The 69,851-nt window shown below is 51.8% G+C and overlaps 3 protein-coding genes across 5 annotated transcripts; 1 reads left to right on the forward strand and 2 right to left on the reverse strand.

Annotated features, from left to right (window-relative positions):
- The first annotated feature begins 33,317 nt into the window (after positions 1 to 33,317).
- Positions 33,318 to 45,182, forward strand: LOC103654911 (translation factor GUF1 homolog, chloroplastic). Of its 2 annotated transcripts, none has more exons than XM_008681719.3 (22): positions 33,318 to 33,624; positions 33,779 to 33,955; positions 34,200 to 34,286; positions 34,510 to 34,566; positions 34,720 to 34,785; positions 35,162 to 35,224; positions 35,364 to 35,408; positions 35,551 to 35,651; positions 35,744 to 35,840; positions 36,433 to 36,504; positions 36,897 to 37,051; positions 37,131 to 37,188; positions 38,756 to 38,836; positions 38,928 to 39,014; positions 39,705 to 39,776; positions 39,899 to 40,033; positions 40,536 to 40,609; positions 40,866 to 40,953; positions 41,465 to 41,542; positions 42,414 to 42,489; positions 42,692 to 42,732; positions 42,908 to 45,182. In XM_008681719.3, exons 1-22 carry the CDS (start codon positions 33,412 to 33,414, stop codon positions 43,001 to 43,003), a joined length of 2,019 nt encoding a protein of 672 aa, XP_008679941.1. In that variant the 5' UTR covers positions 33,318 to 33,411; the 3' UTR covers positions 43,004 to 45,182. The 2 variants fall into 2 exon arrangements, with proteins under 2 accessions (XP_008679941.1, XP_035823452.1); XM_035967559.1 differs by having other exon boundaries at positions 40,872 to 40,953; positions 42,908 to 43,456.
- LOC100502537 (Rhodanese-like domain-containing protein 19 mitochondrial) lies at positions 43,563 to 44,602 on the reverse strand. The gene is made up of 6 exons (NM_001245929.1): positions 44,456 to 44,602; positions 44,255 to 44,338; positions 44,079 to 44,155; positions 43,929 to 43,999; positions 43,785 to 43,838; positions 43,563 to 43,674 (listed from the first exon to the last, which is right to left on the reverse strand). Exons 1-6 carry the CDS (start codon positions 44,476 to 44,478, stop codon positions 43,606 to 43,608), a joined length of 378 nt encoding a protein of 125 aa, NP_001232858.1. The 5' UTR covers positions 44,479 to 44,602; the 3' UTR covers positions 43,563 to 43,605.
- Positions 44,959 to 47,084, reverse strand: LOC100194153 (60S ribosomal protein L37a-like). Of its 2 annotated transcripts, NM_001294168.1 has the most exons (5): positions 47,009 to 47,084; positions 45,924 to 45,963; positions 45,758 to 45,846; positions 45,338 to 45,420; positions 45,058 to 45,265 (listed from the first exon to the last, which is right to left on the reverse strand). In NM_001294168.1, the coding sequence occupies exons 1-5, from the start codon at positions 47,009 to 47,011 to the stop codon at positions 45,202 to 45,204; spliced, it is 279 nt and encodes a 92-aa protein (NP_001281097.1). In that variant the 5' UTR covers positions 47,012 to 47,084; the 3' UTR covers positions 45,058 to 45,201. The 2 variants fall into 2 exon arrangements, with proteins under 2 accessions (XP_035822574.1, NP_001281097.1); XM_035966681.1 differs by lacking the exons at positions 45,924 to 45,963; positions 47,009 to 47,084 and having other exon boundaries at positions 44,959 to 45,265; positions 45,758 to 45,919.
- Positions 47,085 to 69,851: the final 22,767 nt, after the last annotated feature.

A 69,851-nucleotide genomic window follows, 5' to 3' on the forward strand; every position in this document is an offset into this window, starting at 1 on the left:
GCTAGGAGCCGTTGGGAACAAATCTGGAAGGCCATCTTTGCCTTCTGTCTCGTGGCGCACCGGACAGTCCGGTGCACACCGGACACTGTCCGGTGCCCGATTTGTTTCCTTAAACAGCACATCCGACCGTTGATATCTGATGCAGATCTGCGCACAGTTGGCGCACCGGACATGTCTGGTGCACACCGGACAGTCCGGTGCCCCTTTTCGACCGTTGCCTCGGCCACGTGTCGCGCGCAGATCGCGCGGCCGACCGTTGGCCCGGCCGACCGTTGGCTCACCGGACAGTCCGGTGCACACCGGACAGTCCGGTGAATTTTAGCCGGAGTCGCCGGAGAAAAACCCGAGAGCGGCTGGTTTGCTCCGCGCTGGTCTGGCGCACCGGACACTGTCCGGTGCACACCGGACAGTCCGGTGCCCCAGCCCGAAGCAGCCCTCCACTCCTCTTCTTCTTCCTGTTTCTAACACTTAGACAAGAATATTAGTACACAAAACCAATGTACTAAGGCTTAGAAACATACCTTAACTTGTGATTTGCACTTTGTTCATCCATGGGCATATTTTCACATTTAAGCACTTGTGTTTGCACTCAATCACCAAAATACTTAGAAATGGCCCAAAGGCACATTTCCCTTTCAATTACTGCCGGCCCACTTCTGGCCGCGTTGACCGCCGCGTCAGGCTGGCGCTGCTGGGTCGCGCGCTGGGTCGCCTCGAGTCGCGGTATTGGTTCCGCAATCGAGGAGGCGCGGTGGTGGCGTAAGTGGCGGTGCAGTTGCTTGCATGCAGCATCCGGCGTGCCGGTTGCGCGGCGCGTGGGCCTGGGCCTCCATGCTGGCGTGTCGGGAGTCGGAGAAGCGCGTCCACTTGGCGCGGTTGCATGCCGCCTGCATAGCTGCCCGCCTCTTTCGCCCGTTGGTCTGGGCAAAAGTGGAGGGTCACTTGTAACCGCTGGGCGGTTGCGTGCACCACGCGCGGCGGTTTGGCTTCTTCTGCTCGGAGCCGGTCTGCATGACATGCGGGACCCAGCCCCCGCGCCATAGGGGAGGGCTTTGGAGCGTGTTGGAGAAGACTTAGCCTGTGACGGTTGGGGGTGCAAGCAGGGAGAGTTGCCTTTAAAAGGAGAGTGACCCCTTTCGAAAGGCGACCATGTCTTCTCGATCCCTTATGCACCGCGTTTTTCCACCTTCCAAGCCCCCGGATGGGGGATACCCGCCGTCTTTTGGCCTCGTCGTTGGAGGGACGCAACTCCGTGGGAGTTGGTACCTTTCGGCCATCGTTCGGCTTCAAGGATTTTCATCACTCAGCCCGGTTGCTCCTCTCCGCTGGTGGTCACCCAAGACGGTGACCTCTAGCTCCTGGATGGGGAGAGGCAAACCGGGCTGTGATCCCGATCCCGCCCTCAGTGTTGAGGGTGTTCGTCATCCTCACCGGGGCGGGAGCGAGGCGAGCCGGGGCTCCACCTCCTGCGTGGGTCGGCGGACCACCTCTTCTTCCAGCTTCTGGTGGTGGCAATCGCCCTCTAGCCCTACGGCGGAGACATCCTCCAGCCATGCCGGGGAAGGCGAACTGTTGCCGCCCAGCTAGGATGCAACATTCCGCCCTCTCCCTCGCATTCGCGGCGAGGACGGCAGCGAGGATCTGCCGGTATGCTTGGGGGCGACCCGCGTTTTGCTGGTGATTCGCCCAGAGCTTGTCGCTCCACGGGCTTCCCCGGCGTGGAGGTTGTCCATACCCGCGGAGACGGAACCGGAGTTCCGTTTGTGACGGCACTTCGAATGCCGGTGTTTTTTGTTCATTTCGGCTTTCGGGGCCTGAACATGTATGTAATTACGGCATGGAGCCGTGTTTTTTCCTCATTTTTGAGCGCTAAGACTCGTCTGTTTATTATCTGAACCGCTTCACCAAGCATGAGTCGCCCCGTGTCAAGGTGACGAGTGAGGTATCCGTATCTCGGAGGCGTAGGAGTCCCTTGGCTCGGTCGGCCTTGCTGTCCGAGGCTCCTCTAGCTTAGTTAAAGGGACCCCTCGGCCGCTCTTCGATGAGCCGAGGCCAGGGGTAGCGATATCTGTATGAACAGAGGTGGAGTCGGCTCGAGAATGAAACCTGGTTGGCCGGAGCCTAGCCGGGTTGTCCGTTGGCGGGACTGTCGTCGGAGTTGATCAGCCGAGGCCTCAGGTCGGGCTGGCGCCCTCGGGAGATGGTCGGCCGAGGCCCCAGGGGTGACCGGCTGAGCCGCCTGCTCGGGCCGGATTCCCGGAGAAGTCCCTGGCAGCGATTGCCCGGGCGTGGTGATGACGTCGTCCTTCGGAGCGGAGATCCTCGGACCGCGTCGCCGTCCGAGGCTAGGTCGGGCCTCGCCGAAGGTGTCATCGATGCCGAGGGTGTTGCTGCCCCCTTCCAGCGTCAAGACCCGAGCCTGCAGGGTCAGAGTGTCTTATAGCGTGTGCCTTGTGCAGCCGCCGAGGCCAGAATACACGCCTTCGCTGTGTTGTAAAGCTGCGTCTCCTTTCCTCTTGTTTCGAGTATCTGGACTTTTTTATCGGTAACAGGGATGTTTGTGTGAGTGGGAGTTGCTTCTCGCGGAAGGTGATGAGTGAGGTATCCGTATCCCGGAGGCGTGGGAGTCCCTCGGCTCGGTCGGCCTTGCCGCTTACGCGTACTTTCACCCGTCCATGAGGCCCTGCCACCGACTCAGTCGAGAAGGCTCGAAGGATTGCTTCGACAGAAGAACTTCCGAACATGAAGACTTGTTCGGTCCGCGGAATCACTTTATCCGAACGCGAGTTACTTATCGCAGAAGGTGATGAGTGAGGTATCCGTATCCCGGAGGCGTAGGAGTCCCTCGGCTCGGTCAGCCTTGGCTGCTTACGTGTACTCCGTCGTTTTCAGGATCCACTTTTCGAAGTAGTCAAAAAGCACGAAAGATATTCTGGCAGAAGAGACCTTTTTTCGAGGAAAATTTCGACGCAGAGGGGGTTCCCCCCCTTTTAGCCCCCAAGGGAGGGTCGGGCTTTGCCGAGGCGAGGCCGACCCTTCCTTGATGACTAAACTTTGCGTGGGTGCGAGGTATATGAACGACTTGAAAACATCTTAAGGGTAAAAGCGACATAGCTGTTGGATGTTCCAAGCGTTGCCGTAGACCTCGCCTTGACTGTTGGCCAGCTTGTACGTTCCGGGCTTCAGAACTTTGGCGATGACGAATGGCCCCTCCCAAGGGGGCGTGAGCTTGTGCCTCCCTCGGGCGTCTTGCCGCAGCCGAAGCACCAGGTCGCCCACCTGGAGGTCTCGGGGTCGGACCCCTCGGGCGTGGTAGCGCCGCAGGGACTGCTGATACCGCGCCGAGTGTAGTAAGGCCTTGTCCCGAGCCTCTTCCAGCTGGTCCAGCGAGTCTTCTCGGCTGGCTTGGTTGCTTTGATCGTCGTAGGCCCTCGTCCTCGGGGAGCCGTATTCCAGGTCAGTGGGCAAGACGGCCTCGACCCCGTAGACCAGGAAGAACGGCGTGAAACCCGTGGCCCGGCTTGGCGTCGTCCTCAGGCTCCAGACCACCGAGGGGAGTTCCTTCATCCATCGCTTGTCGAACTTGTTGAGGTCGTTGTAAATCCGAGGCTTGAGCCCTTGTAGAATCATGCCGTTGGCACGCTCTACTTGCCCATTCGACATGGGATGAGCTACGACGGCCCAGTCCACCCGGATGTGGTGATCCTCGCAGAAGTCCAAGAATTTTCTGTCGGCGAACTGGGTGCAGTTGTCGGTGATGATGGAGTTCGGGACCCCGAAGCGATGGATGATGTTGGTGAAGAACGTCACCGCCTGCTCGGACCTGATGCTGTTCAGAGGTCGGACCTCGACCCACTTGGAGAATTTGTCGATGGCGACCAGCAGGTGCGTGTAGCCCCCGGGCGCCTTCTGCAAAGGGCCGACGAGGTCCAGACCCCACACAGCGAAGGGCCAGGTGATGGGTATCATCTGCAGAGCCTGAGCGGGCAGGTGGGTCTGCTTCGCATAGAATTGACACCCTTCGCAGGTGCGGACAATTCTAGTGGCGTCAGCCACCGCCGTTGGCCAGTAGAAGCCTTGCCGGAAAGCATTCCCGACGAGGGCTCGGGGCGCTGCGTGATGGCCGCAAGCCCCCGAGTGTATCTCTTGCAGGAGTTTCTGACCTTTGGCGATGGAGATGCATCGCTGGAGGATGCCCGAGGGACTGCGGTGGTAGAGCTCCTTCTCATCGCCCAGCAGGACGAACGACTTGGCGCGTCGCGCTATCCGCCGAGCCTCGGCTCGGTCGAGGGGCAGCTCTCCTTGGCGGAGATATTGCAGGTACGGGGTCTGCCAATTTCGATCAGGCGTGGCCCCGCTTCGCTCCTCCTCGATGCGCAATGCCTCGCCCTCGGAGACCGAGGGTACCTCGGGTTGAGCTGAGGGTGCCTCGGGCCGTGCCGAGGGTACCTCGGGCTCGGGAGGGTCGTCGATCTTGACGGAGGGCTGATGCAGATCCCGAGAGAAGACGTCCGAGGGAACCGTTGTTCGCCCCGAGGCTATTTTTGCCAGCTCGTCCGCAGTCTCGTTGTAGCGCCGAGCGATGTGGTTAAACTCGAGCCCGTAGAACTTGTCTTCCAGGCGCCGAACCTCATCGCAGTAGGCCTCCATCTTCGAGTCGCGGCAGTGGGAGTTCTTCATGACTTGCTCAATGACGAGCTGCGAGTCGCCGCGAGCGTCGAGGCGTCGGACCCCTAGCTCGATGGCGATTCGCAATCCGCTGATCAGAGCTTCGTACTCAGCCACATTGTTGGACGCCGGGAAATGGAGGCGTAGAACATAGCGTAGGTGTTTTCCGAGGGGTGAGACGAAGAGTAGGCCCGCGCCGGCTCCCGTCTTCACCAACGACCCATCGAAAAACATGGTCCAGAGCTCCGGTTGGATCGGAGCCGTCGGTAGCTGGGTGTCGACCCATTCGGCTACGAAGTCCGCCAAGACCTGGGACTTGATGGCCTTCCGAGGCGCGAACGAGATGGTCTCGCCCATGATTTCCACCGCCCACTTTGCAATCCTGCCCGAGGCCTCTCGGCACTGGATGATCTCCCCCAGGGGGAAGGATGACACCACAGTTACCGGGTGAGACTCGAAGTAGTGTCGCAACTTCCGCCTCGTCAGGATCACTGCATACAGCAGCTTCTGAACTTGTGGGTAGCGGATCTTGGTTTCGGACAGTACCTCGCTAACGAAGTAAACCGGCCTCTGAACGGGCAATGCATGCCCCTCTTCTTGCCTCTCGACCACAATCGCGGCGCTAACCACCTGAGTGGTCGCGGCGACGTAGACCAAGAGGGCTTCTCCATCGGCTGGGGGCACCAAGATAGGCGCCTTGGTGAGGAGCGCCTTCAGGTCCCCGAGAGCTTCCTCGGCCTCAGGGGTCCAAGTGAAGCACTCGGCCTTCCTTAAGAGGCGGTACAGAGGCAGGCCTCTTTCGCCGAGGCATGAGATGAAACGGCTCAGGGCCGCGAGACATCCCATGACCCTCTGTACACCTTTTAAGTCCTTGATGGGCCCCATGCTGGTGATGGCTGCGATCTTCTCCGGGTTGGCTTCGATGCCCCGCTCGGAGACGATGAACCCCAAGAGCATGCCTCGGGGCACCCCGAAGACACACTTCTCGGGATTGAGCTTGACGCCTTTTGCCTTGAGACACCGGAATGTCACTTCAAGGTCGGAGAGGAGATCGGAAGCTTTCCTTGTCTTGACTATGATGTCATCGACGTAGGCCTCGACCGTGCGACCGATGTGTTCGCCGAACACATGGTTCATGCACCGCTGGTACGTCGCACCCGCGTTCCTCAAACCGAACGACATGGTGACATAACAGTACATGCCGAAGGGCGTGATGAAAGAAGTCGCGAGCTGGTCGGACTCTTTCATCCTGATTTGATGATACCCTGAGTAGGCATCGAGGAAAGACAGGGTTTCGCACCCAGCAGTGGAATCCACGATTTGATCGATGCGAGGCAGAGGGTAGGGAACCTTCGGACATGCTTTGTTGAGACCAGTGTAGTCTACACACATCCGCCATTTCCCCCCTTTCTTTCTCACAAGCACCGGGTTGGCGAGCCATTCGGGATGGAATACCTCTTTGATGAACCCGGCTGCCATTAGCTTGTGGATCTCCTCGCCTATCGCTCTGCGCTTCTCCTCGTCGAATCGGCGCAGAGGCTGCTTGACCGGTCGGGCTCCGGCCCGAATATCCAACGAGTGCTCGGCGACATCCCTCGGTATGTCGGGCATGTCCGAGGGACTCCACGCGAAGACGTCGGCGTTCGCGCAGAGAAAGTCGACGAGCACTGCTTCCTATTTGGGCTCGAGCCCGGAACCGATCCGGATCTGCTTGGAGGCGTCGCCACTGGGGTCGAGGGGGACGGTCTTAGCCGTCTCCACTGGCTCGAAGTTACCGGCATGGCGCTTCACGTCTGGCACCTCTTTGGAGAGGCTCTCCAGGTCGGCGATGAGGGCCTCGGCGTACTCCACGTCGCATTCGAACGCGTGTTTGTACGTGGGGCCGACGGTGATGACCCCGTTGGGGCCCGGCATCTTGAGCTTCAGGTAGGTGTAGTTGGGGACGGCCATGAACTTCGTGTAGCATGGCCTCCCCAGCACCGCGTGGTAGGTTCCTCGGAACCCGACCACCTCGAACGTCAGAGTCTCCCTTCGGAAGTTGGAGGGTGTTCCGAAACAGACAGGGAGGTCGAGTCGTCCGAGGGGCTGGACGTGCTTCCCGGGAATGATCCCGTGGAAGGGCGCAGCGCCTGCTCGGACGGAGGACAGATCGACGCGCAGGAGCCCGAGGGTCTCGGCGTAGATGATGTTGAGGCTGTTGCCCCCGTCCATAAGGACCTTGGTGAGCCTGACGTTACCGATGACAGGGTCGACGACGAGCGGGTATTTCCCCGGGCTCGGCACGTGGTCGGGGTGATCAGCTTGGTCGAAGGTGATGGGCTTGTCGGACCAGTCTAGGTAGGCTGGCGCCACCACCTTCACCGAGCAGACCTCCCGGCGCTCTTGCTTGCGATGCCGAGCCGAGGCATTCGCCGCGTGCCCGCCGTAGATTATGAAGCAGTCGCGGACCTCGGGGAACTCTCCTGCTTGGTGATCTTCCTTCTTGTCATCGTCGCGGGCCCTGCCACCCTCCGCGGGTGGCCCGGCCCTGTGGAAGTGGCGCCGAAGCATGACGCACTCCTCAAGGGTGTGCTTGACAGGCCCCTGATGATAGGGGCACGGCTCCCTGAGCATCTTGTCAAAGAGGTTGGCACCTCCGGGGGGCTTCCGAGGGTTCTTGTACTCGGCGGCGGCGACAAGGTCCGCGTCGGCGGCGTCGCGTTTCGCTTGCGACTTCTTCTTGCCTTTCTTCTTGGCGCCGCACGGAGTAGACGCCTCGGGAGCATCTTCCGACGGGCGGCCCTGGGGCTGCTTGTCCTTTCGGAAGATAGCCTCGACCGCCTCCTGGCCAGAGGCGAACTTGGTGGCGATGTCCATCAGCTCGCTCGCCCTGGTGGGGGTCTTGCGACCCAACTTGCTCACCAGGTCGCGGCAGGTGGTGCCGGCAAGGAACGCGCCGATGACATCTGAGTCGGTGATGTTGGGCAGCTCGGTGCGCTGCTTCGAGAATCGCCGGATGTAGTCCCGAAGAGACTCTCCCGGCTGCTGTCGGCAGCTTCGGAGGTCCCAGGAATTCCCAGGGCGCACATACGTGCCCTGGAAATTTCCGGCGAAGGCTTGGACCAGGTCATCCCAGTTGGAGATCTGCCCCGGAGGCAGGTGCTCCAACCAGGCGCGAGCGGTGTCGGAGAGGAACAGGGGGAGGTTGCGGATGATGAGGTTGTCGTCGTCTGTTCCACCTAGTTGGCAGGCCAGGCGGTAGTCCGCGAGCCACAATTCCGGCCTCGTTTCCCCCGAGTACTTTGTGATAGTAGTCGGGGGTCGGAAACGGGTCGGGAACGGTGCCCGCCGGATGGCCCGGCTAAAGGCCTGCGGACCGGGTGGTTCGGGCAAGGACTCCGATCCTCCCCGCTGTCGTAGCGTCCCCCACGCCTGGGGTGATAGCCTCGGCGCACCCTCTCGTTGAGGCGGGCTCGACGGTCGCGGTGATGGCGCTCGTTGCCGAGGTGGCCCGGGGCCGCAGGCGCGGTGTTGCGCGTGCGCCTGGTGTAGACCGAGGCTTCCCGCATGAATCGGGAGGTCGCGGCATGAGGTTCCGAGGGGTATCCTTGCCTTCGGGAGGCAGTGCTCTCGGCCCGTCGGACCGCGGCGCCTTCCAGGAGATTTTTGAGTTCTCCCTGGATTCGCCGACCCTCGGTGGTGGATGGCTCCGGCATCGCGCGGAGGAGCATCGCTGCTGTGGCCAGGTTCTGACCGACCCCACTGGATGTAGGTGGTGGCCTGACCCTGACGACATCGGCGACGCGGTGCTGGAGACCCTGGGGTAGGTGACGTATTTCTCCGGCCGGGGGTTGGCCCGCCCATGCCTGCCCGACGTCCCGGCGGATCGGCTCAAGCGCTCCTGCTCCCTCGTCGATCCTGGCCTGCGTCCCGCGGACTTGCTCGAGCTGTGGGTCGTAACCCCCCGCCGGAACGGGGACCACAGCTAGCTCCCGCGGGATGTCAGCGCGAGGCACCGGCCCAGGGGGAGCACCGTCCTCCGGCATGCCGAGACGGTTGCCTCCGGAGGGACCCCCTAGATCGACGTGGAAACATTCGCGGCTTGGGCCGCAGTCCTCGTCGTCGAGGCTGCGGCTACCGTCGGAACAGTCGGAGAGGCAGTAGTCACATGCGGTCATGAAGTTCCGCATGGCACTGGGGTTGCCAAATCCGGAGAAATCCCAACAGATGTTGGGGTCGTCATCTTCCTCGGACCCAGAAGGCCCGTAGGTCGAGACGTCCGTCAGCCGGTCCTAAGGCGACCGCAAGCGAAACCCTAGAGGGTTTGTACTCGCCTCTACAAGGGCGCCCGCCAAAGCGAGATTGCTAGGCGGGTTGAGGCTGAGTATAAATGACGTAGGATGGGAATCGGTTGGTACCTTTTTGTCGTCGAGCGGCGATGAAGTCACGTCGAGGACTGGCTGCATCGTCGCCTCCGGTACGAGGGCGACGTCCTGCAAGCTTTTCGCAAGCGCGCTGGCGTCGTCCACTTGCTCGGGATTGGCGTGTCGCGGGGAGACGGCGCTCGCCTTCATCTCAAACGCGAGGTCGACGCCCAGCGCGCTCCCCGTTGGGGTGCTAGGGACGTCGACTCGCTCGACAGCCGATGAGGCGCGACCTCCTGCTTGGCCTTGGTTGCCCCGCCTCCTCCTCCGTTGGCGGGGGAGAGGACGGGGCGAGCTCGAATGTTGTTCTTCCGCCACGCGGGGAAGACGTTGTCGATTCCGCCGCCGGCGGGCGGGCTGTCGGCCGCCATTGTCGTTGTCGCGCGGCGGTGGAAGGAGTATCATGTCGTGGCTGCTGTCGAGGGACATGAACTCAAGACTCCCGAAACGGAGCACCGTCCCGGGTTGGAGAGGTTGTCGGAGACTGCCCATCTGGAGCTTGACGGGAAGCTTTTCGTCAGCACGCAGCAGGCCCCTACCTGGCGCGCCAACTGTCGGCGTTTCGAGACCGGGGGGTCCCTCAGGCCGACGAGTGAGTGCCGCGTGCCCCAGCCCAGATGGGTCGAGCGCGTGGGCGAGCGCGAAGGGGGAAAAGGAGCGAGGCGGCCGGAGACCGGCACGAGAGAGGTGGGAATCCCGCGGCCTTCGTGTTCGTCCCGCGCCCAGGTCGGGTGCGCTTGCAGTAGGGGGTTACAAGCGTCCACGCGGGTGAGGGAAACGAGCGGCCCTAAGAGAGCGCTTGTCCCGTCCTCGTCCCGCGCGGCCAACCCTCTCTAAGAGGGCCCTGGTCCTTCCTTTTATAGACGCAAGGAGAGGATCCAGGTGTACAATAGGGGTGTAGCAGAGTGCTACGTGTCTAGCGAGGGAGAGCTAATGCTCTGAGTACATGCCAATGTGGCAGCCGGAGAGATCTTGGAACCCAACTAGTGTGACGTCGTGGCCGTCGGAGGAGCGGCGGAGCCTGACGGAGGGACCGCTGTTGGAGCGGTTGTGTCCTTGCTGACGTCCTCCTGCTTCCGTAAGACAGCTGAGAGCCGCCGCCGTCACAGGGCATGCGGGGCGCCATCATTGTCTATCTGGTGGAGACAGCCAGATGGGACACCGGTCTTGTTCTCTGCGGCCCGAGTCAGCTCGGGGTAGGGTGATGATGGCGCTTCCTGTTGACGTGGCTGGCCTGTGCCCTAGGTTGGGCGACGTGGAGGCTCCTCCGAAGCCGAGGTCGAGTCTGTCTTCCATGGCCGAGGCCGAGTCCGAGCCCCTGGGTCGGGCGAGGCGGAGGTCGTCGGCAGAGGCCAGGGCGGTGTTCGAGCCCTGGGGTCGGGCGAAGCGGAGTTCGTCGTCTTCCGGGTCTTAGCCCGAGTCCGAGCCCTGGGTCGGGCGGAGCGGAGTTCGCCGTCTTCCGGGTCTTAGCCCGAGTCCGAGCCCTGGGGTCGGGCGAAGCGGAGTTCGTCGTCTTCCGGGTCTTAGCCCGAGTCCAAGCCCTGGGTCGGGCGGAGCGGAGTTCGCCGTCTTCCGGGTCTTAGCCCGAGTCCGAGCCCTGGGTCGGGCGGAGGGGAGTTCGCCGTCTTCCGGGTCTTAGCCCGAGTCCGAGCCCTGGGTCGGGCGGAGCGGAGTTCGCCGTCTTCCGGGTCTTAGCCCGAGTCCGAGCCCTGGGTCGGGCGGAGCGGAGTTCGCCGTCTTCCGGGGCTGAGCCCGAGTCCGAGCCCTGGGTCGGGCGGAGCTTCCTATGGTGCCTTTGGCAGGGACTGGCTTCCTGTCAGCATCACTCTGTCAAGTGGCGCTGCAGTCGGAGTGGCGCAGGCGGCGCTGTCCTTCTGTCAGACCGGTCAGTGGAGCGGCGAAGTGACGGCGGTCACTTCGGCTCTACCGGAGGGCGAGTGTCAGGAAAAAGGTGTCAGGCCACCTTTGCGTTAAATGCTCCTGCGATTTGGTCGGTCGGTGCGGCGATTTAGTCAGGGTTGCTTCTTAGCGAAGGCAGGGCCTCGGGCGAGCCGAAGATGTGTCCGCCGTTGGAGGGGGCCTCGGGCGAGACGGAAATCCTCTGGGGTCGGCTGCCCTTGTCCGAGGCTAGGCTCGGGCGAGGCGTGATCGAGTCGCTCGAATGGACTGATCCCTGACTTAATCGCACCCATCAGGCCTTTGCAGCTTTATGCTGATGGGGGTTACCACCTGAGAATTAGGAGTCTTGAGGGTACCCCTAATTATGGTCCCCGACAAAGACCCCCGAGCGCTTTTGGTCGGAAGCCGTGAACACAGCTTGCCATGCCATCAACAGGGTCTACCTTCACCGCCTCCTCAAGAAGACTTCATATGAGCTGCTAACTGGTAACAAACCCAACGTGTCTTATTTTCGTGTATTTGGGAGCAAGTGTTATATTCTTGTGAACAAAGGTAGAACTTCTAAATTTGCTCCCAAAGCTGTAGAAGGTTTTTTATTAGGTTATGATTCAAATACAAAGGCATATAGGGTCTTCAACAAATCATCGGGTTTGGTTGAAGTCTCTAGCGACGTTGTATTTGATGAGACTAATGGCTCTCCAAGAGAGCAAGTTGTTGATCTTGATGATGTAGATGAAGAAGACGTTCCAACGGCCGCGATACGCACCATGGCGATTGGAGATGTACGGCCTCAGGAACAATTGGAGCAAGATCAACCGTCTTCCTCAACTATGGTGCATTCCCCAACCCAAGATGACGAACAGGTACCTCAAGTGGAGGCGCATGATCAAGGGGAGCACAGGATGATCAAGTTGAAGAGGAAGAAGCACCTCAGGCACCTCCAACCCAAGTTCGAGCGATGATCCAAAGGGATCATCCCGTTGACCAAATATTGGGTGATATTAGCAAGGGAGTAACTACTCGTTCAAGATTAGTTAATTTCTGTGAGCATTACTCCTTTGTCTCTTCTATTGAGCCTTTCAGGGTAGAAGAGGCCTTGCTAGATCCGGACTGGGTGTTGGCCATGCAGGAGGAACTCAACAACTTCAAGCGCAATGAAGTTTGGACACTGGTGCCTCGTCCCAAGCAAAATGTTGTGGGAACCAAGTGGGTGTTCCGCAACAAACAGGACGAGCACGGGGTGGTGACGAGGAACAAGGCTCGACTTGTGGCAAAAGGTTATGCCCAAGTCGCAGGTTTGGACTTTGAGGAGACTTTTGCTCCTGTGGTTAGGCTAGAATCAATTCGTATCTTGCTAGCATATGCCGCTCACCATTCTTTCAGGTTGTACCAAATGGATGTGAAGAGCGCTTTCCTCAACTGGCCGATCAAGGAGGAGGTGTACGTGGAGCAACCCCCTGGCTTCGAGGATGAACGGTACCCCGACCACGTGTGTAAGCTCTCTAAGGCGCTCTATGGACTTAAGCAAGCCCCAAGAGCATGGTATGAATGCCTAAGAGACTTTTTAATTGCTAATGCTTTCAAGGTTGGGAAAGCCGATCCAACTCTTTTCACTAAGACGTGCGATGGTGATATGTTTGTGTGCCAAATTTATGTCGATGACATAATATTTGGTTCTACTAACCAAAAGTCTTGTGAAGAGTTTAGCAGGGTGATGACGCAGAAATTCGAGATGTCGATGATGGGCGAGTTGAACTACTTCCTTGGGTTCCAAGTGAAGCAACTCAAGGACGGCACCTTCATCTCCCAAACGAAGTACACGAAAGACTTGCTAAAGCGGTTTGGGATGAAGGACACCAAGCCCGCAAAGACGCCGATGGGAACCGACGGACACACCGACCTCAACAAAGGAGGTAAGTCCGTTGATCAAAAAGCATACCGGTCCATGATAGGTTCTTTGCTTTATTTATGTGCTAGTAGACCGGATATTATGCTTAGCGTATGCATGTGTGCTAGATTTCAATCCGATCCTAAGGAGTGTCACTTAGTGGTTGTGAAGCGGATTCTTCGATATTTAGTCGCTACGCCTTGCTTCGGGATCTGGTATCCAAAGGGGTCTAACTTTGACTTGATTGGATATTCAGATTTCGACTATGCTGGATGTAAGGTCGATAGGAAGAGTACATCGGGGATGTGCCAATTCTTAGGAAGGTCCCTGGTGTCATGGAATTCTAAGAAACAAACTTTCGTTGCCCTATCCACCGCTGAGGCCGAGTATGTTGCCGCAGGACAGTGTTGCGCGCAACTACTTTGGATGAGGCAAACCCTCAAGGACTTTGGCTACAATCTGAGCAAAGTCCCACTCCTATGTGATAATGAGAGTGCTATCCGAATTGCGGAAAATCCTGTTGAGCACAGCCGCACAAAGCACATTGACAACATCACTTTTTGAGAGACCACCAGCAAAAGGGAGATATCGAAGTGTTTCAGGTTAGCACCGAGAACCAGCTAGCCGATATCTTTACCAAGCCTCTAGATGAGAAGACCTTTTGCAGGCTGCGTAGTGAGCTAAATGTCTTAGATTCGCGGAACTTGGATTGAATTGTAGCATACATGTGTTTATGCCCTTGATCATGTTCATTCTGCATTTTGTTGCTTATTGTGGTGCTCAAGTTGTACAAACACTCCCTGGACCTCACAAGTCCTTTTTGCAAGTGATGCACATATTTAGGGGGAGCTGTGCTACAACTTGACCCTTTGAGACTAACCATATGCTTGAGTTTGCTTGTTTTAGTCTCAAAGGAGGTTTGAAAAGGAAAAGGTGGACTTGGACCATGAAAGACTTCCACTGCACTCCGATGAGAGGGTAACTTATTCCAAGTTCATCTCATGTACTCTTATTGCCTTTGTGTTCTTATTTGAAGATTTTGGTGAGGCAATGGGGTTAAGGGGCCAAGATTGATCCCGTTTTGGTGCTTGATGCCAAAGGGGGAGAAAATAAAGGCCAAAGCGATAAATGGATCAGCTACCACTTGAGAGATTTTTGAGAGATTTTGAAAACAGTAGAATAGAGCTTTTGGTTTGTCAAAACTCTTTTATTGTCTCTTATGTCAAAAGTTGGCCTCTTGTGGGGAGAAGTGTTGATTATGGGAAAAAAGGGGGAGTTTTTGAAATCCTTGATCAAATTTCTTTGGAATACCTCTCCTTATGTCTCTACAAGTGGATTTGACTTAGAGATAGGAATTTGAGTTTGTTTTGCAAAAACAAACCAAGTGGTGGCATAGAGTGATCCATATATGTCAAAATTGAATCAAAACAATTTTGGGTTTTTATTTGAATTGATTTTGTACTTGTTCTACTTGCTTTATGTTATGTTGGCATAAATCACCAAAAAGGGGGAGATTGAAAGGGAAATGTGCCCTTGGGCCATTTCTAAGTATTTTGGTGATTTAGTGCCCAACACAAGTGCCTAAGTGTAAAATGGTGGACAAAGTACAAATCAAGGATAAAGGTATGTTTCTCAAACTTAGTACATTGTTTTATGGACTAATGTATTGTGTCTAAGTGCTGGAAACAGGAAAAATCCAATTGAAAATGCCTTGGCTCGAGCAGCCAAAGTATGCTCAGTCTGGGAGGACCGGACTGTCCGGTGGTGCACCGGACAGTGTCCGGTGCGCCAGGCTGGCTCGAGCGAAGTGGCTGCTCTCGGGACTTCGACGGCGGTGTACGGCTATAATTCACCGGACTGTCCGGTGGTGCACCGGACTGTCCGGTGGGCCGTTCACAGGCGAACTCGTCGCTCTCGGGAATTCATCGGCGACGTACGGCTATAATTCATCGGACTGTCCGGTGTGCACCGGACTGTCCGGTGAGCCAACGGTCGGCAGGGCCAATGGTCGGCCGCGCGATCTGCGCGGGACACGTGGCCGAGCCAACGGCTAGAAGGGGGCACCGGTCTGTCCGGTGTGCACCGGACATGTCCGGTGCGCCAACGGCTCTCAGCCTACCAACGATCGACTACGCCATTTTTGGAAAGAAATCGGGCACCGGACAGTGTCCGGTGTGCACCGGACTGTCCGGTGCGCCAGTCGACAGAAGGCAAGATCAGCCTTCCTAGATTGCTCTCAACGGCTCCTAGCTGCCTTGGGGCTATAAAAGGGACCCCTAGGCGCATGGAGGAGCAGACCAAGCATTCCTACAACATTCCTAAGCACCAAGACATCGATTCCGCGCCGTTGATTCTTTGCGATAGCAATTAGAGCTCTAGTTGAGTGGTGAACTCATTGAGTTGTGTTGTGAGCTCTCATTGCGACTTGTGTGCGTGGTGTTGCTGTGATTTCTTGTCTTGAGTGTGTTGCTAATCCCTCCCTTGCTCCGTACTTCTTTGTGAACTTCAAGTGTAAGGGCGAGAGGCTCCAAGTTGTGGAGATTCCTCGCAAACGGGATTAAGAAAAGCAAGCAAAACACCGTGGTATTCAAGTGGGTCTTTGGACCGCTTGAGAGGGGTTGATTGCAACCCTCGTCCATTGGGACGCCACAACGTGGAGTAGGCAAGCGTTGGTCTTGGCCGAACCACGGGATAACCACTGTGCCATCTCTGTGATTTATCTCTTGTTGGTTATTGTGTTTTGTTAAAGACTCCTCTCTAGCCACTTGGCGGTTATTGCGCTAACACTTAACCAAGTTTTTGTGGCCTAAGTTTTAAGTGTTACAGGATCACCTATTCACCCCCCCTCTAGGTGCTCTCAGCCGGGCGGGGGGCAGGAGACGACGGATCGGTATACATTTGGACCGACCGGTCCGGCTGGGCCCAAGATTGAAAAGGTCCGGTCCAATTTTGTGTCGACCGGATCCGTTTGAATTTTGGGTTGTGGCAGGCCGACTTGTGGTCTGGTATGTAATTGGTTAAACGTGTCGATTTTATTTTAGGCGATCCAAAATTCAATTTTTGGCCTAAAATTCACATCAGGGTCCGAAATTCAAAACAAATTTAATAAAACAAATAAAAGATAAGACAAATAAATTTGACCAAAAGCAAACTTAATATTTGTATTGAGTTATCAAAGCTATGCAATACCTATCTTATTAAAAAATCATTTTGTTAGAAAAAATAGTATAATCAGCTATATACAAAGTTCGTAAGTTCAATTCACTATCTAATGTTCATAACAAAGTAAAATTACATCACATACTCTAATTCAGAGCTACAAAAAAACATCAAACTAGCATCATTCCTAACTTTGTGTCATTTATCAATTACATGAAAGTGTGAAATAAAATATGGTTTTAATAAATATATGGACCTTTTGGTGCCTCTATATGGGCTATTTCGTGCCTGCCTTTAACAGGTTGTACTCATGCCCGCTCATGGGCCGTGACCTCGCTCCAAACCTGGCCTGATATATCGAACCGTGCTGACTCGACACTAAAATATTTCGGGTCGTGACGTGCATGGGCCGTGCTTTTTTCATGCTTGGGGCCAGCCCATCAAACCGACTCAAATGTACACCTATAGGTAGAAGACAACCTTGCACGTTGATGCCTAGCATTGCGCCGTATCAGTTGCAAAAAACACGTGCGTGTTGCTGCCTCTCTTACATCATGCGTTTAGTTGTCGGCATGGCTCGTCAGTCGCCACACCGTTGCTGCCATAGAGCACCGTAGACGTGGATCGTGGTCAGGGCAACTTTTTTTGCAATTTAGCCTTTTTAGGTATTATTTTCTCAAATATGTCATTTCTAGTTTCATTTTAAAAAGGTCGACGCCAATAGCATTGGCGCCTAAGTAACAAAGGTCGGCGTCAATGCTATTGATGCCTAGGTCGCCAGCGCGACAGATGACGTGGCGGTGGCGTAGCGCCTACGTGGTAGGGATTATGCGTCAAGATCTGTGGCGCGGAAATAGGGTCAAACATTTTCCTAAATTTTTTTGTGGTTGAATTGCCCAACATAAAATATTGGACTAACTAGTTTGCTCTAAATTATAAGTTCTACAGGTGCCAAAGGTTCAACACAAGCCAATAAAAAGTTCAAGAAATGGTTCAAATAAAAAGAGCAAAAGACAATCAAAGGCTGCCCTGGTTTGGCACACCGGACTGTCCGGTGCACCACCGGACAGTGTCCGGTGCACCAGGGTGGATCAACTCCAACTTGCTAGCTTCGAGTTTTTTGGGAGCCACTCCGCTATAATTCACCGGACTGTCCGGTGTGCCAGCGGAGCAACGGCTAACTGCGCCAACGGTCGTCTGCAAAAGTCTACAGTGAACAGTGAATAGTCAATTGCGCGCGCAGAAGTCAGAGCAGGCGCCAGATGGCGCACCGGACAGTGAACAGAACCTGTCCGGTGCACCACCGGACTGTCCGGTGGCTCACATGTCAGAAGCTCCAACGGTCAAACCCTAATGGTTGGGTGACGTGGCTGGCGCACCGGACTGTGTCCGGTAGCGCACCGGACTGTCCGGTGCGCCCGTCGACAACAGAGTTCCCCAACGGCCATTTTGGTGGTTGGGGCTATAAATACCCCTCAACCACCACTCTTCAAGGCATCCAAGCATTCACTACTCCTCATTCAATACAAGAGCAATACACAACACTCCAAAACACAAATCAAAGCCTCCGATCGAATCAAAGTCCACAATTCAACTCTAGTTTTTAGGACTTGTGAGAAGATCGACTTGTGTTCTTTTGTTGTTCTTGTTGCTTGGTTGGCTTTCTTCTTTCTCTCATTCTTACTCTCAAAGCCTTGTAAGCGAAGCAAGAGACACCAATTGTGTGGTGGTCCTTGTGGGGTCTAAGTGACCCGGGAAATCAAGGAAGGAAGCTCACTCGGTCTAAGTGACCGTTTGAGAGAGGGAAATGGTTGAAAGAGACCCGGTCTTAGTGACCACCTCAACAGGAAGTATGTTTGCAAGAACCGAACCTCGGTAAAACAAATCACCGTGTCATCCGCTCTTATTCGCTTGTGATTTGTTTTCGCCCTCTGTTTCGGACTCGATTATATTTCTAACGCTAACCCCGACTTGTAGTTGTGCTTAAACTTAATAAATTTCAGATTTGCCTATTCACCCCCCTCTAGGCGACTTTCAGCGCCTACCCCTGTAATATTGTGGGCACGACTCCCTTCCTCGTCATTTTTTCTTTGTCTCTGTCCCCGCGCCGCCAACCGTGACGTGCGCGTCGTGGCTCGCGTGCCACCGTCGCTCCCCTCGCCCCACGTCGGTGACCTCGGCGTTCCCATCCGCGCGTCACCGCTCCCCGGTGCTCCCACGCCCCGTTGTTGCCACATTCCTCCACACCACCGCCGCTCTCGGGCTGCTCAGTAAGCCATTTAATGATTTAGTTAGGTATTTTTGTTGAATGCCAAATTTCTAGTTATAATTTTAGTTAGTTAATTAGTTTAGGGTTAGGCATTTCTCACTAGTTGTTTATTGAATGTGATGATCATGAATGTGAATTTGACAAATGAGAATTTGATTGATTGTGATAAACATGAATGTGATTGAGTTGGTGAATGTTGTTATGCATATGAATTGAATTTACAGGTTTTAGTAATCTCCCCGTGCACGGGAGGTGGTGCCCAAATTCTTCAGAGTGTAAAACTGGTATATCAGTCGTGCTCACGATCATGAGCGACTCGGACTCTCACATAATTAATTTATGGAATTAAACTTAATTTGTCATTTGCATTGCATTGTGGGTGTTATTGTTAATTGCGATCTCTTATTTTTTTGGGTTGGTATCTACTTATACTTAGTAACTGCTAATAAGTTTTTGACCAACTTTAAAAGAAATGCTCGTCTTCAACCATCTTCTTTGGTAAGCCTTACACTTCACATAAGCCTCCAACGCAAGTGAGCTCATGCACATTATTCTCCACAACTTGTTGAACGATGAACGTATGAGAGCTCACTCTTGTTGTACTCACATCCCCTAGGTCAAGAACATGTACCGCATGATGAGGAGCATGAAGGAAGTCATGATGAGTTTGTGAGAGGTTTAAGCCGTCGTCTCCCAGTCAACTATGGTTGTTGGGTTGTTGTCTTTATATGATATAATTATTTAGCTATTTTGTACCAAACTTTTATTATATAGTAAAGATGTGACATTCGTTTTTGTACCATAAGTCGTCATATGTGTGAGACTTGATCCTAACACACATTTGAGACAACCCGATTTGCCCCTTAAATCTGGGTGCGACAGACGGCCAACGGTGACTTCTCTGGGAAGGACTTGTAAGGCAAGGGTAAACCATCGTTTTACCCCGGGCGAGTCCACGCACACTCGTGGTAGCCGGGGTTGCCTGGCTGGCGCGTATTTATCGTGGGGCAACGATGGTCCCAAGTGCCATCATACCGACTATGTCGGTCCCTGACTTCCGTAGTCTGGGGCTCGGTGCAGTTCGTCGTGTAGTGCCTTGTGGGAGGTTTACGCACTTAGGCCTAGTCTGATAAGCCATAAGTGTGTCGCAGCCTGAGGGTGCGCAGGCTATTAACGCGCTGCGGTCCGGGGGCTCGTAGGCTATGAGTGCTATGCGGTCCAAGGGGTCTGTAGGTCATGAGTGGGAAGCGGAACAGCGCCCACGCCACGACTCGATGCCAGGCAGGTTAATGCGGCAAGTCATTTATGGCAGTTCAGTCCAGGAACGAGCGCGAGACCCACTCGAGTGGTTCTCTTCTGACACGAACACACCCGTCCTCCCTCGTCAGACTCCGCACGCCCGACCCTTGGCTCGGTGCCTTGGGATTCGAGCAAGGCGGGTCCTTTCAAGGTTGGCGCACCTGCCTCTTCTGTCTGACTAATGGGTCCCTGTGACCATGAGCTCTTCCCATAGCGCGCTCACTGACCGGCGGGTCTCAGGGACCAGGATCATTTTACCAAGAATTTCAGACCCTTTATTTAAAAAAGGTAAAACCAGACATTTTTATTAAATTTTAAAACACTCGCAAAAAATATATGTGTTTCTTGCAAAACGAGGATAATTTCTCTCTCAACCCCCCACTTGAGTTGGAATCCTAGAAGACATAACACTTTTGAGAGTTACATTTACAATTAAGGTGGGTGAAATGAGATCAAAGATGTGACAAATAAGCTCCAACCAGACTTCCCAATGGTAAAAATGGCTACTTTTGAATGACTAGTCTATGTGACACTAACTGACGCCATAGGTGGGCGATATTGTCCATCAAACGCCATAATATGGCGCAGTAGCGAATCTATACATTACATTGGAGGTCCCCGATATATACCCTGACCAATATGTTCACTATCTACGTGATTGGTTGCTCCACCCAATACATCCAGGCCCACCACGTTCAGTTGACCGTGCAGTGCATGTGAATGGTTACCTGTATGCCGAATGCGGATGAGATCAGCCTGCACGCTCAGATGCAATACAAGTGAAAATATGTCTGCCCGCCTGCATGCGCAGAGACAGGAGGACGGAGCATCGCTAGCCGTCCAGGCCGCTGCGAGCCGGGCGCCCAAGAGCCCAGAAACCAATCACGCCGTATATATATTGTCGGGGACCATAATTAGGGGTACCCTCAAGACTCCTAATTCTCAGCTGGTAACCCCCATCAGCATAAAGCTGCAAAGGCCTGATGGGTGCGATTAAGTCAGGGACCAGTCCATTCGAGCGACTCGATCGTGCCTCGCACGAGCCTAGCCTCGGACAAGGGCAGCCGACCCCGAAGGATTTCCGTCTCGCCCGAGGCCCCCCTCCAACGGCGGACACATCTCCGGCTCGCCCGAGGCCCTGCCTTCGCTAAGAAGCAACCCTGACTAAATCGCCGCACCGACCGACCAAGTCGCAGGAGCATTTAACGCAAAGGTGACCTGACACCTTTGTCCGGACGCGCGCCCTCCGGCAGAGCCGAAGTGACCGCCGTCACTTCGCCGCTCCACTGACCGGCCTGACAGAAGGACAGCGCCGCCTGCGCCACTCCGACTGCAGTGCCACTTGACAGAGTGAGACTGACAGGCAGTCAGGCCCTGCCAAAGGCACCATAGGAAGCTCCGCCCGACCTAGGGCTCGGACTCGGGCTAGGTCCCGGAAGACGGCGAACTCCGCTCCGCCCGACCCAGGGCTCGGACTCGGGCTAGGTCCCGGAAGACGGCGAACTCCGCTCCGCCCGACCCAGGGCTCGGACTCGGGCTAGGTCCCGGAAGACGGCGAACTCCGCTCCGCCCGACCCAGGGCGCGGACTCGGGCTAAGTCCCGGAAGACGGTGAACTCCGCTCCGCCCGACCCAGGGCTCGGACTCGGGCTCAGCCCCAGAAGACGACGAACTCCGCTTCGCCCGACCCCAGGGCTCGGACTCGGGCTCAGCCCCAGAAGACGACGAACTCCGCTTCGCCCGACCCCAGGGCTCGGACTCCGCCCTGGCCTCTGCCGAACGACCTCCGCCTCGCCCGACCAAGGGGTTCGGACTCGGCCTCGGCCATGGAAGACAGACTCGACCTCGGCTTCGGAGGAGCCTCCACGTCGCCCAACCTAGGGCGCAGGCCAGCCACGTCAACAGGAAGCGCCATCATCACCCTACCCCGAGCTGACTCGGGTCGCGGAGAACAAGACCGGTGTCCCATCTGGCTAGCTCCGCCAGATAGGCAATGATGGCGCCCCGCATGCTCTGTGACGACGGCGGCTCTCAGCTCTCTTACGGAAGCAGGAGGACGTCAGCAAGGACTCAACCGCTCCGACAGCTGTCCCTCCGCCAGGCTCCGTCGCTCCTCCGACGGCCACGACATCACACCAGCTGGGTGCCAAAATCTCTCCGGCTGCCACATCGGCATGTACTTAGGGCGCTAGCTCTCCCCCGCTAGACACGTAGCACTCTGCTACACCCCCATTGTACACCTGGATCCTCTCCTTACGCCTATAAAAGGAAGGACCAGGGCCCTCTTAGAGAGGGTTGGCCGCGCGGGGACGAGGACGGGACAGGCGCTCTCTTGGGGCCGCTCGCTTCCCTCTCCCGCGTGGACGCTTGTAACCCCCTACTGCAAGCGCACCCGACCTGGGCGCGGGACGAACACGAAGGCCGCAGGATTCCCACCTCTCTCACGCCGGTCTCCGGCCGCCTCGCTCTTTTCCCCCCTTCGCGCTCGCCCACGCGCTCGACCCATCTGGGCTGGGGCACGCGGCGACACTCACTCGTCGGCCCGAGGGACTCCCCGGTCTCGAAACGCCGACAGTTGGCGCGCCAGGTAGGGGCCTGCTGCGTGTTGACGAACAGCTTCCCGTCAAGCTCCAGATGGGCAGTCTCCAGCAACCTCTCCGACCCGGGACGGTGCTCCGTTTCGGGAGTCTTGAGTTCATGTCCTTCGACGGTAGCTACGACATGATACTCCTTCCACCGCCGCGCGACAACGACAATGGCGGCCGATAGCCCGCCCGCCGGCGGCGGAATCGACGACGTCTTCCCCGCGTGGTGGAAGAACAACATTCGAGCTCACCCCGTCCTCTCCCCCGCCAACGGAGGAGGAGGCGGGGCAACCAAGGCCAAGCGGGAGGCCGCGCCTCGTCGGCTGTCGAGCGAGTCGACGTCCCTAGCGCCCCAACGGGGGGCGCGTCGGGCGTCGACCTCGCGTTTGAGACGAAGGCGAGCGCCGTCTCCCCGCGACACGCCAATCCCGAGCAAGCGGACGACGCCAGCACGCTCGCGGAAGGCTTGCTGGGCGTCACCCTCGTACCTGAGATGACAGTGCAGTCAGTCCCCGACGTGACTTCATCGTCGTTCGTCGACCAAAAGGTACCGACCGATTCCTATCCTACGTCATTTAGATTCAGCCTCAACCTGCCTAGCGACCTTGCTTTGGCGAGCACTCTCGTAGAGGCGAGTTCAAACCCTCTGGGGTTTCGCATGCGGTCGCCTTGGGACCGGCTGATGAACGTCTCGACCTATGGGCCCTCCGGGTCCGAGGAAGACGACGACCCCAGCATCTGTTGGGATTTCTCTGGACTTGGCAACCCCAGTGCCATGCGGGACTTCAGGACCGCATGTGACTACTGCCTCTTCGACTGTTCCGACGGTAGCCGTAGCCTCGACGACGAGGACTGCGGCCCAAGCCGCGAATGTTTCCACGTCGATCTAGGGGTTCCCTCCGAAGGCAATCATCTCGGCATGCCGGAGGACGGTGATCTCCCTAGGCCGGTGCCTCGCGCTGACATCCCGCGGGAGCTAGCTGTGGTCCCTGTTCCGGCGGGGGGTCACGAACCACAGCTCGAGCAAGTCCGCGGGGCGCAGGCCAGGCTCGACGAGGGAGCAGGAGCGCTTGAGCCGATCCGCCGGGACGTCGGGCAGGCATGGGCGGGCCAACCCTCGGCCGGAGAAATACGTCACCTGCCCCAGGGTCTCCAGCTCCGCGTCGCCAACGACGTCAGGGTCAGGCCGCCACCCGCATCCAGTGGGGTCGGTCAGAACCTGGCCGCAGCAGCGATGCTTCTCCGCGCGATGCCGGAGCCATCAACCACCGAGGGTCGGCGAATCCAGGGGGAGCTCAAGAATCTCCTGGAAGGCGCTGCGGTCCGACGGGCCGAGAGCTCTGCCTCCCGAAGGCAGGGATACCCCTCGGAACCTCATGCCACGACTTCCCGATTCATGCGGGAAGCCTCGGTCTACACCGGGTGCACGCGCAACACCGCGCCTGCGGCCCCGGGCCACCTCGGCAACGAGCACCATCATCGCGACCGTCAGGCCCACCTCGATGAGAGGGTGCGCCGAGGCTATCACCCCAGGCGTGGGGGACGCTACGACAGCGGGGAGGATCGGAGTCCCTCGTCCGAACCACCCGGTCCGCAGGCCTTCAGCCGGGCCATCCGGCGGGCACCGTTCCCGACCCGGTTCCGACCCCCCGACTACTATCACAAAGTACTCGGGGGAAACGAGACCGGATTTGTGGCTCGCGGACTACCGCCTGGCCTGCCAGCTGGGTGGAACGGACGACGACAACCTCATCATCCGCAACCTCCCCCTGTTCCTCTCCGACACCGCTCGCGCCTGGTTGGAGCACCTGCCTCCGGGGCAGATCTCCAACTGGGATGACCTGGTCCAAGCCTTCGCCGGCAATTTCCAGGGCACGTACGTGCGCCCCGGGAATTCCTGGGACCTTCGAAGCTGCCGGCAGCAGCCGGGAGAGTCTCTCCGGGACTACATCCGGCGATTCTCGAAGCAGCGCACCGAGCTGCCCAACATCACCGACTCGGATGTCATCGGCGCGTTCCTTGCCGGCACCACCTGCCGCGACCTGGTGAGCAAGTTGGGTCGCAAGACCCCCACCAGGGCGAGCGAGCTGATGGACATCGCCACCAAGTTCGCCTCTGGCCAGGAGGCGGTCGAGGCTATCTTCCGAAAGGACAAGCAGCCCTAGGGCCGCCCACCAGAAGATGCTCCCGAGGCGTCTACTCAGCGCGGCGCCAAGAAGAAAGGCAAGAAGAAGTCGCAAGCGAAACGCGACGCCGCCGACGCGGACCTTGTCGCCGCCGCCGAGTACAAGAACCCTCGGAAGCCCCCTGGAGGTGCCAACCTCTTCGACAAGATGCTCAAGGAGCCGTGCCCCTATCACCAGGGACCCGTCAAGCACACCCTTGAGGAGTGCGTCATGCTTCGGCGCCACTTCCACAGGGCCGGGCCACCCGCGGAGGGTGGCAGGGCCCGAGACGATGACAAGAAGGAAGATCACCAAGCAGGAGAGTTCCCAGAGGTCCGCGACTGCTTCATGATCTATGGTGGGCATGCGGCGAATGCCTCGGCTCGGCATCACAAGCAAGAGCGCCGGGAGGTCTGCTCGGTGAAGGTGGCGGCGCCAGTCTACCTAGACTGGTCCGACAAGCCCATCACCTTCGACCAAGCTGACCACCCCGACCACGTGCCGAGCCCGGGGAAGTACCCGCTCGTGGTCGACCCCATCATCAGCGACGTCAGGCTCACCAAGGTCCTTATGGACGGGGGCAGCAGCCTCAACATCATCTACGCCGAGACCCTCAGGCTCCTACGCGTCGATCTGTCCTCCGTCCGAGCAGACGCTGCGCCCTTCCACGGGATCATTCCTGGGAAGCGCGTCCAACCCCTCGGACGACTCGACCTTCCCGTCTGCTTCGGAACGCCCTCCAACTTCCGAAGGGAGACTCTGACGTTCGAGGTGGTCGGGTTTCGAGGAACCTACCACGCGGTACTGGGGAGGCCATGCTACGCAAAGTTAATGGCCGTCCCCAACTACACCTACCTGAAGATCAAGATGCCGGGCCCCAACGAGGTCATCACAGTCGGCCCCACGTACAAACACGCGTTCGAATGCGACGTGGAGTGCGTGGAGTACGCCGAGGCCCTCGCCGAGTCCGAGGCCCTCATCGCCGACCTGGAAAGCCTCTCCAAAGAGGTGCCAGACGTGAAGCGTCATGCCGGCAACTTCGAGCCAGTGGAGACGGTTAAGGCCGTCCCCCTCGACCCCAGTGGCGACGCCTCCAAGCAGATCCGGATCGGTTCTGGGCTCGACCCCAAATAGGAAACCGTGCTCGTCGACTTTCTCCGCGCGAACGCCGACATCTTCGCGTGGAGTCCCTCGGACATGCCCGGCATACCGAGGGATGTCGCCGAGCACTCGCTGGATATTTGGGCCGGAGCCCGACCCGTCAAAATAGCCTCTGCGCTGATTCAACGAGGAGAAGCGCAGAGCGATAGGCGAGGAGATCCACAAGCTAAAAGAAGCGGAAAGCGTCAAGCTCAACCCTGAAAGGTGGGTCCTCGGGGCGCCCCAGGGCATGGTCTTGGGGTTCATCATCTCCAAGCGGGGCATCGAAGCCAACCAGGAGAAGACCCCGACCATCGCGCAGCACCCCGAGCCCTTGCTGGGGGCACCCGGGGGCTGCACGCACCCCCGGGAGAGGCCGCTTGTCATCACCGACGTTCTGGAGCCCGGAACGTACAAGCTGGCCGACGGTCAAGGCGAGGTCTACGGCAACGCTTGGAACATCCGACAACTACGTCGCTTCTATCCTTAAGATGTTTTCAAGCTGTTCGTATACCTCGCTCCCACACAAGTCTCAGTCGTCAAGGAAGGGTCGGCCTCGCCTCGGCAGAGCCTGACCCTCCCTCGGGGGCTAAAAAGGGGGGAACCCCTCTGCGTCAAGATCGTCCAAAATTTTCGGTCAAAAAGGCTTTTGCGTTCTCCCGGCTATGTCAGAGACAGGGCCCCAAGGAGCGAACGTGGGTGCATGTAAGTGGCAAGGCCGACTGAGCCGAGGGATTCCTATGCCTCCGGGTTAGGGACACCTTCACTCGTCACCCGCCACGAAAAATGACCCCTACTCGGGAAGCCACCCTGTTATTGACAGACAAAGCCGGACATGCAAAATAAAAGGAAGAGTACGACTTCATGCAATGGAAACAAAGTGTTTAGGCCACAGCGGCCGCAGGAAGACACACGCGCATCCAACAGAAACTGTTCCAACAAGAGTTAGGCGTCGCCTTGGGAAGGAGCCGCGCCTTCAGCTCCGTCCCCGCCTTCGGTAAGGTCCATCTCGGCTTCCGGCGACGGCGCAGGGGGGAGGATTTCCGCCTCAAAGGTGGTCGCCAGCACTGCGCTCGGACCCGCAGCGACTGTGTCGAGCCGTTGGACTTCCGCCAGGGCAGCTTCGTCTTCGTCAGGAAGACAATACCCCTCACTAACCCGCTCCAGGTCCACAACGTAGTGAGAAGCGAGCACGGCGAAGGCCCGCCTGACGCCGTGGTGTAGCGCCTCGCGGAGTCTGTCGCGCGCGTGATCGCCCAAGGCTTGAAGGCGGCTTTGAGGGGAGCTTCCTGAAGGAACGTCGCCGGAGCCAAGGATCCGATAAACGTCCGAGATGGCTTCGGACATGGCTGCGAGGTCGGCCTCCCTCTGCTCGGCCGCCCCAGCAAGTGCCTCGGCAAGCGCCTTGGCGGACTCATCGAGGGCGGACTCGAGCTCTGCGAACAGCCAGAAGAAAGATCTCAAACACAAGCAGAGGAAACAAACAAGAACAAGAACCAAGGATGGCCAAGGCGTACCTTCGGCCCGGGCACGCTGCTCCGAGGTCGCGACCTGGGCTGCGGCTAAGTCAGCTGCGAGGGTTTCGTCCCGGCTTTCGGCCTCGGCAGCCCGACCCCGAGATTGGTCCCGCTCCTCGACGACCTGGACGAACTCCGACCGCTGCCGTTGCACCTCTGCGCGCGCCGCAGCCGCCTCCGTGCGCGCCGCTGCCGCCTCGGCTCTCAGGTCAGTGCAGAGCAACTGGAGGTCCGCTACCTCGGCACCCTGCTGAGAAAGGCGCGCAGTAGCCCCGGCAAGCGAGGTCCTCAGGGACCGCAGCGAGCCCCAGACATCGACCTCGCGGCGGATGAACGACAACTTGGCGGCGCTCCGATCTGTCAGATCCTGAGGGAAGGAAACGGGGCGTCACGAAGAACGCCTCGGTCACAGAAGGGAAAAGGTATGCCTGAAACCGTTACCTGGAGGATTCTGGGGACGTCCCTGCAGAAAACCTCCAGCGACGACCGGAGCGACCCCACCGTCGCTTCAGCACACTCGCGGAGCTCATCCCAGGACTGGTCCTCCCGTTCATCGTCGAGAACGAAGACGGGGTCCGAGGCCACACGGGTCCGGAACCGGAGCAACTGGCGCCGGACCTCGGGGCTCCGCCGCACAGCAATGAGGCTGCCGCCCGGCGGGACGGATCGCGCCTCCCCGCCCACCTCTTCCGAGGCACCGGGCGCTGACGCATCAGCCGTCTCGACGTCGGCAGCAACCGATCGCTCTCCAACCGGGACGGCGGCGACTTCGGTAGCGGCAGGCGCCGGCATGGCCGGCACGACCGGTGGGCTCGGGACCACGTCGGCGTCAGCCGCCTCCCCTATCACAATGGCCGCCTCGGCAGAGGAGCCAGCCTCGGGAACCTGCTCCACGGCGACCGGCGCCGCCCGAGCCCCCTGAGGTGGAACGCCAGGCGAGAGGGTCGGCTGAACGGCAAGGCCCGGAGCGGCGCTGGCCGCACAAGCCGGCGTCGTCTTAAGTGCCTTCCGGGGTGCCAGGTCGGTCAGGCCGTGGCTTCGCTTGCTGAGGAAAAAAGAAAAATCACGGCCAGGACATATGAATGGAAAGCCAGGACGAAGACATTCCGAGATACTTACCCGCTCCGGGCCATGATCCACCGTGCCTGGGGGGAAGTCTCTTGGATCCCGGCCCCCGGAACCGCCGCCGAGGTCCGCTTCGCTGGCAACTTCGGCACCGCCCTCGCTTTGGACGCCCGGGGGGCAGATCGCCCAGGCACTGTAACGGCGGCCTGAGGGTCGCCTCCCTGCGCTGCCGGCGCGAACGGCAGCTCCCGGGGAGCAGACGCCCTGGCCTGGCCCCCCGGGGTCACCTCAGCTCTTCCGGCCGAGGGGTCAGGAGCCCTCTCAGGTTGCCCTCGCCCCTCAGGCCGGGACCCCGATGTCCCGACTCCGGGGATTGACGGCGTCAGCCCACTCGAGGGCTGGCTTGACGGCTCCTGGCCAAACCCCAAGCCGGGGCTGAAGCCAAGACGGGCGGCCATGTCGTCCTCCTCGTCATCATCTTCATCATCGTCGTCGTCGTCAGGCATTTCCGGCGACGGCTCCCTCGGGAGCCCCTCCCTCTCCTGCTGGCGACGGAGCTTTTCCAAGGCGTCTCGGGCCCGCCTCCGCTCGCGGGCCCGGGCCTTCTCCACGTCCTTCTTCTTCTTCCTCTCCTCCGCGGCGACCCGCCGCGCTGCTCGGTCCACCGCGTCCTGCGGGACCCGTGGCAGGGAAGGCTTGTGCCACCCCACCTCCTGAAGAGGAGGGGAAAAACCCCAATCGTAAGAACCAGGAGCAACCTGATGTATGAAGAAGGAAGAAGCGGACACTCACTAGAGTCACACACCCTCGGTCGGGGCGCATCAAAAGCTGGGAGAAGGCGTGGGGGTCCAGCTTCCCCAACGCAACGGACACCCGCCATTGGAGGGCGTCGAAGGGAAGAGGATCAGGGGACATCCGCGAGCCCTCCCAGTCGGCCTCCGGGGTCATCTCCCAAAGCGACAGCCGCCGCTCCGCCAAGGGAAGCACCCTCCGACGGTGGATGGCGGCAATCACTCCCGCAGCGGTGAGTCCCCCCTTCCGCAGCGCCTCCAAGGCCTGGAGAAGTGGCTCGAGGTTCTTCTGTCTTTCGTGCGGGGTCCCGTGGCGCCAGGCGTCGGTGGCAGCGGTGACTACTCGCTGGGAGAACGGCGGGAGCAACTCGCCGTCGTTCCGGAGGTAGAACCACCGGCGCTGCCACCCTTTGTTCGAGGACGCGAGGATGGCAGGAATATACAGCGACGCCCGCGACTGCCTTAGCAGGACGGTACAGCTGCCGGCCCGCACCGTTGCACGGACTTTCCTCTCCCCCGTTGGCGAGGCAAAAAGCTCCGCGCAAAAGAGATGGGTCCACAAATCCCAATGGGGGGCGATCCCCAAGTACCCCTCGCACACCGCTACGAAGATGGCGGCCTGCGAGATGGAGTTAGGGGTGAGGTTGTGCAACTCCACCCCATAGTGGTACAGGATCGCCCGCATGAAGCGGCCCGCCGGCACACCGAATCCCCGCTCGTGGAAGGAGACAAAGCTCACGATGTACCCCGGCGGTGGGGACGGAGCGGCTCCGCCCACGGGAGGAATCCACTCCGGTCGCTGCTTATCGGTGAGAGGACGGAGCAAACCCTCGCCGACCAGATTCTCCAGGTCACTTGCTGTCACCGTGGAAAAGGGCCATGGATCGCACGACGAGATGATGGTCACCCGGTCAGCCATCACCGAGCGAAAGGGATGGCGACGCGAGGGGCAGGAAGGGCGGTTTCCTCTTCCCTGGCTAAGTCTCTCAGGTTGCGAAAACCTAAGAGGGAGGCAGGAAGCGGAGCAAAGAACCGTCACCAGACCCTCTCCCGGGTATATAAAGACCAAGGCGAGGCCGGTTCCAACGTTCCGCCCAGACCAGACGCGGGATTCAAAAACGCGAAGCGAAACAGCCGTTCCTCGAACGGCTCGCGCACGCGCAGCGGCCGCCCCGCCAACCACTCGCCCCGTCGCATTAACTCCACGGCGGGACAGGCGGCGCTTCTAGCAGGAAAAGCGGGCGACGCTTCGCCTTCGCCAAAATGACCGCGCCAAGAGAGGTACGCCGCGTCGTTCGATTTCATATCATTTTCCTTTTTTCCTTTTCCTCTATCTCTTGCAACAGGGACCGGGAAAGGGGGATACCCCGAAAAGGATCCTTCCCCGTGAAGGAACCAGGCTCCGAGCCTCCCTATTGATCAGAGGTTCGAAGGTTGGCCCCCCGAAGGGTTCGACAGCCGCCTCAGATCGCGTGGGCCCTACACCCACTACTGGTCAGAGGTTCGAAGGTCGGCCCCCCGAAGGGTTCGACGGCCGCCTCAGGCTACTCGGGCTCCGCGCCCATTACTGATCAGGGGTTCGAAGGCTGGCCCCCGAAGGGTTCACAGTCGCCTCAGACGCCGAGCGAGGGATGACCATGGGTACGTTCGATACATAACCAAGGCTTGGGCTGCGCTCCCGAGGTACCCTAGGACATTTCCGAGACCAGCGGGAGCGATCTTGTAACGGAATCCCATCAGAGGGAGGCATCGAGCCCTCGGACCCCGTTGCCAGGGGACCGGGTCCGGCAGATCACCCGCAGGTACTTTTGGGCGTGCCTCTGGGCCCATAGCCGACCCCTAACGAACGGGGCACGGACGTCCACTCGGATTACCCGCTTGCAGCTCACCGGAGACACCATGTTCGGCGCCCATCGAGGGTAACATGGCGCTTTCCCCCCCTCCTCCTTGCGGAAAGGCGACGCAGGGGCGTATGCAAAAAGCCGAGTCTGTCCCTGATCGCCCTCTCGCCCTGTGCAGAGGCTCGGGGGCTGCTCTCGCAAACCCGGCTCCGGTTGAACCGTTGACAGCGTCAACATACCAGCCCGAGAACTTGGGCCCCGACCGTACACCCGGGCTACGGCCAGTTCGTATGAGGGAACAACCAGACCAGCCGAAGCATTACGCGAGGCATTAAGACCTCGAAGGAGTGAAACCACTCCTCCGAGGCCTCGGGGGCTACACCCGGCGGGTGCGCTCGCGCGCACCCACCGGAACAAAATGCAACCGAGAAAGGCTGGTCCCCTTGCAAAAAAGTGCGACGAAAGCCTCCAAGCGAGTGCTAACACTCCCTTTGAGGCTCGGGGGCTACTGTCGGGGACCATAATTAGGGGTACCCTCAAGACTCCTAATTCTCAGCTGGTAACCCCCATCAGCATAAAGCTGCAAAGGCCTGATGGGTGCGATTAAGTCAGGGATCAGTCCATTCGAGCGACTCGATCGTGCCTCGCCCGAGCCTAGCCTCGAACAAGGGCAGCCGACCCCGAAGGATTTCCGTCTCGCCCGAGGCCCCCCTCCAACGGCGGACACATCTCCGGCTCGCCCGAGGCCCTGCCTTCGCTAAGAAGCAACCCTGACTAAATCGCCGCACCGACCGACCAAGTCGCAGGAGCATTTAACGCAAAGGTGACCTGACACCTTTGTCCGGACGCGCGCCCTCCGGCAGAGCCGAAGTGACCGCCGTCACTTCGCCGCTCCACTGACCGGCCTGACAGAAGGACAGCGCCGCCTGCGCCACTCCGACTGCAGTGCCACTTGACAGAGTGAGACTGACAGGCAGTCAGGCCCTGCCAAAGGCACCATAGGAAGCTCCGCCCGACCCAGGGCTCGGACTCGGGCTAGGTCCCGGAAGACGGCGAACTCCGCTCTGCCCGACCTAGGGCTCGGACTCGGGCTAGGTCCCGGAAGACGGCGAACTCCGCTCCGCCCGACCCAGGGCTCGGACTCGGGCTAGGTCCCGGAAGACGGCGAACTCCGCTCCGCCCGACCCAGGGCTCGGACTCGGGCTAAGTCCCGGAAGACGGCGAACTCCACTCCGCCCGACCCAGGGCTCGGACTCGGGCTCAGCCCCAGAAGACGACGAACTCCGCTTCGCCCGACCCCAGGGCTCGGACTCGGGCTCAGCCCCAGAAGACGACGAACTCCGCTTCGCCCGACCCCAGGGTTCGGACTCCGCCCTGGCCTCTGCCGAACGACCTCCGCCTCGCCCGACCAAGGGGTTCGGACTTGGCCTCGGCCATGGAAGACAGACTCGACCTCGGCTTCGGAGGAGCCTCCACGTCGCCCAACCTAGGGCGCAGGCCAGCCACGTCAACAGGAAGCGCCATCATCACCCTACCCCGAGCTGACGCGGGCCGCGGAGAACAAGACCGGTGTCCCATCTGGCTAGCTCCGCCAGATAGGCAATGATGGCGCCCCGCATGCTCTGTGACGACGGCGGCTCTCAGCTCTCTTACGGAAGCAGGAGGACGTCAGCAAGGACTCAACCGCTCCGACAGCTGTCCCTCCGCCAGGCTCCGTCGCTCCTCCGACGGCCACGACATCACACCAGCTGGGTGCCAAAATCTCTCCGGCTGCCACATCGGCATGTACTTAGGGCGCTAGCTCTCCCCCGCTAGACACGTAGCACTCTGCTACACCCCCATTGTACACCTGGATCCTCTCCTTACGCCTATAAAAGGAAGGACCAGGGCCCTCTTAGAGAGGGTTGGCCGCGCGGGGACGAGGACGGGACATGCGCTCTCTTGGGGCCGCTCGCTTCCCTCTCCCGCGTGGACGTTTGTAACCCCCTACTGCAAGCGCACCCGACCTGGGCGCAGGACGAACACGAAGGCCGCGGGATTCCCACCTCTCTCACGCCGGTCTCCGGCCGCCTCGCTCTTTTCCCCCCTTCGCGCTCGCCCACGCGCTCGACCCATCTGGGCTGGGGCACGCGGCGACACTCACTCGTCGGCCCGAGGGACCTCCGGTCTCGAAACGCCGACATATATGTATGTATATGCGGCCCCAACTGATAATTACTGAAAGATTTTAGTAATTATTGGTAACGACTAAGCGCTATTCAGTTATTAGTAGAAACTAATAAGTGTTTCTTTAGTAATTACCGTCTGAGCGACAAATATTGTTGCACAGTGTTGACTAACAATTTTTAGTCCTTGATCTGAAATTTATTTTTTAAAAAGAAAAATATATACACTGACTTTCGCCGAGAAACGCTGATTTTTACTAGAGAAATAAAAAATTTGGCCGAGTTTTTTTTTGAGAACTCAAACAATTCAAAATTCACCGGTTTTGGTCGTTACCGCTAATAAAAAAAGGAAAACGAGATGGTTAACCTGGGCTCAAAATCTCGGGCTCGGGTCGGCGGCAAGGCGGCAACGGTTACTGGAGTGGGCCCAAAATCTCTGTTGCGTCAGCGTGCGCCCGCCTCCCTGCCTGTGGTATGTGGAAGTGAAGTGTGGATAGACAGCGCGGCGAGACAAGCGAACCTCTGCGGCCCGCAGGCTCCAGCGCTCATCCACCTCTCATGGCCACCGCCACCGCTTCCCGCCTCGCCGTCCTCGCGCCGCGGCCGTCGCGCCCCGCACCGGGGCGCCGGCGACATGCTCCTGCTACCGGTCGTGGTCCTCCCCTCCCTCGCAGTCTCTACGCAGCGCCCCGCGGCCGCGTTCTCTGCCTCGCGGCCCCCGCGCCCGCTGCTGCCTCCACCACCGACGCCGGCCAGGACCGCCTCCAGAAGGTAGCCGCCTGCCCGTCGTTACTCGTTAGCGAGGCAGCGATTTATTTCATGTTGTATTATTTATAATCGTGTATGTATACATTGGTGATTTCCACTATTGCGTTGTGCCGGTGCTCATTAGCGTGTTATTTCGGCGCGTGTTTTGTCCTGCTAGGTGCCCATTTCGAATATCAGGAACTTCTGCATCATCGCGCACATTGACCATGGCAAGTCCACACTGGCGGATAAGCTGCTGGAGCTTACTGGCACGGTGCAGAAGAGGGAGATGAAGGAGCAGTTTCTGGATAACATGGACCTGGAGAGGGAGAGAGGGATCACCATAAAATTGCAGGTACCGATACACAAAGTTGTAACATGTGACCGGTCGGTTAATTAAGATCATTTAACATCTCTATGTTTATCAATGGGGCGAAACTCTTGAAATCAATAGTTGCTACACACGGACAATTTTCTTGTGTCTTTGCTAGTTTGGTCTGTCATTTGCTTGTACATAGCTCCTACTGGAGTTCTCCCATTGTATTATTCATTTTTGATGTATGATATGTTTACACATGTTCTAATAATTTGTTTTATAGGCAGCTCGGATGCGCTACGTCATGAATAATGAGCCTTACTGCCTGAATTTAATTGATACACCAGGGCATGTTGATTTCTCGTACGAGGTATGTAGTCGCTTGTTCATACCACTCTCAGACAGAGAAGTTTTACTGCTTCCAGGAGGCAATGATGATTGCTTCCCATTAATTGCTAATTGGAGATTTAATTCTTCTAAAATTTTGAGACCGTTTGGAGTGTATGTGGTTGTACTATGGTAATTTTTGTAGTCCTATTTTCAACACTGGGAGTCGATTTAAACATCTTTGGAACTACCTGATTGGATGCTAGGTTTCCCGCTCTCTAGCTGCCTGTGAGGGCGCACTTCTTGTTGTTGATGCTTCTCAGGTGCAATATATATTTCCTTACTGTAAGTTTCAATAGTTATATATCTGAAGATATTTGTCTTCTGCATGCCAATACACGGAATCTAGCAATGGTTTTGCTGGCTTCCAATATACATGTGCTGCAATGTGAAGGATGTATGATGGCTTTATGCAGGGTGTTGAAGCTCAGACGTTAGCGAATGTGTACCTTGCATTGGAAAACAACCTTGAAATCATACCGGTTTGTTCTACCACATTTCCTGTGCACAAACTATGGTTCCTATTCTCAGATTTTTACAATTGTTTTCATTTCATTGCAAAATCCCTATACTTTGGGCTTCACCCGAGTATTTGAAATACTACTTTTCCTTTTTGGTATTGCCCTTTTTACCTCATTAGATCTAGATGCAAACTGAGTAATGAACTAACGATGACAACCATTGTGAAAATCATTCTGTAACATGGATAACAACTTGCTTAAGTTCACTCAAATACATTTAAGATTTAATTGTTTGATTGCCCTTATTAAACTTAGATAGCAAATTAAACAATTTATATGATATCCAGATATCCTTTCTCCTTTTTCTGTTCGACCATGACTTTGTCTTCTAATTCAGGTTCTAAATAAAATAGATCTTCCTGGTGCTGAACCTGATCGTGTCGCACAGGAAATTGAAGAGGTATTTCTGAAAGCATCACCCCTATCTTGGACTTGTCTTCTACGTTCTTTAGCCAACAGTTCCTTGTATTCCCACTTAAAAGTTATGCTCCATTTTTTTCTTAGAACTAAAAATTCATCCTTGCCTTTATTATTACCAGATAATTGGATTGGACTGTCGTGATGCAATTCGGTGTTCAGCAAAGGTTAGTTTTTCTTTCCTTTTCATTTCTTTCCTTTTTTTCTACAGAGTTACTTGTATATAAATTGCAGATAGAACATATTGTGCCCCCTTTATGAACAGATATAATCTTCATCTTAACTTTTTTTTTGTGTTCTTTCATGTAGGAAGGTATAGGCATCACTGAAATATTAGATGCCCTTGTGACCAAAATCCCCCCACCAAAAGATACATCAAAAGATCCTCTCAGGGCTCTTATATTTGACAGGTTCCCTTTAAGTACTTGAGCTCTTTAGAACTGGCTAATTAATGTTATACATGTATCTGAACTATTGCTATATGTTGTCTTTGTGGTTGCAGCTATTATGATCCATACAGAGGTGTAATTGTGTACTTCCGTGTTATTGATGGCAGTATGAAGAAAGGGGACAAGATATGTTTTATGGCCAATGGAAAGGTAATCAAAACCAAACATAAACCTCACCAGGAAACTTAACGCGTTTTTTATTGCTGCAATACTTTTTATTTGAAAAATTAGTTCCTAAAGTATCACTGTAAAGCACCATCAAAATCTACCTTATAGTAATTTATTTGTATGCGCGAAAGGGCCTCTAGCGTAATGCTTAAGGCTTGCACCTCCAGGTCCCGGGTTCGATCCCCCTCGGGGGCGAATTTCGGGTTTGGTTAAAAAATTCCCCCCGTTGTGCCCCGCCCAGTCCCGGGTTATGTCCTGCGCGCCACCCTCCGGCTGAGCCGTTGCAGAGTAGAAGATGACGGCCCACTAGTGATGGGGGGTCAGGGTTCGGGGATTTTCTCAGTCGGGGCCAATGTTTCGGTCTCTTTTTAATATAATACCGGGAGAACGGTCTTTTCCTTCCCAGCTGAGTTTTTTTTTGTAATTTATTTGTATGCCACTTTAGGTATTTCACATCATCTACATTAGTTTCCAGAAACCCATTCTACCCCATCTTCGTCAACCTTCATAATCCTTGTGTATACGGTATACCGTACGTAGAATGACATGCTAAGATTATTATTCATTTAAACAGGAATATGTTGCTGAAGAAATTGGTGTACTATCCCCAAATCAGATGCAAGTTTCTGAACTATATGCTGGCGAGGTAACTTTTATGTTGTGATGTCTTACGTCAATTATAACTCTTTGAAGAAGATAATTATTTTTCAGCTGTCTAATTTCATTTCCTCAAAGATATGGTTATATTGTCTATTCGGCTACTTTATCCAGCTATTTTTCTCAAACATATTATTTTCTAGTTTTGTTACCTATGATTCCTCATAAAAAACACAGTTACCATGTATTAACCATACCAGATTAGAAAATTGATTGTTGCAGTCGGAACAATTTAACCAGGATTTCGTAAACTTATATCTGTATATAATTATCAGCAATCTCCGCACAAGGTCTAGTTCAGAAGTTTTTCTTCACTTTTCATCGTGCGTTCATCTAAAACAATGTCTCTTTGTATCTGATCATTTTTCCACGCTTTGACAGGTTGGTTATCTCTCTGCTTCTATAAGATCAGTAGCAGATGCCAGGGTTGGTGATACTATTACACATTATTCAAAAAAAGCACATCATGCTTTACCAGGATATTCTGAAGCCACTCCAATGGTTTTTTGTGGCTTGTTCCCTATAGATGCTGATCAGTACTGTATCTTCCCTTTATAGAGTTCTGTTTTTTTTCTGTTACTATATAGTTATATGAAACATTGTATTTGCCAATAGGTTTGAGGAGTTGCGGGAAGCGCTGGAAAAACTTCAGCTAAATGATGCTGCCCTAAAGGTGGGGTTTCCTGGCCTACCTATCCATGCATCAAGATTCTTACATACATACTGGCGTTGGCACAAGCTCAAATATCATGAGATCTTTTTTCTCGAACGACGCAGGAGAGCTGTGTGTCATTTCATTAAGAAAGAAAGATAACAGTACATCACATCAGGGGCGGAGTCATCGCTCGGCGAGCCAGGGCACCTGCCCGGGCTTCCTCCGTGTGCGATCCACTTTTAACGTGAAACATTAAAAAAATGGGGCAGAATGGAGGCCCACGTAATGCAATACTTAAAAATGTAAAATCCTGATTGCAATTGTTTGTAAATCCATCTGGCCACAACGGCCCATGAATCAACTAGTACACATCACGTAGGCTAGCTTGGACCTTGATGGACACATGCTGCGCAAGGAGTATTCCTTGTTGTGCAACACTGCAAGTCTGCAACGATCCATTTCTCTGTTTGACTGTTTTCGTGGCGACGCTCTCGATTCTACCCTGTTTCCGTGGCGATCTCCCAATTCCATCTAAACGCGCAAAGCTAGGAGGCGATGTTTAATTGCGGCTAGACTTTGCTTTTGTTTCTATTAAACATCAATCGGTAATATTTTTTAATTCCTCTTAATTTTTTAATCTTTGAATATTTTAGACTATTTGTATTGAACCGTATTTTGAATGCAAACTATCACAATTATCAGCTTTGCTTATTTATTTTAAATAATTAATGTGTGTGCTAGCCGTGCTTAGGCTTATGCCTCGCCCAGTCTCTAGAAAATTCCTAGCTCTGCCACTGCATCACATGAGGGGAGGCATGTGGACTTCCCCTTACCACACCAACTTATAGCTTACTCTGGCTTTATCCTAATGAAACTTCTCTAATTTGGACATTTTTTTAAAAAAAATCAACATCTAATATATCAACTTGGTTTCATTAAATTTTCCATGAAATATGCCTTGATTGTGCATTTAATTAAACTTATAGATGTTGTTTTTTTAAAAAAAAAACTTGGTCAAAGTTAGAAGTTTGACTTAGGACAGATGGATAGTGCTAAAGTGAACTATAATTTGGAACTGAGAGGGTATGGTAAACCCAAAAACGGTTCCACTAACAACTGATTAAACCATCTCTCGTATCTCTTTGGTTGGGATTTCAGATTCTTACAGTAAATCTGACTCAGAACGCTGAACCAAAGAGTCCATAAGATAATTGTACCCAATATCTAAAAATAACATAGAATCGACAAACTCACTGTCTTCTGATGGTTTACTAATTCTTGTACTAAAATATGAACAATAATGCTGATCAATAAATTAAAATTCAGTACCTTCAGTTTTGGATATCAGATGAATGTTCCATTCTAGCCGCCAAGAAACACATCAGTACTTCGTCTCATTTTACAAAAAAAAACAGTAAAAGCAATGCCATTAAAGCCATACTTAATAATGACTGGTACAAAGTGTATTTAATAACAAAAACATGATGCATCTGTTCTCATTTGGATTCTGTAATATTGGTTATTCTTTATGCATTGGTATTTTGTATGATACTTCATTTTCTCTAAATCCATGCCATTAATGCAGTTTGAACCAGAATCTTCTAGTGCCATGGGGTTTGGCTTCAGATGTGGGTTCCTTGGTCTTCTCCATATGGAAATAGTTCAGGTTCTTACAATCTACTTGGTTCATGGCAGTAGCTCATAATAAAACCACTATGGCTTGACATTTCTACAACATAGCTTTTTTCTATTTTCAGGAAAGGCTTGAGAGGGAATACAACTTGAACTTAATAATTACTGCACCAAGCGTGGTATACCGTGTGAACTGTGCTGATGGTGAAACTGTAAGTATCTTATGATCTTGAACTCTCTTGTCTTTTCCTGGAACCAACATTGCTTAACAGAATAATAGTTATATGACCAAAACTCCAATCGTTCAAATCTGTACATCTGCTGGAGGTGCAAGAACTTAAGCTGCATCCAAAATAAAATATTTTTAAAAATAATTATCAACATTTTTTTGTCGACTTTGCGGAAAATCTCAAATACTGACATTTTCCATATTTCCATCTTAAATCCTCATTAAAGAATGTTCTGTTGTTACATTAAGGAAATGTGGATATATATTCAGGAACTTCACTATGGAGGATTAATTTATGGGACCGCCTGTAATTGTTACTTGCATAACTAATGAAATAGTGGTACTGCACAGAGGTGCCTAATTTTCTACTTGCACACTACAGGGAAAGCTTGTTCTCTATTAAAACAAAAATTACATCACTGGTACATTCAGGTGGAAATGTATGTCAGATCAACTGGTATCATTTCAGATGGGATGTATAGAATTTGCAGACTGCAGTCACTCCTAGTGTTTTACCAAAAGTTCTTATATGATGCATGTTGCAAGCAACTAAGCTAAACCATCCAATTGTGCATAATTTTGCACTGGGCCAAAAATATCTGACTTTTCTTAACCACAAACCAGTCAACTTTATTTGCATGTGAAAAAATGATTGTTTACAGATGTCATATAGGTTGAATGTTCAAATCCATCCTTGCTTCCGGAGCCTGGGAAGCGGAGGTCTATAGAAGAACCATATGTGAAGGTTGTATCTGTGTACATGATGTTCACCATCAATTTGCAGTGACATTATTATTGATCTTTGGGAGTAGTGTCATGCACAGGCCTGGTTATTGTTTTTGATGTCTTCCTTTCCCTCCTTTGCAGATTGAAATGCTTACACCAAAAGATTATATTGGTTCAATAATGGAGCTGACTCAAGACAGAAGAGGTGAATTCAAGGAAATGAACTTCATCACAGAAAGCAGGGCCAAACTTATTTATGAGCTACCACTAGCAGAGGTGTGGAATGGAGCTATTTGCTTTGCAGTAAATTGAAGGTTAAAAAGGCTTGTAGAAGTAATTAGATGTATTCCTTAATGCATCTGCCAGATATACAAAATGAGGAGTTTCAGAAACATATGATATAGTTATTTTCAATAGTTTTTATCCTGTCTGAAATGTTTCTACACCATAATGATGACTATACAAAATGTATAATAATCACTGTTATGTTCATGCTGCAGCAACCTGATAATGTATTATATGTCTCTGCATTAAGTAAGCATGTTGCATTTTTTTTGCTGCTTCTGTAATGTTTGTTTATCACTTTCTCTCGAGCCTGGCTATGGAAAAGATACTTCTCTGTTCCATTCTATCATAAGATACATTATTAAACAACGATGTATCTTGCAAAACATATTTCTTCAGCTGATGTATTTCGTTGATGCTAATGTACCTGTAGAATGTACCAAGGAATTAAAGAAAATTTTCCTATTGCTTAGTGGATATTTTGTTTGTGCAGATGGTTGGCGATTTCTTTGATCAACTGAAATCACGAAGTAAAGGATATGCTAGCATGGAATATTCAGTTGTTGGGTACTCTTTGCTGCTATTCTGTTGCATCCCTGCAGTTTCAGCCTTTTGGTAGCACTAGGGGTGTTAATGGGCTCGAAATTTTACACTATAAAATTTAAGGATCAGATCATATTCGGACCGGACTCTGTTTCTATTTATTTTTGAACTAAAATTAATTAAGGATCCAAACGAATCGTGAAGAAATATTTGGATCGTGATCCATTACCACCAATGTAGTCCTTCGTGAAACAGTTAGCTGACATATGTTTCTCTGCAGGTACAGAGAAAGCCAACTAGTAAAGCTGGATATACAAATCAACGGGGATCCTGTTGAGGCGTTGTCAACAATTGTGCACAGGGATAAGGTGTTTCATTTGAGTTGTTATCTACACATATAACTTATGCAGTTCATAAATAACGGCGATGTGGACATGTATTGTTGTTTCTTATTCAAGGCATATATTTTCTAACAAACAATACAAATATTATAATATAATTCATTTTTGACGTGATAAACATCGATGCACAGCACAGATACAAATATTTATATTGATTCTGCACTTGTGGCAAACTGCAAACAATAGATTCATTTCAGGCGCCTACTTGTGTCGAGTATTTGATCATACTTATTGTCAATGATACAGTTGTGTTAATTAATGGCTAATCCCATATCATCTTTCCTTTGTACTTTCATGTAACCATCTATATAAACCTGCACCTACAAAGTAACACAACAGTTATTCTGACTGTATAATTTGAGCTTTTCATCTTCTCAAGTGCTAACTTCATTTTCAGAAAAGTAACTTGTATCCATAGACTTAGTTATTATGGGATAGCTTCTCGGGGCAATCTGATTGGCGAAATATCTTTTTCTAGGCATATGCTGTTGGAAGGGCACTTACTCAAAAGCTCAAGGAACTTATACCTCGGCAAATGTTTAGAGTTCCTATTCAAGTGAGATTTGCATGTCTTGTTCTCCTATATTTCTTTTATCTTTTATGTGCATAACAAGATCAGTGTTAGATGCCGGCCAGCCTATGGAGTATTCTAGGATAGAGAGATCCTATGGGAGGAGACCGGCTGCAGGTTTCCTTAGACTTAGGATTGGATCCTGCACATCTGCAGGTTTCCTTTTGCCTCGTCCTCCTCCCCTATATGTGTACATGTACCGGCTCTCAATCAAGTGTTTTCTATTTTTCCTCCAAATCTTCATTGCTTTCAATCAGGCCAACAATAAGGGGTGGTAATGGGCTTTAGATTTTACACTATAAAATCTAAGGATCGAATCAGTTTAGGACCGGGCTCTATTTCTATTAATTTTTGAACTAAAATTAATTAAGGTCCCTAACTTATTGTGAAGAAACATTTGGATCGTGATCCATTACCACCCCTACCAACAATTATGAGATTTAAGAGTACCTTTCATACTAGCGTGATTAGATGATAAGGATCGGAGAGAATCTTGGTAGAACTATTTGATGAGAGAATACTATGCGGAACACTAGCTATGGCGTTGGAAATGCCTTAATTTGTGGTCATGGATTTCCAAATGTTTCAGCCTATTTTTGTGGGCTATATCAGTAGGGAGCATTGAATTTGGTCTTGCTTTTTCAGTACAAATTAATGAAGTGATTAGACCTTCGTAGGCTTTATTTAAATCCCAAGCATCCTATTCTAGAAAAGTAGCATAAACGACTTGTTGGAAAGTAGAGCGACCAATCCTTTTCTTATGGTCATAAAAACTCCAGTTTTTTTTTTCGAAAACCCCTGATCTGGTGTTAAGACCCAGTCTGTAGCAATCAGATGCTAATGGGAACATTGACAGGCATGTATTGGCACAAAGGTGATTGCAAGCGAAGCCCTGTCTGCCATCAGGAAGGATGTCTTATCAAAATGCTATGGTAAATGACACTGTAACCTGCACTCTGGAAGCATTTGTCGTAAAGCTAATGGAATGCACTATCTTTGCCTCACACTTAATGATCAAGTGCACACTTGTCTCGTGCAAATTGCAGTTAGTTGAATTGTGTTCAACACTATTGCTTTACAGACTTACCAAACTTCATTCAGAAATCAGAATACAATGTTTTTTTTTACTTGCAGGGGGTGATATATCAAGGAAAAAGAAGTTGCTGAAGAAGCAGGTATTCTTAGAAAAAAACGTTGTTTGACCCCAAAAAAAAGAACTTAGAAAATACCATTTTGTGTATAATACATAAGCAGTATACTGGCTTTAAGTTTTCATAGAATACAAGAAATGACTAGTAGCTCTGTTCACCAAAATCCCTTTGAGATCTGATATAATAATACGGCGAACAGGCTGAAGGAAAGAAAAGGATGAAGGCAATAGGAAGGGTTGATGTCCCTCAAGAAGCATTCATGGCCGTGTTGAGACTGGAAAAGGAGGTGCTATGAAAGTGCTCATGAACCTTTGTGTCTCCGTAAATTAAAGACCTCTTCCTGTGCGCCACTCACAAGTATAGTCAGACGAGAGCTTTGAGACAACAGGCATTCACTATGGTTCAACCTGTCCGCTCTGGACCATAGGAACCAGTCAAGCACAGATCACTCCCAGAACAAAAGCAGGTAAATCTGGCATTCGTTCGCTATTTTTTGCTTTTTTATGTGTCAGGCTATGATGGTAAAACAATCATGTCGCCACAGAGTTTTGCCAGGCACATATAGGAAATTCATATGTCAAAGTGCATCATGTAGTCCAATTCCTTGTAACGCATGCTACAGAGACTTGTTTCTACAGTTGAATATACCTTGTAAGGCTGGGACCAACAGATCGTGCATATGCAAAACAAGAGGTTTGTAATATTTTATACGGTAGACAGAATTGTTTATAAAGTACAATTTAAAGTATGAGGTGGGACGGTAGACAGCACTGTTTACAAAGTAAAATTTAAAGTATGAGGTGTGATAGAGAGCTGCTGGAGATAAACGGTTTCCTGGAGGTAGGCAAATGTGTCGTTCAACTGCAGCATCCCTGGCATACCTTCAGGACGTGATGTCTACTGCTGTTGAGCTCGCTGCTGAAAGGAGCGGTAACCACCTTGCAGGTTCCTCACGTTCTTGAACCCCTGAACATCCATGCGAGCAGACTAGTGTGACCCTCAGTTAAACACACACACACACACACACACATACAGCTAACTGGATTGATGCTAAAGCTCGGATGGGCTGTGTTTACCGCGTTCAGAAGGTCTGCCGTCGCGAACCTGGATCTGTTCCCCGTGTTGCAACCCTACACGACAACTCCTTGATTACAGGCGTATCTATCTATTTATAGAGTACTAGTACATTTATTTATTTATTTATATGAGTGAATAGCTACCACAATGAAGACATCATCCTTCCCACAGAAGGCAGCCACTTCCTCTACAAAGTGTGGGTTCTTCTCCTTCCCTACACGGGGACAGAGGCAGCTCAAATCAATAACCCCAATGCCAGTGCCAGCGCCAACGCCAGCGAGCAAGAAACTGACCTTGCGGCGTGACGGACAGGTAGTAGGGAACGTTCCGAGCACCGGGCGCATGCGCCTTGTGGAAGTCCCCCCGCATCCTGCACGAAGGAGAACCACCTCGTCCCCGTCAGCGTCAGTTCGTCTGGAAGCTCCAGCACACGCATAGGCGCGTCCCTGACTGGCTGAGCTCTACGCACCTGACATCCACGTAGCCATGGCCGGAGCTCAGCAGCGCGTGCGCTTCGTCAGCGTCGATGGTAGGGACGGCCTGCTCCTTGTCGCTGCAGTGCACACCAAGACAAGACTGACTCTGGTTAATCCAGATGCATCCGATCTTCTGCTCTATGCATGTAATGTTACTGTAAGCAACATCAGATGCACTCAGAAGCTATGTTTACCTGCTGGTCACTGCAGACGCCATTGCTGCAGGGATGGATGGATGGATGACCTGAGATGGGACGGACTTGTGAGTATGTGTGACCTGCCTTCGCGTTTATACTGGCACGGCAGTTTACCATCACCAGGATGCAAGAGTTCTGGCTATACCTTTTTTTTATCGGAATAATGCTCCATTCCGTCAGCTTGATGCTCGTTCTCGCAAAAAAGTCGTCTCTGACCTTCGATGCTGCGTCGTCACTGCTTATCTGGCAACAGACCAATAATAGCTCCGGGGCATTTCTTTTTGGACACAAGTGCAGGCGTAATAAGGATTGGTTGACTTGAACAGTTATATACTCCCTCCATTCTTTTTTTTATTTGTCGCATTTTAGTTGACTTGAACTTGAAAGACCAATAATAAGGACTGGTTGCTATCTAAACCAGACTCAACCAGCAGAGACGCAGCAGTATCTGTAGAATTTCAAGAACAGAATAGCAAACCATTGACACAGCCAAGCGCATAGAAAACCACAACCAAATTCGACGTCAAGATGGCATAGGATGAAATATCACTTGTCAGATTCAGAACGGTAACCAAGGGCAAATCTTAACACAACTTTGAGATCCTAGAGCATAAACCAAATATAAGGAGCATTGTCTCGGCAAAACAGCCAGTACAGTGATTCCACATTTCCACTAGATAAGGCCCCCACAACATGCCTGACAAGAGCAACTACAGGAAACCCCAATAATATAAAGAGCTATATCATGCTTCAGTCTGCTCCCTCAGGCGGCGGATCGTGCTCCTGACGGTGACCGCACTAGCAGTGCTGCAAACACATTAACAGAATTTAGCCGTGGCTAACAAATTGTGGTTTTCGGACAGGCGAAGAATTACTTACTTCATGGTGTAAGCACCACCAGCCTTCACCTTCCCACAGTCCTTGCACCCCCAAATTCCAACTGCTTTCCTCTTCACAGCAAACTGGAAACACAGCACAGCAAAGGTTGGATTCGGAACAAATGCTGTCTGTCTTCAAATGTATCTTAGAAACACATTGATGGACATGCCCAGACATCTTATAAATCATTCAAATGTGACAAACAGATATATCGAAGACTAATTGATTTCATGTGCTTGTGACAAACAGATATATCGAAAACTAATTGATTTCATGTGCTCAAAATCAATCTGACTGCAGCCTACATTTCATAACAGCAGTGGTGATGATAACGAGTACAACATAAAGACAGCTCGCAGTTCAATAGATCAAAGATTAGAAAACTTGGATGCAGAAACAGGGTAACTAACAGAAATGTACCTTCCCACAGAACTCGCAAAAGTACTTGGAATGCTGAGATACCTCCATCTTCTTGATTTGCTTACGCAAGCTAGCACCATACCTGGTTCCTGTAACATTATAATTTGCGATGTTAACTTCATGTCCCAGATTGACAAATCGGGAAATATCATACTCTAACATGTACCATATTTGCCAACAATTCCTGCCTTCTTAGTGCGCTTCGTCTGCATAGGGATTATAAAAGCAAAATAAATTACACAGCTACTCAATATAACTCGGAAGTGTAGAACTGTAGCTTGAACACTACTTTTAGACACACAAGTAGGTTAACAATCAACAAGGGAAATATAACTTCTTAAACACTAGATATGTGGAACGGTAAAAAAATAGTTGAGTTAGCTGCGATTAACTCTCCAATAGCAGAAAGAGAAAAATTACCCATTATACATTGAAAAAGCAAAGGCATAACAATTAAAACCTGCACACGGGGAAAACTATTATACACCGCTGTTTTATACATGAGATATTAAAAGGCTAAACTTTGCACCGCATACTACTTTCATGTTCCATACTGCCAGGTGCAGCGGAATGGCTTCAGATTACACGGCAAAGGTGTCAGATGACCAAAGTGAATTTACAAGAAATGTTTATTTTCACCCAGTTTGGTATGAGAAAACTAGTTTGCCATTATACTAAACTAACAATGTATGTTTCCAATCTCTTGGAAATTGCACAAGCAGCAGGATGAAAACCACACATGCAACATACCTAAGAGAACTCATGAAATATTATGTATATTCACATATACTTGTAACATTGTTTTCGATTGGTCAAACTTTATAATCTAACAAATATGATATACTGAGCATATAGGTTAGTGATGATAGATTGACACATCCAGATTTATGATGATATAAGAAATTCTTAGAGATACATTCCCGAAAAACAAATGGTACAAACCAAACCTTTCTCATCGCTATCTTGTCAACTGATACTTTCCAGACGAATCACAGAGTATGATCGCTGGACATGTTCCTATCCCGAAAAATTAAAGTATGGAGCTAGCCGAACACATCAAACTGGAGCTGGACTATGAAGTCAAACACTAAGATCTCGCACAGCACATCATAACAAGCGGCCAGACATAACTAGGCATCCACAGCTAGCCATATACACATCAAACCGAAGCTGGGCTACCAAGGCAACACTACTCGCGCAACAAGGAACTAGGCATCCAGAAGATTGGGGGGAAGAGGTGAAGCGACGTACCATCTTGGCGACACGAAATGAAGCGAGGTGCGGGGCGTAGCGGCGGCGGCGGCGGCGGCGCGAGCGAAGGCGTAAGGGTCAGGCTCGAGAAAGAGGCGAAGAGGCACGAGAGAGAACTTATATAGGAGGTACTAGGGTTTCGTGGGAGTACGGGTCGGACCTCTGTGATGTTATGGGCCGGGCCATATTCAAAATCTGCGAAAGGGATAGCGATAGCATTTGTCGTAGAACACGTTTCAATTTTGTTTGTCGATAATTTGAGAGCAGTTTCCAGCTTCACCACGAAACAATTTTAGCAGATTGATTAAGGGTGATTCAAGAGTGTTTAACTTACGCATAAACTTCAGCTTCTATAATAGTAGTATTAATTTGAGTGAGTTAGGCCCTCTTTGGAGAGCTTCACTTTAAGAATTTGAGGTTTATTTTAGCTTCTTGTGTCCAAACAGGTACAGCTCCACGAGCTCTAGTTTAAAAAAAACTGAAACTAGATGCCAATTTCATTGAATTTTTTAAGCTCCTCAAAAGGTGCTTAAAAACACTATTTCCATACCTTCCTATGAAGTTGCACACAAATTGCACACCGTGTCATTAGTTACATGACTTACTGATTCATGTCTCTTTCTTCACCCGCTAATTATCAATGATAATTAAGAAAACTCACACAAATTAATTATATTACAGAAGCTTGAGTCTATATGCAACACAAACACTCTTGCACCTTGCCTTACCAATCTGTTGAAGTTGTTTCATGGTGAAACTGAAAAACCGAAGTTGCAATTTTTGAAATAAAGCTATCCCAAACAAGCCCTTAATTACCATCGATGATTAGCGGGTGGAGAAAGAGACTTGAATTGGTAGGTCATGTAACCAATATCATGGTGGGTACTTTTATGTAACTTCATGAGGAGGTATGAAAACAATGTTTTTGTAACACCATTTGAGGAGCTTCAAAAAATTCATGAAAGTGGCCTATAGCCCTATATATATATATATTTTTTGAAACTAGAGCTCGTGGAGTGGAGCTGTTTGGATAGAAACAACTAAAATAGACTTGAAATTCTTGAAGTGAACCCCTCCCAAACAGGGCCTAAATATGGTAATTTGCTATTGATGATTAATTCTATTAAAATCTTACTTGGATAGGGAAGAGGAAAGAATCTGATCGAAATGCCCCTAAGTCCATGAAAGTTTTTTTCCTAGGGTCATTCTTAGTTGAAGTTTCACGGAGTTTCATTTTCTCGTTAAATGACATGTCATATAAGCAAACAAGATAACATGATATGCAATTTAATGAAGAGAGATATGAGATATTGTTACTGCCTCTTATATGGCACTGCTAGGTCGTGGTTGTTTTATGTCAGGCATTATGTAAATGTGGGTTGGTGTGAGGGGATTTTCTTCCCATCTTGTTGTATTGCTACTTTCTTTCTCAATAAAATGACGCGTAAATCTCTTGCGTCGTTCGAAAAACGACATGAGATAGTTTTCATGGAGTATGAGATAGTTTTCATGGGATATGAGAGAGTTTCGTGAGGCTGAAACTCATGGTACACTGTTTCTTAGACAAATGTTGACATGAGAGTCTTGAAAACAGGGTGATGAAACTATACATTGAGAATGACCTAAACAAGTGACTTAGAACCATCGAACTTTTTTGTCGTCTCCCTCGGGGCCAACCGCACGCCCTCTCGTATTCCATACAATTATGCTCCACCTCCTTTTCTCTGATTTCCACATGAAGATATGGTCGTCGAAGATGATGTGTTGTGCCACTTCCTCCCTCCCTAGCTATCACACAGATTTCAATCCCTCCAAGATTGTTATGTCGCATCCTCCCCTCCCGGATTTCTATGCCACTCTCTCTCTCTCTCTCTCTCTCTCTCTCTGATCGTCACACCCCCAATCGCCATGCTCAGAAGTCCAGGGAAATAGTTGTGTGCCGTGGGTTCATCCAAATGGCTAGGCCTATCATGGGCTCCTATTAGGTAAGGTGTCAATTATATTCCAAGTTTTGCATTTCATCCCCATGGCTTAGGGTTTGAATTTTTGTTGCTTCCGTATGTGTGAGACGGATTGTAGCTCGTTTTGTAGGGTTATTATCTATGAGTGCAATTAATTGCTAATTGTGGTTTTTAGATATAGTTGGCATGTGGTTAGAGAACTAATAAGAGTTGTCGTGTGTCATGGTAGGTCGAATATAAAATAAGTTTATATTCACTGTGGTGGTACCTCAAATTGCATAAGAAGCTTATATTTCATTATATTTTGAATTTGAGTGTAGGAAAGTGATACTATCAAGAGGGTTACAAATCATAGTCTTGGATGCAAAATCATGTGGACAATGTTGTGCCTTAAAATGGTTGTTTGTGTTGATGAGGGGTGTTTATACATCTTCACTAATCCCATAATGGCTATTGAAAGTTTCCTTGCCCAGGAACATAATCTGGACGTCGCCTAACGGGGTGAATAGGCGAATAAAAATTAACACTTAAAACTAAGAATTCTTACTCTAAACGAAGACTGGATCACGGTGGAATGAAAGACACTTCGAGTATATCGCAGTGGAAATAGAGTTCCTATCTCAAAATACCTCGCACTTCAAAGACAACTTATCTATACTACTTAAGAGGGTACTGTCGGCGCCCAGAGCACTGTGTGGTGCACTGTTCTGCCCCCTCTGCTCTGGGGTCCCCAATACGCGCAGATCTCATCTCCTCTGCCATCAATGGAAGCTGGCCGAGGATCTCCTCCCCCTCTGCTCCGTGATCCCCGTCATTCGCGCTGCCATCAACGCTCCACCCCGGCCACCAATCGCCTACCGTCGCCCGCGATGCGCTCGGCCCCAACAAATTCTCTCACAAGATCTAGCAAAACCATCACCTCCGCTCTCTTCCTCTGCCATCGGGATCCTGGTGACCAATGTCGTCCTCGTCAGCGAGATGACCTCCAAGCTCCTCCAAACCTTGCGCTCCATCGATGACTAGAGGCTTCCGCCCCTTCGGGATCTCCTTATTCACAAGGCGTCGAGGCCGTCATCGACCATGTCATGCCGCTGCGCTAGGAGGAGGCGCCGGCCAACGTCGGCTTCATGGTGGCCTAGGCGTGTCGTGTTGATCTACTCTGTCGTTTCGCCCGCCTCCCTCCCCAAAGCTCCTTCTAGGCTGCCGCGGTGGAGGCGATCAGCAACACCAGGTTAGCCCTCGGGATCCTGGTGGCCGACAGCGTGGTCCTCGTCGGTGAGAAGGTGACCTCTAAGCTCTTCCAGATCTCGCGCTCCGCTGACGTCCGGAGGCCTTCGCCCCTTTGGGATCTCCTTCTTATTCACAAGGTGGGACAAGCACCACGGCGTGATGAGAAGCCGGACTTGGAGCAGTGCGTGTGGGAACAACGTGATGGGAGGCCGAGCTAGGCGAGATCCGAGCGGCCATGGGGAAGTGACGGCCAGACCTGACCTTGTCGAGGCGAGCAGGGAGGGGACAAGGCACCAACTAGGAAGGAAGAGCATGGACGACCGACGAGCTTCCGTGGACCGTAGGCGGCCATGGAGAGGCGCGGTGGAGGAGACAGGATGAGGGAGATGGGGATGAGACCGATGGCCGACCGACTGGGGAAGATGGCGTCCTGGGACCAGACGCATGGGGGAGGTCTGCGAGGAACCAAACACAGAGGGGATAAAGGTTGATGAAGATAGCGGTGGGACAAGCACCACGGCGTGGTCCTCGTCGGCGAGAAGGTGACCTCCAAGCTCTTCCAGATCTCGCGCTCCGCTGACGTCAGGAGTCCTCCGCTCCTTTGAGATCTCCTTCTTATTCATAAGGTGGGACAAGCACCACGGCTTCCAACTCTACTTTGTGCTCCATTGTAGAGATGGCAATGGGTAAATACCCACCGGGTATTACTACCCCATACCCATACCCACGACAAAATGGGTATATATGATTGGATAAGTACCTCTCTGTCATGAGATCCTACTTGGTTACCCACATAAGGTACTTATCCTCGCACAGACAGTCTGTAGGCAACACACATCTTCATTCTTGGACTTTTCTTGGATCTTCTTAATGTCTTCTTTTAAGGTGTTGCTTCCCTCAATTTCCTTGGTCCAAGTAATTCTAGCATCATGTGAACTACAAACACAAACACTAGGAAATTCATTAGTTCACGGATTTTGTTAATCATCAAACACCAAAACTCATTAAGCCAAATGGCTCGGGGTCCATTTTCCTTACAGACGCCCTTACTCGGTAATTAGGGAAGTTAGGGAAAGATTACCATACTGAAAGGGAAATAGGCTCACACCTTTTCCTAAATGATTTTGGTGGTTGAATTGCCCAACACAAATAATTGGACTAACTAGTTTGCTCTAGATTATAAGTTCTACAGGTGCCAAAGGTTCAACACAAACCAATAAAAAGTCCAAGAAAGGGTTCAAATAAAAAGAGCAAAAGACAACCGAAGGCTGCCCTAGTTGGCGCACCGGACTGCCCGGTGTGCCACCGGACAGTGTCCGGTGCACCAGGGAGATCAACTCCGAACTTGCCACCTTCGGGAATTTGGGAAGCCACTCCGCTATAATTCACCAGACTGTCCGGTGTAGCACCGGACTGTCCGGTGTGCCAGCGGAGCAACGGCTAAGTGCGCCAACAGTCGTCTGCAAAAGGTGAACAGTGAGCTACAGTGCACGACTGCACACGTAGAGTCAGAGCAGGCGCCAGAAGGCACACTGGACAGTGAATAGTGACTGTCCGGTGCACCACCGGACTGTCTGGTGGCCCCACATGTCAGAGCTCCAACGGTCGAACCCCAACGGTTGGGTGACGTGTGAAAGGGAAATAGGCTCACACCTTTTTTCTAAATGATTTTGGTGGTTGAATTGCCCAACACAAATAATTGGACTAACTAGTTTGCTCTACTTCATAAGTTCTACAGGTGCCAAAGGTTCACAATAAACCAATACAAAGTTCAAAGAAAAGATTCAAAGAGAAAAGAGCAAAGCAACCGAAGGCTGCCCTGGTCTGGCGCACCGGATTGTCCGGTGCACCAGGGTGGATTCTCTCCAACTCGCTAGCTTCGGGAATTCTAGGAGCCACTCTGCAATAATTCACCGGATTGTCCGGTGTAGCACCGGACTGTCCGGTGTGCCAGCGGAGTAACGGCTATACCGCGCCAACGGTCGTCTGCAAAGAAATAGTGAAACGCTACAGTGTGCACCTGCGCGCGCAGAAGTCAGAGCAGGCGTCAGAAGGCGCACCAGACAATGAACAATGATTGTCCGGTGGCCCACATGTCAGAAGCTCCAATGGTCGAACCCTAACGGTTGGGTGACGTGGCTGGCGCACTAGACTGTCCGGTGCGCCATATGACAGCAGAGTTCCCCAACGACTGTTTTGGTGGTTGAGGGCTATAAATACCCCCAACCACCTCTCTTCAAGACATCTAAGCATTCACTACTCCTCATTCAATATAAGAGCAATACACAACACTCCAAGACACAAATCAAAGCCTCCAATCAAATCAAAGTCCCTAATTCAACTCTAGTTCTTAGGACTTGTGAGAAGATCGACTTGTGTTCTTTTGTTGTTCTTGTCGCTTGGTTGGCTTTCTTCTTCCCCATTTCTTGTTCCCAAGATCATTGTAATCAAAGCAAGAGACACCGGGTTGTGGTGGTCCTTGTAGTGGACTTAGTGTCCCATTTGATTGAGAAGAGAAGCTCACTCGGTCTAGGTGATCGTTTGAGAGAGGGAAAGGGTTGAAAGAGACCTGGTCTTTGTGACCACCTCAACGGGGAGTAGGTTTGCAAGAACCGAACCTCGGTAAAACAAATCACTGTGTCATCCGCTCTTATTCGCTTGTGATTTGTTTTCGCCCTCTCTTTCGGACTCGACTTTATTACTAACGCTAACCCTGGCTTTGTAGTTGTGCTTAAACTTTATAAATTTCAGATTTGCCTATTCACCCCCCTCTAGGCGACTTTCACATACCTAAAAGGGGCAAGCGAGGAGTGCGTCGCTGCAGAGTACAGAAAGGTTCTCGGGTCGAACTGTATGTGATAGCTTTTCAGACAAGGTATTCCTATGCTTGCTGACATCGTAGCAGGTTTCTCAAACTAGTGGAATTTTGGAAAGGCATCGTAGTGTTACCCTGCCTCGTCTTATCGACAAAGATGAATGGGATTCGAGACCCTTGGCAAATGGGTAATACGTTTTGTGGGTAAAGATGTGTAACCTCCAAAGTGTAAAACTGCCATATCAGTCGTGCTCACGGTCAAGAGCAGCTGAGGACTCTCGCATGATTAATTTATGGAATTAAATTTAATCTGTCATTTTGCATTGCACTGTGGGAATCTATTATTAATTGTGATCAATTATTTAATTAGGTTGATATCTACTTATACTTAGTAATTGCTGATAAATTTTTGACTAACATTAAAAGCAATGCTCAGCCTTAATCATTTTTTTGTAAGCCTTACACTTCACATGAGCCCTCACCGTTAGTGAGCTCATGCACATTATTTTCCCACAAATTGTTGAGCAATGAACGTATGTGAGTGCACTCTTGCTAAACTCACACCAGGTTAAGTACAAGTACCATAAGATGAGGAGAATGAATGATGCTACGATGAGTTCGAGAGAGGTTTAAATCATCGTCTCCCAGTCAATTATGGTTGTAGAGGATCGTTGTCGTAATAAGATGTAATCTATTTAGCTATTTTATACATAACTTTTATTATATAATAAAGATGTGACATTGGTTTTTGTACCATGAGTCATCATATGTGTAATACTTGATCTTAGCACACATTTAAGACATGTTTAGATTTACCCTTAAATTCGAGTGTGACACATCTCGACCTGAAGCCACCAAAGTTTAGAAAACAGAACTATCTCACTCTATTGGAAACCCTTTAAGCATATCCACACATATTTTTTGTTTCTCAAGACATCGAGTCTCCAAAACGGTGAAATAGAACTCACTAATGTGTCTCATAGCTTTAAGAGCATATGGTTCACACTCATGCTGATGGTTGGATGCTTTACTCTTGGTTCCTTGTTTATATTATGTTATCTGGTTAGATCGATGTGATTCGTGGTAGATCTAGAAGTTTGTAATCGGTCACTTCAATTGAGTAAGAAGTAATCATCTCAAGAGCCTTGCCTCTAGACTTGATAATAAGGATGGTGTTTGAGATACCCGAGCCTCAGTGCTTCCTCAACAACGTGAATGTGGGTAAAACTTTACGGTGAGCTAAACCATAATATAAAAGTCTACTAGTCGGTTGCCCGTGCGTTGCGACGGCTTACAACAATACCCACGTAAACTATCCATAAAAAAATTCAAGATATTTTATTGATTGTCTCCGCTCTCTGTATAATATATTTTTTGATTTGGCTAACTGATGTTATTGTTTACTCCATACAAATATGTCTTGGTACAACACGGCCAATGAAGTGAGCGATTAGAAGAGAGTTCACAACGATTGACTGAATGAACATAGATTATAAAATGACATAATTCCATCATAAAGAGACCAAATAAGAGAAAGTTTGTGAGATCAAGTTTCTAAAATAAGTCCCATGAAGTCAAACTTATAAAAAGATAAATCAAAATATGGAGTGATTGCTAAAGTCAGGCATCAATAAAAACTGGACGCGCTCCATATAAATTATGCTACTTCGTAGCAATTACTAACGTTTAAAACCAACAAATAACCTTTCATTTTGTTGTTAGTGTGACAAATCATTGCTGCTCCATCCAATTCAGCAACCTCAAACACCATGTAGTCCATTGCGCCAATGTGGTCTCATAAACAACCTAATTGTCGGGTACCATAATTAGGGGTACCCCCAACACTCATAAACTCGGCTGGTAATCACCATCAGCATAAACTGCAGAGACTGATGGGCGTAATTCAGGTCAAGGCTTCGTTTACTCAAGGGACGCGATCTCGCCTCGCCCGAGCCCAGCCTCGGGCGGGAACTGTAGTCCCAGGCGAATTCACGCCTCGCCCGAGGGCCTCCTCAAGCAACGGGCGCACCATCGACTCGCCCGAAGCCCAGCTCGGGCAGGCTTCGTTGCGAAGCAACCTTGGCCAGATCACCTCACCAACCGACCGTATCGCAGGCGCATTCAATGCAAGGATCGCCTGGCGCCTTATCCTGACACGCGTGCCTCAATCGGCAAGGTCGAAGTGACCGCAGTCACTTCGCCCTCCCGCTGACTGGCCTGACAGGAAAACAGCGCCGCTCGCCCCTCTCCGACTGCTGTGCCACCCACCAGGGTGAGGCTGAAAGCAGCTGAGTCCAGCCTCAGGTGCAACAGGAAGTTTCGCCTCACCCGACCTTGGGCCTCGACCTCAGGAGGAAGTCTCCGCCTCGCCCGACCCCAGGGCTCGCCCCCCGCCTCGGCCTCGGAAGGTGGTCTCCGCCTCGCCCGACCCCAGGGCTCGGCCTCAACCTCGACCTCAGAAGGTGGTCTCCGCCTCGCCCGACCCTAAGGCTCGGCCTCAACCTCGACCTCGGGAGGAATCACGTCCTCGCCCGACCTCGGCCTCAGGAGGAGTCCCCGCCTCGCCCGACCTTGGACTCGGACCGACCGCGCCACGGAGGATACATCATTACCCTACCCCTAGCTAGCTCAGGCTACGGGGGAACAAGACCGGCATCCCATCCAGGCTCGCCCCGGTAACAAGTAATGATGGCTCCCCGCGTGCGTCCATGACGACGGTGGTTCTCAGCCCCCTATGGAAGCAAGGAGACGTCAGCAAGGTCCCAGCAGCCCCGACAGCTGTGCTTCTTGAAAGTCGCCTAGAGGGGGGGTGAATAGGGCGAAACTGAAATTTACAAATATAAACACAACTACAAGCCGGGTTAGCGTTAGTAATAAAGAAACGAGTCCGCGAGAGAGGCGCAAAACAAATCCCAAGCGAATAAGCAAGTGAGACACGGAGATTTGTTTTACCGAGGTTCGGTTCTTGCAAACCTACTCCCTGTTGAGGAGGCCACAAAGGCCGGGTCTCTTTCAACCCTTCCCTCTCTCAAACGATCCACGGATCGAGTGAGCTTTCTTTTCTCAATCACTTGGAACACAAAGTTCCCACAAGGACCACCACAAGTTTGGTGTCTCTTGCCTCAATTACAAGTGAGTTTGATTGCAAAGAAGGATCAAGAAAGAAGAAAGCAATCCAAGCGCAAGAGCTCAAAAGAACACAAGCAAATCACTCTCTCTAAGCACTATGGTGTTGTGTGGAATTTGGAGAGGATTTGATCTCTATGGTGTGTCTAGAATTGAATGCTAGAGCTCTTGTAGTAGTTGAGAAGTGGAAAACTTGGATGCTATGAATGGTGGGGTGGTTGGGGTATTTATAGCCCCAACCACCAAAAGTGGCCGTTGGGAGGCTGCCTGCTCGATGGCGCACCGGACAGTCCGGTGCACACCGGACAGTCCGGTGCCCCCTGCCACGTCATCACTGTCGTTGGATTCTGACCGTTGGAGCTTCTGACTTGTGGGCCCGCCTGGGTGTCCGGTGCACACCGGATAGGTACTGTTCCTTGTCCGGTGTGCCAGTATGGGCACGCCTGCCATCTGCGCGCGCAGAGCGCGCATTTATTGCGCGGCAGAGAGCCGTTGGCGCGGAGATAGTCGTTGCACCGGAGTCGCACCGGACAGTCCGGTGCACACCGGACAGTCCGGTGAATTATAGTGGACTAGCCGTTGGCGTTTCCCGAAGCTGGCGAGTTCCCGAGGCCGACCTCCCTTGGCGCACCGGACACTGTCCGGTGTACACCGGACAGTCCGGTGAATTATAGCCAAGTCGCCTCTGGGAATTCCCGAAGGTGACGAGTTTGTGTCTGAGTCCCCGGGTGCACCGGACATGTCCGGTGGCGCACCGGACAGTCCGGTGCGCCAGACCAGGGGTGCCTTCGGTTGCCCCTTTGCTCCTTTGTTGAATCCAAAACTTGGTCTTTTTATTGGCTGAGTGTGAACCTTTTACACCTGTATACTCTATACACTTGGGCAAACTAGTTAGTCCAAAGATTTGTGTTGGGTAATTCAACCACCAAAATTATATAGGAACTAGGTGTAAGCCTAATTCCCTTTCAATCTCCCCCTTTTTGGTGATTGATGCCAACACAAACCAAAGCAAATATAGAAGTGCATAATTGAACTAGTTTGCATAATGTAAGTGTAAAGGTTGCTTGGAATTGAGCCAATATAACTACTTACAAGATATGCATGGAATGTTTCTTTCTTATTTAATATTTTGGACCACGCTTGCACCACATGTTTTATTTTTGCAAATTCTTTTGTAAGTCCATTTCAAAGATCTTTTGCAAATAGTCAAAGGTAAACGAACAAGAGTTAGCAAAGCATTTTCAAGATTTGAAATTTTTTCCCCCTGTTTCAAATGCTTTTTCCTTTGACTAAACAAAACTCCCCCTAAAGGAGATCCACCTCTTAGTGTTCAAGAGGGTTTTGATATACAAGGATACCAGTTGATAAATACTTTTGGAAAGCACTAAGTTTTTATGAAAGTGGTGGTGGTGCGGTCCTTTTGCTTTGGGCTCATTTCTCCCCCTTTTTGGCATGAATCGCCAAAAACGGAATTATTAGAGCCCTCGAAGTACTATCTTCCCCTTTGGTCATAAGTAAACGAGTTAAGATTATACCAAAGATGAAGTTCGGTCCTTTTGTTGGAGCGATGGCGAAGGATGAGTTACGGAGTGGAAGCCTTTGTCTTTCGCCGAAGACTCCAATTCCCTTTCAATATACCTATGACTTGGTTTGAAATAGACTTGAAAACACATTAGCCATAGCATATATGATCAAAAGTATGAATGAGCTATGTGTGCAATCTAGCAAAAGAAGTTGCGAGAATCAAGAATATTGAGCTCATGCCTAAGTTTGGTAAAGGTTTGTTCATCAAGAGGCTTGGTAAAGATATCGGCTAATTGATCTTTAGTGTTAATGTATGAAATCTCGATATCTCCCTTTTGTTGGTGATCCCTAAGAAAATGATACCGAATGGCTATGTGCTTAGTGCGGCTATGCTCGACGGGATTGTCGGCCATTTTGATTGCACTCTCATTATCACATAGCAAAGGGACTTTGGTTAATTTGTAACCATAGTCCCGCAGGGTTTGCCTCATCCAAAGCAATTGCGCGCAACAATGGCCTGCGGCAATGTACTCGGCTTCGGCGGTGGAATGAGCGACCGAATTTTGCTTCTTTGAAGCCCAAGACACCAAGGATCTTCCCAAGAACTGGCAAGTCCCCGATGTGCTCTTTCTATTAATCTTACACCCTGCCCAATCGGCATCCGAATAACCAAGTAAATCAAATGTGGATCCCCGAGGGTACCAAAGCCCAAACTTAGGTGTATAAGCCAAATATCTCAAGATTCGTTTTACGGCCGTAAGGTGGGATTCCTTAGGGTCGGATTGGAATCTTGCACACATGCAAACGGAAAGCATAATGTCCGGTCGAGATGCACATAAGTAGAGCAATGACCCAATCATCGACCGGTATACCTTTTGATCCACGGACTTACCTCCCGTGTCGAGGTCGAGATGCCCATTGGTTCCCATGGGTGTCTTGATAGGCTTGGCATCCTTCATTCCAAACTTGCTTAGGATGTCTTGAGTGTACTTCGTTTGGCTAATGAAGGTGCCCTCTTGGAGTTGCTTTACTTGGAATCCTAAGAAATACTTCAACTCCCCCATCATAGACATCTCGAATTTCTGTGTCATGATCCTACTAAACTCTTCACATGTAGACTCGTTAGTAGACCCAAATATAATATCATCAACATAAATTTGGCATACAAACAAGTCATTCTCAAGAGTTTTAGTAAAGAGTGTAGGATCGGCCTTGCCGACTTTGAAACCATTAGCAATAAGGAAATCTCTTAGGCATTCATACCATGCTCTTGGGGCTTGCTTGAGCCCATAAAGCGCCTTAGAGAGCCTATAAACATGGTTAGGATACTCACTGTCTTCAAAGCCGGGAGGTTGCTCAACATAGACCTCTTCCTTGATTGGTCCATTGAGGAAGGCACTTTTCACGTCCATTTGATAGAGCTTAAAGCCATGGTAAGTAGCATAGGCTAATAATATGCGAATTGACTCAAGCCTAGCTACGGGTGCATAGGTTTCACCGAAATCCAAACCTTCGACTTGGGAATATCCTTTGGCCACAAGTCGTGCTTTGTTCCTTGTCACCACACCATGCTCATCTTGCTTGTTGCGGAAGACCCATTTGGTTCCTACAACATTTTGGTTAGGACGTGGAACCAAATGCCATACCTCATTTCTAGTGAAGTTGTTGAGCTCCTCTTGCATCGCCACCACCCAATCCGAATCTTGGAGAGCTTCCTCTACCTTGTGTGGCTCAATAGAGGAAACAAAAGAGTAATGTTCACAAAAATGAGCAACCCGAGATCTAGTAGTTACCCCCTTATGAATGTCGCCGAGGATGGTGTCGACGGGGTGATCTCGTTGGATTGCTTGGTGGACTCTTGGGTGTGGCGGTCTTTGCTCTTCATCCTCCTTGTCTTGATCATTTGCATCTCCCCCTTGACCATTGTCGTCATCTTGAGGTGGCTCATTTGCTTGATCTTCTACTTCATCAACTTGAGCTTCATTCTCATCTTGAGTTGGTGGAGATGCTAGCGTGGAGGAGGATGGTTGATCTTGTGCATGTGGAGGCTCTTCAGATTCCTTAGGACACACATCCCCAATGGACATGTTCCTTAGCGCTATGCATGGAGCCTGTTCTTCACCTATCTCATCAAGATCAACTTGCTCTACTTGAGAGCCGTTAGTCTCATCAAACACAACGTCACAAGAAACTTCAACAAGTCCCGAGGACTTGTTAAAGACTCTATATGCCCTTGTGTTTGAGTCATATCCTAGTAAAAAGCCTTCTACAGTTTTAGGAGCAAATTTGGATTTTCTACCTCTTTTAACAAGAATAAAGCATTTGCTACCAAAAACTCTAAAGTATGAAATGTTGGGCTTTTTACCAGTTAGGAGTTCATAGGATGTCTTCCTGAGGATTCGGTGAAGATATAACCGGTTGATGGCGTAGCAGGCGGTGTTAACCGCTTCGGCCCAAAACCGGTCCGAAGTCTTGTACTCATCAAGCATGGTCCTTGCCATGTCCAAAAGAGTTCGATTCTTCCTCTCCACTACACCATTTTGTTGAGGCGTGTAGGGAGAGGAGAACTCATGCTTGATGCCCTCCTCCTCAAGGAAGCCTTCGATTTGAGAGTTCTTGAACTCCGTCCCGTTGTCGCTTCTAATTTTCTTGATCCTTAAGCCGAACTCATTTTGAGCCCGTCTCAAGAATCCTTTTAAGGTCTCTTGGGTTTGAGATTTTTCCTGTAAAAAGAATACCCAAGTGAAGCGAGAATAATCATCCACTATTACAAGACAATACTTACTCCCGCCGATGCTTATGTAAGCAATCGGGCCGAATAGATCCATGTGGAGTAGCTCAAGCGGCCTGTCGGTCGTCATGATGTTCTTGTGTGGATGATGGGCTCCAACTTGCTTCCCTGCCTGGCATGCGCTACAAATCCTGTCTTTCTCAAAATGAACATTTGTTAATCCTAAAATGTGTTCTCCCTTTAGAAGCTTATGAAGATTCTTCATCCCAACATGGGCTAGTCGGCGGTGCCAGAGCCAACCCATGTTAGTCTTAGCAATTAAGCAAGTGTCAAGTTCAGCTCTATCAAAATCTACCAAGTATAGCTGACCCTCTAACACTCCCTTAAATGCTATTGAATCATCACTTCTTCTAAAGACAGTGACACCTACATCAGTGAATAGACAGTTGTAGCCCATTTGACATAATTGGGATACAGAAAGCAAATTGTAGTCTAAAGAATCGACAAGAAAAACATTGGAAATAGAATGGTCAGGAGATATAGCAATTTTACCAAGTCCTTTGACCAAACCTTGATTTCCATCCCCGAAAGTGATAGCTCGTTGGGGATCTTGGTTTTTCTCATATGAGGAGAACATCCGTTTCTCCCCGGTCATGTGGTTTGTGCACCCGCTGTCGAGTATCCAACTTGAGCCCCCGGATGCATAAACCTACAAAACAAATTTAGTTCTTGACTTTAGGTACCCAAACTGTTTTGGGTCCTTTGGCATTAGAAACAAGAACTTTGGGTACCCAAACACAAGTCTTTGACCCCTTGTGTTTGCCCCCAACAAACTTGGCAACGACCTTGCCGGATTTGTTAGTCAAAACATAGGATGCATCAAAAGTTTTAAATGAAATGCTATGTTCATTTGATGCATTAGGAATTTTCTTCTCAGGCAACTTAGCATGGGTTGGTTGCCTAGAACTAGATGTCTCACCCTTATACATATAAGCATGATTAGGGCCAGAGTGAGACTTCCTAGAATGAATTTTCCTAATTTTGCTCTCGGGATAACCGGCAGGGTATAAAATGTAACCCTCATTATCCTGAGGCATGGGAGCCTTGCCCTTAACAAAGTTAGATAAGTTCTTTGGAGGGGCATTAAGTTTGACATTGTCTCCCCTTTGGAAGCCAATGCCATCCTTGATGCCAGGGCGTCTCCCATTATAAAGCATGCTACGAGCAAATTTAAATTTCTCATTTTCTAAGTTGTGCTCGGCAATTTTAGCATCTAGTTTTGCTATATGATCATTTTGTTGTTTAATTAAAGCCATATGATCATGAATAGCATTAATATCAACATTTCTACATCTAGTACAAATAGTGACATGCTCAATGGTAGATGTAGATGGTTTGCAAGAATTAAGTTCAACAATCTTAGCACGAAGTATATCATTCTTATCTCTAAGATCGGCAATTGTAACTTTGCAAACATCAAAATCTTTAGCCTTAGCAATCAAATTTTCATTCTCTAATCTAAGGCTAGCAAGAGAAATGTTTAATTCTTCAATCCTAGCAAGCAAATCATCATTATTGTCTTTAGGATTGGAAGTTGAAACAATGCAAATATGAGAATCAACCTTAGCATTTAAACTAGCATTTTCATTTCTAAGGTTGTCAATCATTTCACGGCAAGTGCTTAGCTCACTAGATAATTTTTCACATTTTTCTACTTCTAGAGCATAAGCCTTTTTAACCTTAACATGTTTTTTGTTTTCTTTAATTAGACAATCCTCTTGGGAGTCCAAAAGGTCATCCTTTTCATGAATAGCACTGACTAATTCATTTAATTTTTCCTTTTGAGCTATGTTAAGGTTGGTAAAAAGGGAACGCAAACTCTCCTCCTCATCACTAGCATTATCATCACTAGAAGATTCATATTTAGTGGAGGAGTTAGATTTAACCTTTTTCCTTTTGCCGTCTTTTGCCATGAGGCACTTGTGGCCGACGTTGGGGAAGAGAAGCCCCTTGGTGACGGCGATGTTGGCGGCGTCCTCGTCGTCGGAGGAGTCGCTTGAGCTTTCGTCGGAGTCCCACTCCTGACAAACATGGGCATCGCCGCCCTTCTTCTTGTAGTATCTCTTCTTCTCCTTTCACCTCCCCTTCTTGTCGTCACCTCGGTCACTGTCACTAGATATAGGACATTTAGCAATAAAATGACCGGGCTTACCACACTTGTAGCAAACCTTCTTGGAGCGGGACTTGTAATCCTTCCCCCTCCTTTGCTTGAGGATTTGGCGGAAGCTCTTGATGACGAGCGCCATTTCCTCATTGTCGAGCTTGGAGTCGTCTATTGGTTGTCGACTTGGTGTAGACTCCTCCTTCTTTTCCTCCGTTGCCTTGAATGCAACGGGTTGAGCTTCGGATGTGGTGGCATCATCAAGCTCGTTGATCTTCCTCGAGCCTTCGATCATGCACTCAAAACTCACAAAATTCCCGATAACTTCCTCGGGGGTCATTTTAGTATATCTAGGATTACCACGAATTAATTGAACTTGAGTAGGGTTAAGGAAAATAAGAGATCTTAGAATAACCTTAACCATCTCGTGGTCATCCCACTTTACGCTCCCGAGGTTGCGCACTTGATTCACCAAGGTCTTGAGCCGGTTGTACATGTGTTGTGGCTCCTCCCCTTTGCGAAGCCGGAACCGACCGAGCTCCCCCTCGATTGTTTCCCGCTTGGTGATCTTGGTGAGCTCGTCTCCTTCGTGCGCGGTTTTGAGCACATCCCAAATCTCCTTGGCGCTCTTCAACCCTTGTACTTTGTTATACTCCTCTCTACTTAGAGAGGCGAGGAGTATTGTTGTTGCTTGAGAGTTGAAGTGCTCGATTTAGGCCACCTCATCCTCATCATAGTCCTCATCCCCTACCGATGGTACCTGTGCACCAAACTCAACAACATCCCATATACTTTTGTGGAGCGAGGTTAGATGAAATCGCATTAAATCGCTCCACCTAGCGTAATCTTCACCATCAAAAGTTGGTGGTTTGCCTAATGGGACGGAAAGTAAAGGTGTATGTTTGGAAATGCGAGCGTAGTGTAGGGGGATCTTACTATACTTCTTGCGCTCTTGGCGCTTAGAAGTGACGGAGGGCGCATCGGAGTCGGAGGTCGATGTTGATGAAGTGTCGGTCTCGTAGTAGACTACTTTCCTCATCCTCTTGTGCTTGTCGCCTTTCCGATGCGGCTTGTGGGAAGAAGATTTTTCCTTCTTCTCTTTGTGGTGAGAAGAGGAAGACTTTTTCTCCTTCCGTTTGGAGGAGTTCTTCTTCTTCTCCTTTCTCTTGGTGCGGGACTCTTCCGATGAAGTGCTCCCGTGGCTTGTAGTGGGCTTTTCGCCGGTCTCCATCTCCTTCTTGGCGTTATCTCCCGACATCACTTCGAGCGGTTAGGCTCTAATGAAGCACCTTCCTCTGATACCAATTGAAAGTCGCCTAGAGGGGGGGGGTGAATAGGGCGAAACTGAAATTTACAAATATAAACACAACTACAAGCCGGGTTAGCGTTAGTAATAAAGAAACGAGTCCGCGAGAGAGGCGCAAAACAAATCCCAAGCGAATAAGCAAGTGAGACACGAAGATTTGTTTTACCGAGGTTCGGTTCTTGCAAACCTACTCCCCGTTGAGGAGGCCACAAAGGCCGGGTCTCTTTCAACCCTTCCCTCTCTCAAACGATCCACGGATCGAGTGAGCTTTCTTTTCTCAATCACTTGGAACACAAAGTTCCCACAAGGACCACCACAAGTTTGGTGTCTCTTGCCTCAATTACAAGTGAGTTTGATTGCAAAGAAGGATCAAGAAAGAAGAAAGCAATCCAAGCGCAAGAGCTCAAAAGAACACAAGCAAATCACTCTCTCTAAGCACTATGGTGTTGTGTGGAATTTGGAGAGGATTTGATCTCTATGGTGTGTCTAGAATTGAATGCTAGAGCTCTTGTAGTAGTTGAGAAGTGGAAAACTTGGATGCTATGAATGGTGGGGTGGTTGGGGTATTTATAGCCCCAACCACCAAAAGTGGCCGTTGGGAGGCTGCCTGCTCGATGGCGCACCGGACAGTCCGGTGCACACCGGACAGTCCGGTGCCCCCTGCCACGTCATCACTGCCGTTGGATTCTGACCGTTGGAGCTTCTGACTTGTGGGCCCGCCTTGGTGTCCGGTGCACACCGGACAGGTACTGTTCCTTGTCCGGTGTGCCAGTATGGGCACGCCTGCCATCTGCGCGCGCAGAGCGCGCATTTATTGCGCGGCAGAGAGCCGTTGGCGCGGAGATAGCCGTTGCACCGGAGTCGCACCGGACAGTCCGGTGCACACCGGACAGTCCGGTGAATTATAGTGGACTAGCCGTTGGCGTTTCCCGAAGCTGGCGAGTTCCCGAGGCCGACCTCCCTTGGCGCACCGGACACTGTCCGGTGTACACCGGACAGTCCGGTGAATTATAGCCAAGTCGCCTCTGGGAATTCCCGAAGGTGACGAGTTTGTGTCTGAGTCCCCGGGTGCACCGGACATGTCCGGTGGCGCACCGGACAGTCCGGTGCGCCAGACCAGGGGTGCCTTCGGTTGCCCCTTTGCTCCTTTGTTGAATCCAAAACTTGGTCTTTTTATTGGCTGAGTGTGAACCTTTTACACCTGTATACTCTATACACTTGGGCAAACTAGTTAGTCCAAAGATTTGTGTTGGGTAATTCAACCACCAAAATTATATAGGAACTAGGTGTAAGCCTAATTCCCTTTCACTTCTACAGGGCTCAAATGCTCCTCCGACGGCCACAACACCGCGTACACAGGGCTCTAGCGCCTCTCCGACAGCCACGTTGGCATGTACATAGGGCTCTGGCTCCTCTCTGCTAGACACGTTAGCATATTGCTACACCCCCATTGTACACCTGGACCCTCTCCTTTCATCTATAAAAGGAAGGGCCAGGGCCCTCATACGAAGGGTGGTCGTGCGGGAGGACGGGCTGACGAACCGGCTCACACTCTCACACTCTCTCCCTCGCGAACGCTTGTAACCCCTACTGCAAGCGCACCCTCCTCTGGCGCAGGATAACACGAGCCGCGGTTTTCCCCCCTTTGTGTTCCATCTCGCGCCAACCCATCTAGGCTGGGGCACGCAACGACAATTTTACTCGTCGGTCCAGGGACCCCCCCGGGGTCGAAACGCCGACAGTTGGCGCGCCAGGTAGGGGCCTGCTGCGTGTTGACGAACAACTTCCCGTTGAGTTCAGTCTCCAGCAACCTCTTCAGCCCGGGATGCTGGTCCGCTTCGGGAGTCTCGAGTTCATGTCCCTCGACGGCAGCTACAACATGGTACTCCTTCCCCCATAGCGTGGCAGCAACAACGACGGCCGTCAGCCCGCCCGGCGGCGGCGGACTTGGCGACGTCTTCCCCCCGTGGCGGAAGAGCAGCATCCGGGTTTGTCCCACCGCCTTCCTCGCTGCAGGAGGAGGAGGCGGGGAAACCGTGGCCAGGCGGGGGGCGACATCTCGTCGGCTGTCGAGCGAGTCGACGACGCTGGCACCCCAGCGGGGGACATGTCGGGCGTTGCCCTCGCGCCCGGGACGACGACGAGCGTCGTTTCCCCGCAACATGCCAACCCCAAGCGGACAGATGACGCCAACACTCTCGCGGAGGACTTGCTGCACGTTAGCCTCGTACCTGAGATAACGGTGCGGTCCGTCCCCGACGCGACCTCATCACCGTCCATCGATCGAGAGGTACCGTCCGTTTTCCACCCTTTGCCTTTTAGATTTAGCTTCGATCCACCAAGCGATCCCGCTTCGGTGAGCGCTTTTATAAAGGCATATCCTAACCTTCCGGGGTACCATATGTGGTCAACCTGGGACCGACTGACGACCGTCTCGACCTACGTGCCCCCGGGTTCCGAGGAAGACGACGAACCCGACTCTGGTTGGGATTTCTCCGAGCTCAGTAATCCTAGTGCCATGCGAGACTTCATGACCGCATGTGACTACTGCCTCTCCGATTGCTCCGATGATGGCCACAACCTTGACAACAAGGGTTGTGGCCCAAGTTGTGAATGTTTCCACGTCGATCTAGGGGGCCACGACGAAGGCAACCACCTTGGTATGCCGGAGGACGATGATCCCCCTGGGCCTACGCCTCGCGTTGACATCCTGCGGGAGCTAGCTGTGGTCCCAGTCCCTGCGGGGGGTCAAGACACACAGCTCGAGCAAATCCGTGAGATGCAGGCCAAGCTCGACGAGGAAGCAGGACAACTTGTGCAGCCCCGGCAAAACATCGAGCAGGAGTGGGCAGGCCGAGCACTAGCCAAAGAAGCACGTCATCAGGCCCAGGACGTCCAGCGTTGTATCACTGACGATGCCAGGGCAAGGCTGCCCCCGGCTTCCAGTGGGGTCGGCCAGAACCTGGCTGCAGCGGCAATACTACTCCGAGCGATGCCGGAGCCATCCACCACCGAGGGGCGGCGTATCCAGGGAGAACTCAAGAATCTCCTGGAGGATACCGCGGTCCGACGGGTCGAGAGCTCTGCCTCCCGAAGGCAAGGGTACCCCCCGGAGCATCGCGTCGCGACTTCCTGATTCATGCGGAAAGCCTCGGTCCACACCGGGCGCACGCGGGACGCGACGCCTGCGGCCCCGGGTCGCCTCGGCAACGAGCACCGCCGCCACGACCGTCGAGCCCGCCTCGACAAAAAGGTGCGCCGAGGCTACCACCCCAGGCATGGGGGACGCTACGACAGTGGGGAGGATCGGAGCCCCTTGCCCGAACCACCTGGTCCGCAAGCCTTCAGCCGGACCATACGACGGGCGTCGTTCCCGACCCGGTTCTGAGCCCCGACTACCATCACCAAGTACTCGGGGGAAACAAGGCTGAAACTATGGCTTGCGGACTACCGGCTAGCCTGCCAGCTAGGTGGAACGAACGATGACAACCTCATCATCCGCAACCTCCTCCTGTTCCTCTCCGACGCCGCCCGAGCCTGGCTGGAGCATCTGCCTCCTGCACAGATCTCCAACTGGGACGATCTGGTCAAAGCCTTTGCTGGAAACTTCCAGGACACATACGTGCTCCCTGGGAACTCCTAGGATCTCCGAAGCTGCGGCCAGCAGCCAGGGGAATCCCTGCGGGAGTATATCCGGCGATTTTCAAAGCAGCTCACCGAGCTTCCCAACATCACCGACTCGGATGTCATCGGCGCGTTCCTCGCCGGCACCACTTGTCGCGACCTGGTGAGCAAACTGGGTCGCAAGACTCCCACCAGGGCGAGCGAGTTGATGGACATCGCCACCAAGTTCACCTCTGGTCAGGAGGCGGTCGAGGCCATCTTCCGGAAGGACAAGCAGCCTCAAGAATGCCAGCAGGAAGACGTCCTCGAGGCGTCCGCCCAGCGCGGCACGAAGAAGAAAGGCAAGAAGAAGTCGCAAGCAAAACGCGACGCCGCCGACGCAGATCTTGTCGTTGCCGCCGAGCACAGGAACCTTCGGAAGCCTCCCGGAGGGGCCAACCTGTTCGACAAGATGCTTAAGGAGTCGTGCCCCTACCACCAGGGTCCCGTCAAGCACACCCTTGAGGAATGCGTCATGCTTCGGCGCTACTTCCATAAGACTGGCCCCCCGGCGGAAGGTGGCAAAGGCCAAGACAACGACAAGAAGGAGGGCGACAAGGCAGAGGAGTTCCCTGAGGTCCACGGCTGTTTCATGATCTACGGTGGGCGAGTGGCGAACGCCTCGGCTCGGCACCGCAAGCAGGAGCGCCGGGAGGTCTGCTCGGTAAAGGTGGCGGCGCCAGTCTACCTAGACTGGTCCGACAAACCCATCACCTTCGACCAAGGCGACCACCCCGACTGTGTGTCGAGCCCAGGAAAGTACCCGCTCGTTGTCGACCCCGTCATCGGCAACGTCAGGCTCACCAAGGTCCTCATGGATGGAGGCATCGGCCTCAACATCATCTACGCCGAGACCCTCGGGCTCTTGGAAATTGATCTGTCCACGATCCGGGCCGGTGCGGCGCCCTTTCACGGGATCATCCCCGGGAAGCGCGTCCAGCCCCTTGGACAACTCGATCTGCCCGTCTGCTTCGGAACTCCCTCCAACTTTCGAAAGGAAACCCTCACGTTCGAGGTGGTCGGGTTCCGAGGAACCTACCACGCGGTGCTGGGGAGACCGTGCTACGCCAAGTTCATGGCTGTCCCCAACTACACCTACCTCAAGCTCAAGATGCTGGGCCCCAACGGGGTCATCACCGTCGGATCCACGTACCGACATGTGCATGAATGCGCGTGGAGTGCGTGGAGTACGCTGAGGCCTCGCCGAATCTGAGGCCCTCATCGCCGACCTGGAGTGCCTCTCCAGGGAGGTGCCTGATGCAAAGCGCCACGTCGGCAACTTCGAGCCAGGAGAGGCGGTTAAGTCCGTCCCTCTCGACCCCAGGAACGACGCCTGCAAGCAAGTCCGGATTGGCTCTGAGCTCGACCCCAAATAGGAAGCAGTGCTCGTCGACTTTCTCCGCGCAAACGCCGAGGTGTTTGCGTGGAGTCCTTCGGACATGCCCGACATACCGAGGGATGTCGTCGAGCACTCACTGGATATCAGAGCTGGTGCCCGACCCGTGAAGCAGCCTCTGCGCCGTTTCGACGAAGAAAAGCACAGAGCCATAGGCGAGGAGATCCACAAGCTGATGGCTGCAGGGTTCATCAAAGAGGTATTCCATCCTGAATGGTTAGCCAACCCTGTGCTTGTGAAAAAGAAAGGTGGGAAGTGGAGGATGTGTGTAGACTACACTGGTCTAAACAAAGCATGTCTGAAGGTTCCCTACCCTCTGCCTCGCATCGATCAAATCGTGGATTCCACTGCTGGGTGCGAAACCCTGTCATTCCTTGATGCCTACTCAGGGTATCACCAAATCAAGATGAAAGAGTCTGACCAGCTCGCGACTTCTTTCATCACACCTTTTGGCATGTATTGCTGTACTACCATGCCATTTGGTTTGAGGAATGCAGGCGCGACATACCAAAGGTGCATGAACCACGTGTTCGGAGAGCACATCGGCCGAACGGTCGAGGCTTACGTCGATGACATCGTAGTCAAGATGAGGAAAGCCTCCTAACTCCTCTCTGACCTTGAAACGACATTCAAGTGTCTGAGGGCGAAGGGCGTGAAACTCAACCCCGAGAAATGTGTCTTCGGAGTCCCCCGAGGCATGCTCCTAGGGTTCATCGTCTCCGAGCGGGGCATCGAGGCCAACCCGGAGAAAATCGCGGCCATCACCAACATGGGGCCTATCAAAGACTTGAAAGGAGTACAAAGGGTCATAGGATGCCTTGCGGCTCTGAGCCGCTTCATCTCACGCCTCGGCGAAAGGGGCCTACCCTTGTATCGCCTCTTAAGGAAGACCGAGCGCTTCTCTTGGACCCCCGAGGCCGAGGAAGCCCT

This window comes from Zea mays, chromosome 4, assembly GCF_902167145.1.
Source record: "Zea mays cultivar B73 chromosome 4, Zm-B73-REFERENCE-NAM-5.0, whole genome shotgun sequence".
Classification (NCBI taxonomy): Eukaryota; Viridiplantae; Streptophyta; class Magnoliopsida; order Poales; family Poaceae; genus Zea; species Zea mays.

What these genes read in the sequence shown, in the direction of transcription:
- LOC100502537 (NM_001245929.1), bottom strand. Translation starts at nt 44,478, where the DNA reads ATGGCGTCTGCAGTGACCAGCAG. An exon ending in GCGTCTGCAGTGACCAGCAG is followed by an intron (nt 44,339 to 44,455) that starts GTAAACATAGCT and finishes TGTGCACTGCAG; the next exon opens with CGACAAGGAGCAGGCCGTCC. An exon ending in CGGCAGACCTTCTGAACGCG is followed by an intron (nt 43,675 to 43,784) that starts GTAAACACAGCC and finishes ATGGATGTTCAG; the next exon opens with GGGTTCAAGAACGTGAGGAA.
- LOC100194153 (XM_035966681.1), bottom strand. Translation starts at nt 45,919, where the DNA reads ATGTTAGAGTATGATATTTCCCGATTTGTCAATCTGGGACATGAAGTT. An exon ending in TTTGCGAGTTCTGTGGGAAG is followed by an intron (nt 45,421 to 45,757) that starts GTACATTTCTGT and finishes CTGTGTTTCCAG; the next exon opens with TTTGCTGTGAAGAGGAAAGC. An exon ending in GGTGGTGCTTACACCATGAA is followed by an intron (nt 45,266 to 45,337) that starts GTAAGTAATTCT and finishes ATGTGTTTGCAG; the next exon opens with CACTGCTAGTGCGGTCACCG.
- LOC103654911 (XM_008681719.3), top strand. Translation starts at nt 33,412, where the DNA reads ATGGCCACCGCCACCGCTTCCCGCCTCGCCGTCCTCGCGCCGCGGCCG. An exon ending in TCGCACAGGAAATTGAAGAG is followed by an intron (nt 35,225 to 35,363) that starts GTATTTCTGAAA and finishes TATTATTACCAG; the next exon opens with ATAATTGGATTGGACTGTCG. An exon ending in AGGGCTCTTATATTTGACAG is followed by an intron (nt 35,652 to 35,743) that starts GTTCCCTTTAAG and finishes TTGTGGTTGCAG; the next exon opens with CTATTATGATCCATACAGAG.